Genomic DNA, 72,089 nt, shown 5'->3' with positions numbered 1-72,089 from the left:
GTTACATGTTTACATAATTTATTTGACATATGTATTGTGATATAAGGCTTGAAATGATATGATTACAATAATGATGCCCGTGTGAACTTAGGTAAAGATTAGGATACGTATGACATGTCATTAGGATTAAATATGAAATTGATAGGGATTTACATGATGATATGAGATCCAACATTTGTTGCAGATTCTCAGTTATATGTATTGTTGGTTTAGCCTGGACTAGTAACCTCGATACAATGTCCGCTTGTATGAGCAAATTCATAAAATGTCAGTTTGTGTGAGCAAATTCATAAATGTTAACTTGTGTGAGCAACCCTGATAACTGTCAACTTGTGTGAGCAAAATAGTCTCGTGTATCCGAGTTCTATTTATTACAATTCTCTCGGACGAAATCTTAACCTAATGAAATGGGAAACATTGAAATGGTTTAGATAATAATTGAATCATATATGTTTCTAATGTGAGTTTTTATATGTATGATCATTGCTACAAGTTCATTCTATGAAAATTTACTAACCGATTGGTTGTACGTACATGATGTTATGCATTAGCTATCTCAGCATATGCCAAAGAATGTCAAATTAAATTGTTATTGTGTTAAGTGTTTAGTTTATTAAATTGTCAAGGTATGTTAAATAAATTTCATATGAATTTACTAAGCATTCATTATACCTATCTCGTTGTTTTCCCTTCCCTTTTAGATTTTACCTTACATAACACGTCAAGCAGATCGTTTAAAGCTCACACTATCTCGTTTTTTGAATTAATAGCTTTTCAATCATTTAAAGTCTAGAATTGTGGCATGTACATAGGTGTTATGCATTTGTTTAGCTTTAAATGTTAGTCATAGTTTGAAACCTATCTAATGATTGATATTGGCAATGTCAATGCTTAGTTGAAATGGTCGGTTTTGGTAAATGTGTCTGAGTTATGTTTGGTGATTTAAAATAGTATGTTTGAACATGAATTAGAATAGATGAGAATTTGGAATTTGCATGGCTAGTTGGTTGGATGAATAATATATAATTGAATTGGTATCTTTTGTGTTAAAATAGAAGTAGTGCTGAATTGGTTGAATGGAAATGGTTGAAAGGACTACTTGGTATGTGTTTGAAGTGTTTTGGTGCAGGTAAAATTAGTCTTTTGTGCACAAAATAATGAGATTGTGTGGAAGTTTTGAAATAGGTATGAAATTGCTCAAAATTTACCAAAATTGGAGTTCACGTCCCAACAAGCAACCTTCCTCGTCGCAACGTCGGTCAATAGTGAGTCACGTTGTGACGTTGAGTGGCTTAAGGTCATAGAGTGACAAATTGTTTGGCGGTGTCACTACGTAGAGGAGGTGACGTCACAACATCGACTCTGAATTTTTAAAACTTTACAATTTGGTCCTATTTCGTGCTAAAGTTAACAAAAGAACTTTCGTAAGCTCAATTGAGGCTCATATTTGGTTTTTTAACATAACATAAATGTGTTTAACACATAATGACATGCTTGAATGATATTTATTGTATAATTCATGGTAATTGCTCCATCAACGAATGTGACATATTGTAAGACTTGGCGATCGAGTCGACCGAGGGGTGTTACATATTGTTTGAAGCTAATTAATAATATATGAAATATGTATAATATTAAAATGAAACAAAATAAATAAAATTGAAAGTAAATGGAAATTTAAACACGTAAATGCATCATGTTAATAATACTAAATGCACTACAATTGTTTATTACAATGTTGTCATCAATATTAAGTAAGTATCGAGTTGACCTATGACATCAACTCAATTAACAACATTATCAATTTATACAATTGATGGAGGCAATAAAGTATGCATAATACAATTAAAATGTAAATATTATATTCAAATAAAATTTTGATTTAGTCATAAAAGTAATGTTTTATTGATGTAAATAATCTAGGTCAAATCCAATTGCATGTAATTTTCCGTTGTTTTTTTTAGAAATAAAAATATTAAAATACTCTTTAATAATACAATTTATTTTAATTATAGAATGATATTTTTAAAAAAAATTATAATCGAGTTATATATGATTAATTTATGATACCAACTCAATCAAAAGCTTAGATAAAGTATAAATAAATAGATAAATAATTATCAAAATAATTTACTTTCTTTAATTTTTGAACTTAATCGTTTTTAAATTGTTTATTTTACATGATCGTGAAGGTAAATCAATTCCTAGTTTCACTAGGGGCGTGGGCTTACGACATGCTTGGGATCATGGGATTAGGAAGCTGATAATGGAAACCGATAATCTGGTTGTGGTACAACAAAGAAGAGAAGAGACGCCGACTAATGCAGTATTGAGATCTATACTTCGGCTGCTGGAACGAGCTTGGGAGGTCCGGATTTTCCATGTATATCGAGATAGGAAATCGAGCTTTAGGAGCTTGCAAGGACTAATTTTGCTGCGAGAAGGACTCTGTAATTTACATGTTTTTTTTCTTTTATTTAGCAAAAAAAAAATCTTTAAAAAATTTATTCCTTTATTGTAATACATTTTATAATTATATAATAATTAAGTAAAATGTTTTAATAAATACAATGAATAGTTAGTGTCATCCTCGACCGGATCATCAACTCGGTTAATGAAATTACGAAAATACATTTTCATGATTAAAACAAAGGGATAAATCCTAAAACTATACATGAATTATAATTTAACGTGCAATTACATACATGAACTTTGATTTTGTAAAATTTTATACATAAAATTTTGATTTGATTCCGTTCTTGTAAATTATTAACACAATTATTAATATAACATTATTTTATGTTTATATATGGCATACATAAATAATTATATTTATCCAAAATAAAAATAAATTGATGTATTTATTTCTTTAAATGTGTATGATTAAATCAAAATTAAAGTTTCAAGTATTGAACCACAATTAGAGTTTCACGTGTATAATTTTACCAAATTAAAGTTCATGTATACAATTGCATATTAAATCAAAGTTTATATATAATTTTGAGATTTATCCCTAAAATAAATTATATTATTTGAGGGTACTTTAGTATTTTTATTTTAAAAAAAATGCATATGGTGAGATTTAAACCTAAACCAATTGTATTGGAAAAAATATTTAATTAACAACTTAATTAAACCTTTATTTTGATTTTTTATACATTTTAATTTTATATGCACACTTTATTATTTCTATCTATTACATATATTAATAATGTATTTGATTTAGTTGGTGTCACAAGTTAGCTCAACACAAACTCATAAACAATTTAATCTATTTTTTAAAAAATTTTAATACAATACATATCTACTGTGTTATTTTATTAATTAGATTTAAGTCATACATTTCATTAATTATTATATGTTATTTTCATTTACCATTTGAACTAAAGAATTTTTCGACTTATAATTAAACTTTAATAAATATATTTATTCTATAATTTATTATATATTTGTATATCTATACTTATTTATTAAGCTTTTTACTAAGTTGGTGTTACCTACTAATAGAGTCTTAACTCAATTAAAGAATTACAAAAAAACTCACTCAATTTGCAAAGTTACATGATTATGTGGGTATTTTTATCTTTTTATATTTTTATAAATAAAAAAATGTATCTATAATGAGATCTGAGCCAAAGACGACATGCATATAAACCATACTTTTTATTATTTATTGTATGTTATTTTTTATCACATCTCTGTGTTCTGAATACATGAATTTCATACGTATATGCGTGTGATAAGATTTCTAGTATTTTTAATAAGTTTTTTACATTTTAAAATGGGCTTAATATATTATTTGGTACATGAATTTGACACTTTTTCTTATTTAGATATCTAAGTTTTTTTTTGTCCAAATTGGCACATGAACTTGACATTTTTTTCTAATTTGGTACATATTTTTTTTGTCAAATTTGATACCTGAACTTGACACTTTTTCCTAATTTAGTACATTAGTTTTTTTGATCCAATGTGGTACCTAAACTTGAAACTTTTTTTCTAATTTGGTACCTAAGCTTGTCAAATGTATACAAATGATCCCAAAACACTAACAATGTTAGGTTTTTTTTTTCTACGAGGAACATCAATAACTTATGTATAACCAACATATGGAAGATGACATGAAATTTAATGGCAAGAATGATTACATTTATTTAGAGTTTCTTTTGTTTTACTAAACAACACGCTCAAATTTTACTTTTCATTAGAATTGTTAATGGCAAAAATGATTCAAGAAGGACTGTACGCTTAAAGCATTGCCTGATCTTCATAAAACACTCAATTCCACAAAAATATCGTCAATATTAGAGAAAATTTATATTCAAAAATTGTGTTTTAAACTATATTTAACAAATGGATATTGAAGAAGAGAACAAGAGTTTTAAAAATTCAAAAAAAAAAAGTCATCTTGTTAAATTAAAACATAAAATTAATTGAATTAAATTAATTAAACAACACGTAACTAAACATTTTAAAATACAAAAAAGTAATCATGTCATTTTCACATGTTTTTTATACATTAATTATTTTTTCTAACTTATAAAGTAACACAATTAATATATTAAAGTAATTTGTATAACATTGAACAAGTTTAGGTACTAGTTTTGACAAAAAAATTATGTATCAAATTAGAAAAAAAAATGTCAAGTTTGCTTACTAGAAGAAGAAAAACAAAAGCTTATATATCATATTTAAGTACTCAATTGGACAAAAAAAGTTCAGCTCCAAATGTTATAATAAGCCTTTAAATAAGTTATAGGTTTAATTATATGAAAATTATAATTTTATGTCTTTAATGGTCATTTTATTTTTTTACTACTATTAACCTCATCACCATCATTGTCTTTACGTCCAAACATTTATTCCACTATAAAATTTAGTCTCACCATAATAATAACTCATCGTCATTATAGTTTCTAATCTCACGAACTCAATCTTCTTATAAACTAAGATTAGTAATAAACTAATTTTACTTATACTTTTTAGTTGCTTGTATGAGTTGCTTTTTGCAAAGGAAGACGAATTTTAATTATTTTAAAGATGTTTATATATATATAATATGTTTGTTTTTGCAGTGTTGTTTTAATTTTAAGTTTAAAATTATACTAATTATTTTTATCTTTTGACAAAATATTTTAATACTTATACCTCATTTGTATATATGAATTACTAATAAACTAATTTTATTTGATAACTTTTAACCACTCACAATTTTTTGTTTTAAGCAAATGAGAGGAAAATGTTATAGATATTTTTATAAATGTAGTTTTACTTAATATGCTTATGATATTAGGTTTAAACATTTAGTGATTATTTTTTTAAGTTATAATAAATTATTTTAATACTCATGCTTGTGTTAATATATGTTATGTTTGGTTACTAGTGTAATAATATAAGGAAAATTTTATTTAATATATATGTTTTTAAAAAAGTAGACATAAAATAAAAAATAATTGATACATTAGAAAAATGAGTAAAAAATTTTATGAAAAATAAGACTTCTTTAAAATAAGTGAAAAATTTTCATTATCTTTATCGTAAACAAGTCTGTGAGGGAACTTGTAAATAAAATATTACTCCAACCAAACATATCTTAAATAACTAATGAATGTGTTAATAATTAAGCTTTTCCTTGTGTTAAGATAATAATCAAACCACACATGTGAGATTTTAGATTAAATTATGCTATTAGTCTTTATACCATGTGCAAATCATAATTTTGATCCATGTGCTTTAATTTGACATTTTTAGTTATTATATTTTTTGAATTATGAAAATTTTGTTCTAATTAAATTGTAGTTGTTAAATTTATTACCTTTTGCTATTTTCAGATTCTCACGTGATAAACATATTATCACATGTGTAATGCATATCATATTAATATTTTCACATATTCCTTAAAAAATGTTACATAATGGATTTCGCGGATGTGGTTTCTGTTAAAATTGAAAATTGAAAATTCAAAAAGTAAGAATGATTAAACTTAAGAGTATGGACAAAATCTACAAAGTCATGTTTAGTACAATACTAATAGCAAAATTTAACCTAACAAATTTAACTTCTACCATTGGATAAGATTGAAATTTGGGTTAAATTACATTTTGGGACTTGTACTTGGCAATTTTTTTATAGGGGCCTAAACTTATTTTTGTCCAAATTAGGCACTAAACTTGACAAACGTTCCCACATTGGGACTTCAACTTTGTTTTTATTCAAGTTGGTATTTGAAAACCCTAAAGCTCAAGCCTTAATGTGGAAACAATTGCTAAGTTCAAGTCCTAATGTGTAAAAAGTTACCAAGTCCACGCCCTAATGTGGGAAGAATTGCTAAGTTTAGGACCTAACTTGGACTCAAAAAAAGTTTAGACCCCAAAAATGAAAAAATTGCCAAGTTCAAACCCAAGTAGAGATTTAACCCTTGAAATTTTAAATTTTGAAAAGTATAAGGACTCAAAATTGATTAAAAGTATAGGACTACATTCACAACTTACACATAATATATGGATTAATAGCATAATTTGACCGGGATTTTGTATATAGTTTTATGATAGAATTGCTAAGTAGATGTTAGCTAATTATTGATACAATGATTAGAAAGTGGTTAGAATATTTGATTCACCTTGTTTAGAATAAGTCGAAAAGCCATTACATATGGAGGCAGAAGTTACAAGGAAGAAGAAGGAATCTTAGTTTGACAAGGGAAGAAGGTGTGTCTTGTCCCCCTTCCTCAAGTCCCTAGTTTTATATACAAGTCATCTCCTATATTAAGGTATCATGCACTGAGTTGATATTAATGGATTAAAGGTGAAAATCTAGTAGTTGAATACTATAAGGCTAGATAAGTTCGCGCTATGATGGTTTCAAGTGGCTTCGCTTATGTCCTAGATGATCATGTCTAACTCCATAGTTCTTTACTTTGACGACTAATGAGTGGGTCCACCTGTTTGGATGGTTGAGGAGAGCCACCGTAAGGAATTGATTGGGCAGCAAGTGTTTGGAGGTCTTAGTACGGTGTATCAAATATATTACAGTTTTTAACAGGCAGAATGAATTTAACTGGAGCTGACACTGTCACACTGAGGACTTGATTGAACAAAATAAAGTTCATCAGGGGCTCGAACGCACAATCAAGAAAAGTTTGAGAACTTATTAGACATTTCCGTATTGGAAGACGAAACACTGCCGTTTCGAGAAATTGTAGAATAGTCTTATCGAACCCCGCGTGGCATGACGATATTACTGCGCTCAATTTCTGGCTCGATGCAAGGAAACTCAATTTCAATTTTCATCCCATTTCTAAGAATTCAGAAAATTCCATTCATCGTAAGCGATCAGATCTGAGCGCAAAGCAGCACCGAAGCTCGCCAACAAAATGTCAACCGACAGCGATGACGAAGATGAGCTCCTTCAGAGAGCATTGAGAGATCAATCCACACGGGATCTGAATTACCAGAAACCGTCTTCCTCCAATCCCCGCAAACCAGTGGTTAACTTCGTTCAGCCGCCGCCGAAACCGAAGGGCTCGGCTTCTCCGGCACCAAAAAACCCAAAAGGGAGGAAGATGTCAATGGATGAAGACGAGGATTCGGAAGTGGAGATGCTGAGCATTTCGAGTGGGGATGAGGATGTTGGAAAAGATCCGAAAGGAGGAGCGGGAGGGAGAGGTCGAGGGAGGCCAATGAAAGATGACGATGGAGTATGGGATGGAGAAGAGCCTGATACCTGGAAACGTGTCGATGAAACTGAGGTACTATTTTAAATGTTTTTTTCTTTTTAAAATTCGAAGTAGCTATTGAACGATGTTTAGTGAAGGGAAGAGGTATTCTTTGACAGCTTGCTCGTAGGGTTCGCGAGATGAGAGAGTCGAGAACAGCTCCGGTGGCACAGAAGTTCGAGCGTAAAGCAACAACAGCACCAGTGGGGAGAGCGCTTAATACTCTGCAATCGTTCCCTCGTGGCATGGAATGCGTTGATCCTCTTGGACTGGGGTAAATCTTTTTAGCAACTTTTTATTGCCTGATATTGGTTATTTGTTTGTGTTAAATGAATTCGTTGTATGCTATTTCTCATTAAGGTAAGACCTTGAGAAAAGTTTGTTCTATCATTAATTATTGTACTAATGTGACTACATGAATTCTTGCCTAGTCATTTTTTTCTAGCATTAACTGAAGTCAGTGTTTCTGCTAACCTGTGTTTTTGTATGATTGGCAGGATAATAGACAACAAGACCTTAAGGTTGATAACTGCATCGTCTGAAAGCTCTCATGCTGAGAAAGAACATCTTGATAGTAACCTCCGTGGTATATTTCTTTGCTTGTCTTATTCAATATATTTTCTGCAGATTATGCTTTGTAAATAGACTCTTTAATATTTTAAGTTGAAGCTTCTCTGAGCATTATAACAGTATCCCTCTCTAGAACTGTATATCTGCAATCTAATACATATATTTTAGATAGGCATCACTTGTTTGAACTCCTCAACGAGTTGCTTTTTCTCCCTTGGATATTTTAATTTAATACCTAGAACTCCAATGGCAGTATATTTTTTTTGTGGTAAATAAAATGCCAGTGAATTATTAATTTTTTTGTAAAAATTTGCAGAGAAATTGATGTATTTCTCTGAAAAATTTGATGCAAAGTTGTTTCTATCCCGAATACACCAAGATACACCTGCAGCAGACTTGGAGGCCGGAGCTCTTGGTCTAAAAACAGATCTCCAAGGACGGACTCAACAGAGGAAACAGTTGGTTAAAGACAATTTTGACTGCTTTGTCTCATGCAAAACTACAATTGATGGTAAAGCAACTAGCTTCACTTGATTCTGGTACTATTTTAACTGTGGCAGTGCGATGTTTGATGGGGTGAAAACCAATTTCTTCATATACTCTTTGCCATATAAGTTCATTGATTTTAGATGCTTGGAAATAGTGCTAATGTGGAGAAAAAATGTTACTTGCATAGATATTGAGTCAAAACTGAAGCGAATTGAGGAAGATCCTGAAGGTTCGGGGACAACTCACTTGTTTAAATGCATGCAAGGAGTATGTTCACTGGCAGATCGTGCCTTTGAGCCTCTATTTGAGAGACAGGTTGGTTAACTGCACTGTTGGTTTGCTTTGAAATCAATTAATTCTTGTGCTATTCAAACAGCATGGAATATAGATTTTCTTTTGTGATTTGATGTAGGCTCAAGCAGAGAAGATCAGGTCTGTTCAAGGAATGCTTCAAAGGTTCAGGACGCTTTTTAATTTGCCAAGTACAATTCGTGGGAGCATTAGTAAGGGCGAATATGACTTGGCCGTTAGGGAATACAAGAAGGCAAAATCAATTGCTCTCCCCTCCCATGTAAGCAAGAACACATGAAATTGCAATGTAAAAGATGTGAGCATGGTTTGTTTGGTATTTGGTTGTAGCTCAAGTAGTGAACAAATTTTGAGCATGGTTTTAGTTAAAATTCTACCCATAAATCCGTTGTATCTATATAAATTATTTGTTGTACCTTATTTATATGCATTGATTCCCTTATGGCTAACATCAGTGTTGGACCGTTTCTTTTATTTTTTATGCATGTTTTACATAATTTTGGTGCCATATCTGTATTTAATTAATACAACTTCACATGGCATTGCTCTTTTCCTGCATAAGCAGATGAACTTAGCATTATTCTTTATTGTCAGGTAAAAATACTAAAACGAGTCCTTGAAGAGGTTGAAAAAGTGATGCAAGAATTCAAAGGCATGCTTTACAAGTCTATGGAAGATCCACAAATAGACCTAACCAGCGTAAGCATTTGCCATGCTGTTTTCAATATTTTGACAAGCTATACTATTTTGAGGAAACGAACTATTGATGTTGAGCTAAGACCTAGATGGTTCATGGATTTTTGTTGAATTTTGATGCTCATGACATTAAAATACTATTGCTCTATCTTAATGGCCCATAGGTGTAGAACACGGGTACATTAAAAATGAAAAGCCCCCCCTCCCTCCCCCCCCCAAAAAAAAAAAAACACACACACAACTAAATCAATTGTATATTGTTAAAATTAACCTTAGCAAAATTTTTGCGAGCTATATGGATAAGCTTTGAATGGGGATAAAAGAACACATACAAGTTATTCTACAAAACCAAATGCCTACCATTGACAAGTCAATGAAAAGATTTCCTTAATTAATGATGTTGGGATGCTCCTGTTCTCATTTGAGTTGTAATGTTCCATTATCTATCTGCCACTCTTGTTACCTTAGCAGGTGTAGAAGTATTGGATATTTATGCTGAAAAGTCATGGGATTGTTGAACATGGAATCCTGATATTTTTCTGTTGGACAAGTAAATTGTTGTGACTATTCAAGCCTGAGATTGAACAAAAATGCCGACTTTGTTTTCACCAAATATCTATGATAGATATATTACTTATGTATATTATTTTATTTTTTATATTAGATGATTGATTATAATTACATTGTGTTGATTATAGTAACATAATAGAATGCTGATGTGGAGAGCTAAAAAAAGATTGAGTGACCCTGGAGTAAATCATGGAAAAGAGCTTCACCTAGTTTTTGTTAATTTATGACAGAATAAATGGTTGTGGTTTGACCAGTTAAGATGGTACACCTGCAGTTTGTAAGGACTGATTGATATTTTGTTCTCTCATGTAGCTTGAGAATACAGTAAGGTTGTTGTTGGAGCTTGAACCTGAGTCAGATCCAGTGTGGCATTATTTAAATGTACAGGTTAGTGAATTCTGAACTTTTCTGTAGAGTGTCAAAAACCTCTGTAATTTTTTTCACCATTCTGGTTAATGAAATTTTCTCTGTCATTTATTTGCTATTTGATTTTTTTTAAGTGCTGGGTATTTTTCTCACAAGCTAATTGTTTTGTTGTCTGGTAAAATTTCCATCGCCCAACCCCAAAACAAGTGCCCTTACATCTAAGATGCTAGTGATGAAGGCCTTTTTCCAAAATTTTGAAGAACACTTATTTAAGTGAAGATTTAGAACAAAAATTTCCTTTTCATCTGGGTTGCATGAGCTTCTAATACAATAACCTTATTTTCTCAACCCTCATCTAATTATGGTTTTGTCGTACTATGAGGTCAGATTTGATAATTTGAGACTTGTGTTTGGAGAATTTGGACAATTTTAGATTTTGGATTATTTTTTGAGTGTTCATTTTAAAATTATATGGTCCTACATTGGTCAATCTTGTGAACCAGTTGATTTGAGTTTTAACAGATATGGTTTACTTCATATTGCTGATCAACCATAAGCTTGATGAGAGTAGAGTCCAGGAAGCTCTTGAGTGCTTCTAAACAAATCGGTTTGAATCAAATTGCTAGTTCTCGAGTGCTTCTAAACAAATATTTGAGTCAAATTGCTAGTCAAGTGACTTGAAATTGATAATATAGCCTATTTCAAGAACAGTGCTAGCAAGTTGACTTGCTTACATTTCTCTTCTACGAAGGTCAAGTCTCTAAAATCTTCTGGTTTTTTATTTGATAGAATCATAGAATTCGAGGGTTGCTTGAGAAGTGCACTTCAGATCACGAAGCACGAATGGAAACTTTGCATAATGAGTTACGTGAAAAAGCCATCTCGGATGCAAAATGGCTCCAAATTCAACAAAACTTAAGTCAGTCAGTAAGTGCTACTAGCTAGAATCATGATCTGATATTTGTATGAGGAAAACTCTTGGCTGTGTCTAATGAGGTTTTTTTCATCTATTTTTTCTATTACTCAGTCAGATGCCAACTACTCTTTAGGGAACATTGAACTGCCTATAGAATTGCAACCGCTGGCCTTGACTGGTGAAGAGGTTGATGTTCTTAGAGGAAAATATATCAAAAGGCTAACCACTGTACTTGTGCATCACATACCAGCTTTCTGGAAAGTGGCACTTTCTGTTTTTAGTGGGAAATTCGCAAAGGTACACTGCACATTGTCTAAATCATATTGCAATATTTGATAAAATTATGAATTATATAATGTCCGTATTCGCATTTCTTCTCATACAGTAAACTAATTGTTTGAGATCACATTCTTTTGTTTTTCTATACCCTTGGCTTCTTCTCTGTGGCCTTGTATTCATTTTTGTAAGTGCTTTTTTCTTAAATACAAGTTTTCATTATAATAATGTGATTCATTGACTGTTTATTCTGGTTTTTGTCTTTCAGTCTTCTCAGGTTTCTGATTCTTCAGGAGGTAAAAGTGAGGAAAAAGTTGGAGATGGGAGATACTCAAGTCATTCTCTCGATGAAGTTGCAGGAATGATGCGCGGTACAATATCTTTATATGAAGTTAAGGTGAATATGCATTGCTTGGAACTGTTTAATGTCTTGCTTGGTTTACTACATTCATGGTGAGGTTTTTGCATTCTGAAACAAAGAGGAATGTAAGAATGAAATTTATGATGCTTTAGTTTGAATCGGGTTATTTTATTTTGAGTTATTGTTTGAAAAAGTTAAGTCTTTATAACCTATTTTCTGTTCTCTTTGCGTCCCTGGAGTTCTCTGAAATATACACGCATTCATTGTTTTCTAGTCTAGTCTTCCTTCAATCAGAAACTAGGAATCTGGGTGTATATGTAGACCACGAACAATAAATATTCATGATTCTTCTTGAGTTTCTGTCAAATAAGAAATTGGTCCAATGGCATAGAGAAGAATTTCTAACTGGTTTACCCTTTTGTCAAATATTAAATTGTCTTGGCAAGCTTTTATGAATATGCATTTTTAAATTCCTCATGGGAGTATCAAGGGTTTTTGGTATTTCATCCAGAAGAATGTGTGGAAAGTTGGTTGTTGTTGCTGGAAGGCATGGTTGATTTGTTTCATTAAGATGATTTCTGACCATTGAGATTATCAAGTCTGGGGTTTTCCCTTCTTGCTGTTTTCTTTTTGAAGTATGCTTTATGCTGGAATCGGGATAATCCTCCGGGGCTGAGATAAAATGGTGACCAATATTATTCTAAGGGTTTTCTAGCTTAATTGCTGGATTTCATTATGATAAAACCGAAATTGATTCTGGAATAGGTCTTGAATTTGTAGCATTCAATTTGAATTGTGTAAACTGCAGTATGTTTTGGAATTTAAATGCTATTTTGATGATTTTAATGCAGATTCTGAACTCTTAAAATTATCTTATAGAAAATTTTCGTTTACAGTCACTATTTATCCGTTATAAATGAAATTAACATTGAATTCTAGTTATACATTTGAAGTTTGTGAATTCTACATTTACCAATAAAATAATTTGAAGAAGCATAAATCATTGAATAGGGTAACATAAAATAGGGTAACAACAGCAACAAGTGTATTCTTCCCTTCTGAACAATTTTATTTTTCTTCTCATAGTCAGATTTGTTAACAAATCCAAGTAACAAATCCTCAAAATATTAAATCATTTAACAAATCAAAATGCAATGTTTCTGGTCCCATCAACATGCATTATTGTTTACTTTTGTAGTAGCTCTTACTGGGTTTGCTGTTGATATAGGTCCTGAATGCATTCCGTGATCTTGAAGAATCTAGTCTTCAGTCGTACATGAGTGATGCCATAAATGAAATATCTAAAGCATGCATTGCTTTTGAAGCAAAAGAGTCTGCTCCTCCCATTGCTGGTATTCCTATTTTCTCTGAAACTGTCATTGACTTTTAACTATTCTGATTGCTTCCATTTTTCATCGGACAGTCATGGCGCTCAGGACACTTCAAGCAGAGGTTACAAAGATTTACATACTAAGACTTTGTTCTTGGATGCGAGCATCGACAGAGGGGATAACTAAAGATGAAACTTGGGTCCCAGTATCTATCCTTGAAAGGAATAAATCTCCATACACTATCTCTTATTTACCTTTGGCTTTTCGTTCAGTTATGACCTCGGCAATAGATCAGATCAATATGTAAGTGTCTAGAGCTTATGATGTTGAATTTCTAAGAGGCATGGTTAGTTATAATTTTGTGTGAGTAGAGTAATTCATAATTTATATATATTAAGTTGTTTGTAAGTGTTGTTACTGTTCAAACTTAGTAAGGTTGTCCATGAACTATTGGATACCAATAATTTCAAATATCTTTTTGTTTGAGTTCTCTGAGATGGTTTATCAAAGTGTAAGGTAGGCTTAGTATTGCTGACTACAGATGACTAGGAGAAGGCCAATACTGCTGTGTTTATCCTGCCTATGCCTACCAAAAAAGAAAGAGTTCTCATTTTGTACATTTTGCCTTACTAGTTGCATTGGAATTGGCAGTTTACTACGAATACATGCTGAAAAGTGTCTAGAAATTGTCTGGTTTTTCTAGGTTATAGATGAGTTAAGCTGTTGGTTATCCACTTGGACTTGGTTTAATGAGAAGCTTGCTCAAGATGGATTCAATGATGATCTGGATGATTTGTTTGTGAATCCGTTTCAAGTCGGCTAGGCACTTACATGGATGAGCTGGTCTTGAGGGTTATTGAGGACGCTCATTTTTTGGGCTTGGAAACATATTCATATTTAAAACTGAGTTCCATTAATTTATAGCCAATTTCTTCAGGATTTCTTACCTTCAAAACATTAAAAATTGAAGAATTGTTGATTGCAATAAACCAGTTTAATCCTGAGATTCAATGATTTAATTAGCTGAGAGCCATTTATCTAAGTTGCTAGCTAGTTCTAATGTTATGGAACTTGAACTCAACTTCATGCTGTCAGATGCATCGTTTATTTATTTATTTTCTAAATCAGAAGGAATTTGAGTAGCCTTAAAGCTATTTCTTAGCCTATTTGTGGTCTTGTCAAATTTATGAAGGCATTTGTTACTGATGTGCCATGATATATAACCAGAAGATCCTCTGTAGGAATCTTTCTGATTCAAGGTACTAGTGCAAATTTGAAGAGATTTTACCATGACATATAACCAGAAGATCCTCTGTAGGAATCTTTCTGATTCAAGGTACTAGTGCAAATTTGAAGAGATTTTATACTATTATAGCATTTTTTTAACGGAAGATTTTTGCTAGTTAGTCAGATCAATTTTTGGATAAAAGAAATCAGAACAAGCTTGAATAGTTTTAGGTGTACAACCAGAATGTTGGTATGAGTTTCTGATTCATGGCTATAGTGCAAATTTGAGAACTTCTAAATTTTATAGCGTTGTCCATATTTTTTAATATTGTCTGACCCTACTCTGTGTGAAAAGGCTTTTTTTTCATGTTGAGCTTCCTGATAGCTATTTGTAATATTTAGTGTTGAACATATTATATATAATTGAGGAAGTATATATTGTTGGTTTCTCTTGGTGAATTCTTCGCCTCTTTATGCTCCTTTTTTAAAGCTGTTTCATATGATTCCCGTTTCTTCTTTATGCAAGGATGATCCAGTCTCTGAGGAGTGAGGCTACAAAGTTCGAAGATATGTTTGCACAACTTCAAGAAATCCAAGAATCGGTTAAGATTGCATTTCTAAATTGTTTCCTGGATTTTGCTGGTATAATTGAAAACAGCGTTTTATTTTGTCTAGAAGATTTTGAACTGTTTCCAGTTTGTCATAATTATGTGCATGTTGACTAGGTCATCTAGAGCATATTGGAATTGATCTTGCCCAAAACAAATCAAGCAAAGAAGGTCTGCATTTGCAAAATGGGTTTTCCCATGAATCAGAGGAGGAATCATCATCTGATCTCCCAGGAAGTATTGTTGATCCACATCAACGGTTGTTAATAGTTTTGAGTAATATAGGATACTGCAAAGATGAGCTTTCTTCCGAATTGTACAAGAAGTACAAATGCATTTGGCTGCAATCCAGGTATATTGGGATTCTGCACAACTAATACCTTGAGCATCAATCATTCTAAAGTTTTTGTTGCTTGATATTTGTAGTCATTCATTCTTTTGGTATCGGAATGAAACCAATTGTTCCAGTGCATTTAGTTAACTATTCAAATTATACCCCCTATCCTTAGTAGAAGGAATCGCTTGGCCTACATAGCTAACCCATGTTAATTCAGTTGCTCATTTTCAGATGTAGATGTTGACATGAAATATGTATTTAGTTCACTATTTGCTGATCCTATGGCCTGTAAATGCTGTAGGGACAAAGATGAAGAGGAGTCAGACATACAAGAGTTGGTAGTGTCTTTTACTGGACTTGAAGAGAAGGTCCTTGAGCAGTATACTTTTGCTAAGGTATGGCAAGATTGCTTACTAAATTTTGTTGAAGTTACCAGAAATTGTTGATTTATTTAATTTTTTTAGAAAGAGAACAAGCACACAAACATAATGGGAAAAATTGAGTAAGCTTGCAAGCTTTTTGATGTTTTTCGAGTATTATCAACTAATTGAAAAGCCAAATATGAACCATTATTAATGAAACGCTTTTCCATCATTGACATTGTTCTAATCCCCCCCCCCCCAAAAAAAAAAAATCAGGCAAATTTGATTAGGACAGCTGCCATGAACTATTTGTTAGATTCTGGTGTTCAATGGGGATCAGCACCTGCAGTAAAAGTAAGGAATTTGTGATTTCCCAGTTGGTTATCATTTTATTCCTTTGTTTAGTTTAGCAAGCATTGTTTATCCGCAAGTGGTAACCCAAATTGCTCTTATCTTCAGGGTGTGAGAGATGCAGCTGTCGAGTTATTACATACTCTGGTAGCTGTACATGCTGAGGTAATTACCACTATATAATTCGTGGACATATGAACTTGATTTTTTCTTTAATTTTTACCCGTTGTTTGTATGTTTTACATGCACAAGTGATTGTTTTGTTCTTTTATCTTCTTGACGTCAGAGAATTTAGTATTTGAACTCTGAAGCATCATCTCTCTTGATCTGTTTAAGCAAATATTTTTGTAGTAAATTCAATGATTCGTATGCTTGACTAATTCCTCATCCAGGTCTTTGCTGGTGCTAAGCCCCTCCTGGACAAGACACTTGGCATTCTTGTGGAAGGTCTAATTGATATTTTAATCAGTCTTTTCCATGAGAATGAATCTAAAGATCTCAGTTCACTTGATGCAAATGGTTTCTGCCAGCTCATGCTTGAGGTATTTATGTGACATATTTCTTTATTATTGTAATGTTCTCGACTCTGACCATTGATTACTGCTTCCCTCTTATGTGTTACAATGATTTAATACTTAGTATTGTCTGTTAATATCCTTTTGATACTACTGGGAACTGATTGTTATGGTTTGTAAGCACTAGGTTCTTTTCTTTTCATGGATGACTGTAGTCTAGGAAAATGCACATATTCCACCCTGTCTTTCATTTTTTCCTTTTCCACACCCTATGTTGAAATGAAATGTTTCAAGGGAAGTGATATATCCATATTTGCTTAGCATCAATTGATTTATTGAAAAATATATATTTTTACAATTACCTGTATTTGTGATTTTTTTTTGTTAGAAATGAACTAGAAAACTTCAAGTCTTAAGATCTACATGGTTGATTTCAGTGAGATGTGTCTTTTGCAGCTTGAATATTTCGAGACCATTTTAAATCCATTTTTCACGAGTGATGCTAGGGAGTCTATGAAGTCTTTACAAGGGGTGCTGTTGGAGAAAGCCACTGAAAGCCTCTCTGAGGTTGAAAATCCTGGGCACAACCGGCGGCCAACTCGTGGAAGTGAAGATGCTGCTGCAGATGAGAAGCAGCAAGGAGCATCTGTATCTCCGGATGACCTGATTGTAAGATTCTTGTGTTCTTCTAGGACGTCTTCCTTTATTTGTTCTTTTATGGAGAAGTTTTTAACATGTTGGCTGTTGACATTGACTTGCTTTTATAAAACTATTCTTTCACTGAGATGAATTATAACTTCAGCTTCGAGCATACATGTACTTTCCAGTTTAATTTCATGTCAGGAGCCATTATCATCAGCTTCTTCAGTGAATAAATTGTGTGTCTTTGGTTCCATTCAATGAAATATCATCTTAACGTGTCGGCTTTCCCAGGCTCTTGCACAGCAATATAGCTCTGAATTGCTACAAGGAGAGCTTGAGAGGACTCGCATCAATACAGCATGTTTTGTGGAATCACTCCCCATGGAATCTGCTCCAGACTCGGTAAAAGCTGCATATGCATCTTTTAGAGGTCCAATGGACTCTCCCAGCAAAAATTACAGAGGCACACAAGCAACGGGATCCCCTAGTTTCACTCAGCGTAGGCGCAGATAAATTAGAGCCACCCCAGCAGCAGCCATATTCTTCGTAAAAAGTAAAAATTTCTTCATTTTGATTTTGATTTTGGTTTTCATTTGCATTGTTGTGTTTCACTTGTTGATGATACATATGATTTTGGAAGACATGCATTTGTCTGTTGTAAGTCATGGGTCATGAACTTCAATTGCTTTGATAGGTGGGCTAAATTGTTAACTTGTATTATTTTCCATGTTTGTATCAATGAGCACGCATTCTTTTCTAAAAACCTTTTGATTAACTTAAATATATATACTACTTTAGTTAGGATCATGATAAAAAATGAAAAAATTGTGTGAAATATTTTCCATATTCGAATCTTTTTCTTGTTTTTTGAGTGATGTAATAATTACGTTTTGAAGTATTTTTATTTATATAAAATTTGACTTGTTGATATCTTGTGTTATATAGGTTTTAACGCGTTTGAGTTATTCTTAAAGTTGAAGCAAAGAGATGAATTGTGTTTTAGCATGGATGAGATTTGGGTTCAAATGCCCAAAACATGTAATTTTTTTTTAATTTTTTAAACTTATGAGATTATAAGTAAATTAAAAATTGTATAAAAATTAAAGCTAAGAGATGGAAATTTCTAAGTAATTTGTCGCACTTCTATTTGGTAGTTTTATCTAATTATTTAATTGTTTTTGGAAGAAATGTCATTAAAAATATGGAAAATTATCTTATCCGAGAGTTTTTTAGATTTGATTTTACATGGGGTTGAGGGTGTGACTTGTATTAGAGGGTAATATAAATAAAATGGGAAAAATTTATGAATTATTTGTCAAGTAACCTTATATTTGTTGAAGTGTTACTTTTTTTAAGTAAAAAATGAGCACTTTTTAAATGTAAAGATGGATAGAGTTTAAAAATATATAAATTATTATTATTATTTCAAGTTAGAAAGCATGAAAACCTTTAATTTTGTACACAATTTTATTTGAATTTCTTAAAACATACTTTGTTAAGTCATAAAATTTTTCTAGATTTTAAAATTTATAAAATTATTTTATTTTAAAATATCACATCTAATAAATTTAATAATGTTAACAATTAAAATTAATTAAAAAAATACAACAACGAACTTCCTACAATAAAAATGCAAAAATAATTTCAAATTTATAAAAAATAGAGATATCTATGTCATATTTTAACATAATAAATAAATAATGTCGGCCTGCTACACAATCAATCGGGCGCTTTTCCTCCATCCACACAAAACACATAGTCCTCGACTTAGCTAAACCCAAACTTATACGTACATGCTAGTTGACAACTTGACATAAAAATAACCAAAAACCCTCACTGATAAATTGCTTTGCCAACAAGTCTGATTTTTTTTTTCATTTATCGTGCCTCCATGGAACTCTCCGGCTGAGCAGATTATTCATGATTCCAATTGCACGATTCTCGCCTTAATTTCAGGGAAGGTCTTTCCTTCTTCTTCTTCTTCTTTTATTTTTGATTTCTGGGTATTTCAGATTTGGTAAAGCTAAGCTAAGCTAGGTGGGGTCTTTTTGGGGTGTCAGTTAGATGAATATTAATGTTAGGTGCCTTTATTTCGTGATCTTGAAGGTGGGTTTTTTTTTTATTTGCCTATCAAGTTATATTCTTTGTGAGATTTGTCCTTAGTGATAGAAATCTGTTTGTTTAGTTTGATGAGCTGGGTATTTCGGGATTTTGTCACTGGTTTGTTTGGTAGCTGGAAATGTTTTGCAAGTGAAAAACAAATAAATGTTTCTTTTTTTATGGGGGCGAGGGGTTGAGCGTTTGAATCCCAGATAGGAACAAGTAACAGTAGGGTTAAAAGTAAATAAGTTGATGGAATGACATATAATTGTTTGCTTAAAAAAAGTAATGGAAGGAAATTTATCACAAGGAGGAATGATTCCTGGTGGGGGTTCTTTTGGAGGCCTTGACTTGCAAGGATCAATGAGAGTTCATAATCATGCACAAAACCCTCATAGTATACATCAACATCACCACCCTAACCCTCGCCAAGGTGCTTCTCTTCATGCTTCTATTCATGAGGATTTTCCACTCAAGATGGGGAATATACAGAACTCTGACCAAATCATTTCCTTGATGGATTACAACAAGGGGGAGAGGGGGAAAAGTTCGGTGAGTGATGAAGATGAACCTAGTTTTACGGAAGAGGGTGTTGATGGTCACAATGATGGAAGTAAAGGCAAGAAGGGATCACCGTGGCAGCGTGTGAAGTGGACTGATAAAATGGTGAGGCTTCTAATTACTGCAGTGTCTTATATAGGAGAGGATGCTGCAGGGGGCTGTGGTGGTGGGATGAGGAGGAAATTCGCAGTAATACAGAAGAAGGGTAAGTGGAAATCAGTGTCGAAAGTCATGGCAGAAAGGAGTTATCATGTTTCACCTCAGCAGTGTGAGGATAAGTTCAATGACCTGAATAAGAGGTATAAGAAACTAAATGATATGCTTGGTCGAGGAACTTCTTGTCAGGTTGTTGAGAACCCAGCACTTTTGGATGTTATAGATTACTTAACGGAGAAAGAAAAGGATGATGTGAGGAAAATTTTAAGCTCAAAGCATCTTTTCTATGAGGAGATGTGTTCTTATCATAATGGGAACAGATTGCATCTGCCTCATGATCCGCAATTGCAGCGTTCCTTGCAGTTGGCTTTTAGAATTAAAGATGATCAAGAGAACGATGATGCAAAGAGGCAACGGCATGATGATGACGATGATGATGACGACGATGATGATGACATGGAAACTGATGATCATGATGAATTTGAGGAGAATCATGCTTCACATGGGGATGACAGGGGAATATATAGGGTATTAGGGGGCTCTGCCAAGAGATCGAGACAAGTCCAGGTCCATGAAGATGCTTGTTTCCATAATTCTTCAAACTCCCAGGACTGCAACAAAAGTTCTTTTTCTTATCCACCACCCGCACAAGCTGATATAAATCAAGCACCACCTGAAAACCCAAGAGCAGCTTGGTTACAAAAGCAGTGGATTGAGTCTCGCTCACTTCAGCTAGAAGAACAGAAACTACAAATTCAAGTTGAGATGCTAGAATTGGAGAAACAGCGTTTCAAGTGGCAGAGATTTAGTAAGAAGAGGGATCGTGAGCTTGAAAAGATGAGAATGGAAAACGAGAGGATGAAGCTTGAGAATGAGCGAATGGCATTAGAGTTGAAGCGAAAGGAACTGGATGCTGATTAAAACCATGTGATTTTTACCTCAATCTTCTTATATTCTTTTACAGTGGCAGGCCTGGATGCAAATTTAATTTCTGCTATATTGTTATCCTGAAGTATTGAATATAGAATTGGCAGACTAAGTTGAAAAATGATGATGCCTACTTTTATTGTGTAAACATATGCATGACTTTTTAAAATTTGTATGTAGTTGTTTTGCTCTTTGTGAATTGGTATTAATTAGCTAGAAGAGTTTTGTGCAAAGGCTCCCTTTGTTTATGCATCATTGCATGAAAGTGTTAGTTTGGGTTTTTAAGAGAAGAATAATAATAAAGTTTGTACCCGGCGTGCAAGGCTCCGACCATAAGCAAGGTCTGGTGGAGGTGTTTTCGCCCCTTTTTGCATAGAGAGGCTGTTTGTTTTCAGGGTATTTGATAGAATGCTTTCTTCTTTCATCATCATAATTCTTTTGAGATGTGTGTTTTTGTTCATGTTCCATGTTCCAACTCTCTACCAAACTCTTCAAGCTCAATGTACATTAATGGTGACTGCTATTCCTACTTCTAAGCGTGTATGGACTTTGGTGTATACTGGAGACCTATGTTACTGGGACTTGGTTGGTTATGAAGGTTGGCGACATGTTCAATTTGTTTCAAGGTTTTGTTTCTTATGTATTTTAAGTCTTCGGACAATCACATCCTTGTACTCATGTTCGGATACAAGTTAAAATTCAATTTTCTTTGGCAATTAATTACTGTTATTGCAAATTTGCAATCATAAATTTTTATATTAAAAGAAAGGGAAAAAAAAGAGAAGACAACTCAAAGCCCAACAAATTACCTGGCTCAAGCTAACTCATGAAGCCTTCAATTGATTCGAGATTGAACAAAATCCCGACCCAAAGTTTTATTGGGATAATCCTCCCGGCCTTTTCTCACTTGGCTTCTGTCAAAAACTCATGATAAAAAGCTTGGTGATGTACAACTAAGGTCATTCAGCAGCTGCTGCTATAGCGGCTTTATCTTCTTCTTCTTCTTTGTTTTTTTTTTTCACCGGATCTTTTCCTGACGCAGTCCGGTCATCAGCTTCACTTCTATCATCATCATCGTCACCTCCTTCTACATATGTACATTCCTTCATACATAGAATACAAATATACGATTAGTGGTGAAAAGGCTTTGGAGGAACTGCCCCTAGCCAAAAAAAAAAAAAGAAAAGAAAAGAAAAGAAACGCAAGCTATGAGATCTGAGGCCTTTCTCATTTCCTTCTACCACCCTTTGCAAAATACCCATTTTTTATATTTGATTCTTAAGTCATTCTTCTTTTACACGGTTGTAGTTTTGTGAAGAATGATGATATGCATGCACGGGGCTTTTAGCAGCTGTAATCCTGATGCAAATTTTCTATTAAGTAATTAGCAAAATGACTGATTGGCAGTGCGTTTTTCTCATTGGGATGTCTTGTTTGAGTGTTTTTGGCTTACTTGGTTTGTGAATTTTGCCAATCCCACTGAATATATCTTATTTGCAGTTTACAATATAAAAATGCATTGTCTTTGTTGCTGGGTCTAGTCATTGATACTTCTCTTGGAACAACTCAGATATAGCTTTGTCTTTCCTAAATGCAAAATGTATTTGCTTTGGGACAGGTATGTTAAACTTTGATCAGGCCTCTTATGATGCGCTTCATGTGTCGATTTCATCAATTGTAGCATCTTCCTCTTCTTGAATTGCTACTTTGAAGCATTGAAAATTTAGTTGTCTGAGAGTCACTCTTTTTCTTGTGCAACCTGAATTAGTACTTTCCATGTTTATTATTTGCTTATAAATTAAAAAAAAAGTATGTTATCTGGTAATCCTTATTGTTCATCTTGGTTCTACTGAAGCTAGATACTCAATCTGTCATTGGTTTTGATACTATCTTCTTAGTATATGTTTAAAAGAATTTCAGAGGCTCTGACTATGGCCAATGACGAGTTGTTACATGGGGTAGTTCTTTTGTTCGCTATTTTGTTTCCTATCATCTCTGAAGATACAGATTTTTTTTAATGGAAGTCATGAGCGTCACTATCATTGACTTGGAATATTGATGAAATCTGAGGTTTTTTTTTTTAATTGCAGATTTTTAGTTGTTATAACTTAAGGGTTGGATTTTGTAGCTTGGTTAGATCCTTCGTAGCCAATGTGCTTAAGGTTTTAGATAATTTCTTCAGGTTTCATTGAGCTCCTATTGCATTTTGCCCAATGGTGGAAACTGTTTTGGTTTTCAATTTATCTTTAGCCTTTTCACACCGCCTGCTTCTCTCTCTCTCTCATGCATATTATGTGTGTGTATGCTTGGCTGTTTAGTTGTTTTATTTATTATTGTTGGTGGTCTGGTAAGAGCTATTGGTGAACGCCTTTATGTTGAAGTGTTCATGATTTTGGCACAGCTATGAGATCTGAGGGCTCTTTCTAATTGCACTTTTAGAGTTTTTGAAGTCAGATATTCTCTTCAGGCTTACTTAGTCAAAAGTACAGAGTGAATGGTGTTTAGATTTAGGACTTGTATGATATTGCTATTCAAGGCAATTTTAAAGATATCTTTTACCACTCAAATCTTTGTATTATTTTGTTCATGTTGCTATGGCATTAATGTCAGCCTCCATCCTTTCAACTACTTCTCATCATAGGTCTTGGGTGATTCTTATTCGGCTTCCTTCTTCTTTGTTGTTGATATAATTCATGGTCTTATGGCTAATGATGGCACTGGTAGTAGTAGATGTGGAAAAGTTTTCAAAGTAATCCCATAGCGTCACAATTGATGAAACTATTCCGAAGTCTGGCCTTAGAGGGCATTGCAGGTTCTCTCTATTAAGCATGTGTTTGAACTTTTTGGTGTAATTCTTTATTTGAATTTTGCTGCTGTTATCATTTCTTTTGAATTTGCTGCTGTCCTTTGTTTTGAATTTTTTTGTTTGTTAGCATCATCTGCAAATAAGTGTTCTATAGAATAGTAATATCTCTAGGCTTCTTTCATGTATTAATATGCTTGCTGCCATTCAATAAAACCGTCATCTTTCTTTGTCACTGTCACTTGCATTTTTATGGTGTCAGAGCCTTCTTAAGCTCCAACAAGTGCGATCCATTGCAAGTGAGATTTTTTCTCTTTCCTCCATTTGCTTTATTTGAAGATCTTTGATGTTCCTTAGTTGATGACTTTGCTGGTTATATGTGTTTCAGTATACTGCTATAATCTTAGTTTTACCATTTTAGATATTACAATCACTAAGTTTCAGAATGTTTTAAAATCCATCTAGAGTCATCAGCCTGATCGAGGGCTGCACTGTTCTTATTTCTTTGACATCCATTCCTTTATTGATAATGCATGCGTGTCAAAGTCCATGCCTTGTTTTAATATTAACTTCTGAAGCAGGCAGTTCTTCGGCATATTGGTAACTGGAATGGTGTTTGATTCATGGTAATAACTCTTGCAGATGGTAATGACTGTTAGCAAAAACTAAATCTATTGAATTGGGAGGTTTTTTTATTATAAATCTTGCTGGAATCTTGTTTAGAATGAAGCAATCAATACTTGACTGCTTAGATTTTTCAATGTTGGTTGATTAATGTGTAGAATGTCTGGGTATCTTATATTCTAATTTCAACATTTTATGTTTAAACACTAGAATTTTTGTTTTATTTTTTTTTCTTTTGCAATTTCATTTTGCCACATTATTTTTTTTTGGCCCAATGATTGAGAACTCATTGAATTGGAGCAGTTATTTCTTATTTTTGTTTCAGACCTTTGCTATCAGCAATGGCATTAACAATTCAACATTCAATATCATCCCTTTTCTTTTCCCCTTCAATTTTGAATTCGTAGGAAGAACAGCTCCTTTTCTCTTTCTTTCTTTCTTCTTGTCAACACTGCTGCTGATATGGTGAAGGCTTGTAACAAAAATCAGTGAGTTTAAAAACTGCAAATGATCCGTCATAGCTATGAGATCTGAGGGCTTATCATGATTTTTAATATCTGCCATTATCATGCTGTGCTGTTGCAAACTGCCTTTCCTTGGCGTATGAGATTTTCTTTTATGTTACTCTGATTCAAGTGTGAGTGTTGGACAATGGTATGCCAAATTTTTTTCTAAGATTTTTCTGTATTTGGAGGGCTCATATAGGTTTATATCCCTGTATAATTGATTTTCAATCATGGAATTGTAAGTTGTGTGCAAGCAGGGATTGTTGATGTTTGGATTTGTTCAAATCCGAGCTTGTGCTTTGTGAGTGTTTTCCGCTAATCCCTTAATGCTTCATGTCATACTTTTGCTGCTGCACACTTCATAAATTTCAATTGTAATGTCACTATCTCATGCATGCTTACTAAAGTTCTCCTGCTTTGAAATGTGGTTGAATTGCCACAGTTGAGATTCGAATATGAAAATCAGAGTTGCAAAAGGCAAGATTCGAATAGAATCAATTGCATTAAGTTCAGGTCAACCCCTCATTTCTTGTGAACGAAGATTTTATGGTTACAACTTTTCAAGGGAATGGCCTTACCCTTGACCTTCATGTGTCCATTTCATCAATTATAGCATCTTCCTCTTCTTGAATACTTTGAAGCATTGAAAATGTAGTTGTTTGAGAGTCACTCTTTTTTTGTGTAATCTGAACCAGTACTTTCCATGTTTGTTATCTGCTAATACATTAAATATGGTATGTTATCTGGTAATCCTTATTGTTCATTTTGGTTCTACTGAAGCTAGCTACTCAATCTGTCATTGGTTTTGCTACTATCTTATTATTATATGTTTAGATGAATTTCAAAGGCTCTGACATATGACGAATGATGAGTTGTTACATGGGGTAGTTCTTTTGTTTGCTATTTTGTTTCCTATCATCTCTGAATATACACATTGTTTTTTAAAAGTCATAAGAATCACTGTAGTTGAATTCAAATACTGATGAAATCTGAGTTTCTCGTTTTTTCTTTTTTGAATTACAGCTTTTTTGTTTGTTATAACTTAAGGGATGGTATTTATAGCTTGGTTAGATCCTTTGTAATCAATGTGCTTAGTGTTTTAGATAATTTCCTTGGGTTTCATTGAGCTACTTTTTTAATTTGCCCAATGATGGAAACTCAGTTTTGATTGAACCGTTCTGGTTTTCAATTTATCTCTAGCTTTTACACACCGCCTGCTTCATTCTCTCTCTCTCTCTCTCTCTCTCTCTCTTCCAATATTCATATGTGTATTGTGTGTGTGTGTGTATGCATATACTTATTTATTTTATTTTATTTATTTTTGGTGGTGTGTCAAGAGCTATTGGTGAATGCCTTTACTGTGAACTGTTCATGATTTTGGCGTAGCTATGAGATCTGAGGGCTCTTTCTATTGGATCTTTTAGAGTTTTCGAAGTCGGATGTTGTCTTCAGGCTTACTTAGTCGAAGGTGCACAGTGAATGTTGTCTAGGTTTATGACTTATAGGAGACTGCTTTTAAAGATATCTTTACCACAATCTTTGGTACTATTTTACTCGTCTCACTCGAATACTTTGTGTGGAGAGGTTCGGCCTCCATCGTTTCAAATATTTTTCATCATTGGTTTTTGGTGATTCTTATTCTCCTTCCCTCTTCTTTGTTGTTATTATTATTAATGTTGATATAATTCATGGTCTTATGACTGACAATGTCACTGGTAGTAGTAGGTGTGGAGAAGTCTTCTATGAAATCCTATAGCTTCACAATTGATAATTATATTCTGAGGTCTGGCCTTCGAGGGCATTGCAGGTTCTTTCTGTGAAGAATGTGTTTGAACTTTCTGGGGTTATCCTTTATTTGAAATTTGCTGTTTTTATCATTTGTTTTGAATTTGCTGCTGTTTTCCTTTGTTTTGATTTTTTTTTTTGTGTTATTTGCAAAAAAGTCTCCTATAGAATAGGAGTATCTCTAGGCTTCTTTCATGTATAGCCATTCAGTAAAACCATCTTTCTTTGTTACCATCACTTGCATTTATATGGTGTCTGAGCCTTCTTAAACTCCAACAAGTTTGATCCATCGCAAGTGACATTTTTTGTTCCCGTCATATGGTTTATTTGAATATCCTTGGTGTTCCTTGATAGATGACTTTGCCGGTTGTATGTGTTTAAGCATACTGCTATAATTTTAGTTTTATTCAACTATATCATAAGATTTTAGATATTACAATCATTAAGCTTCAGAATCTGTTTGAAAATCCATCTAGAACTGTCAGCTAGATCGAGGGCTGCACTGCTTTTATTTCTTTAACCTCCATATCTTTTACCACACAATCTTTGGTATTATTTTGGTCATATCCTTGGGATACTTTGTCTGGAGAGGTTGCTATGGCATCAATGTTGGCCTCCATCCTTTTAACTACTTATCATTGGTTTTGGTGATTCTTATTCTTCTTCCCTCTTCTTTGTTATTATTGTTGATATAATTCATGGTCTTATGGCTAATGATGGCACTGGTAGTAGTAGATGTGGAAAAGTCTTCAATGAAATCCCATAGTGTCACAATTTATGAAACTATTCCAAGGTCTGGCCTTCGAGGGCATTGCAGGTTCTTTCTATTAATCATGTGTTTTAACTTTCTGGTGTTATTCTTTATTTGAATTTTGCTGGTGTTATCATTTATTTTGAATTTGCTGCTGTTTTCCTTTGTTTTGAATTTTGTTGTTTGTTTGTATCATCTGCAAATAAGTCTCCTATAGAATAGGAGTATCTATAGGCTTCTTTTATGTATAAATATGGTTGCTTCCTTTGATTAAAATCATCTTTCTTTGTCACTGTCACTTGCATTTATATGGTGTCCGGGCCTTATTAAAGTTTGATCCATCACAAGTGATTTTTTTTTTCCTGCCATATGGTTTATTTGAAGATCTTTGATGTTCCTTAGTTGATGACTTTGTTGGTTGTATGTGTTTAAGTATACTGCTATAATTTTAGTTTTATTTTATTATATCATAAGATTTTACATGTTACAGTTACTAAGTTTCAGAATCTGTTTGAAAATCCATCTAGAATCGTCAGCCTGATCTAGTGCTGCATTGGTCTTATATTTTTTTACCTCCATTCCTTTATTGATAATGCATGCATGTCGGGGTCCATGCCTTGTTTTAATACAACTTCCGAAGCAAGCAGTTCTTTGGGATTATTGGTAACGGGAATGGTGTTTGATTCAAAGTAATAACTCGAGTCATTGGTAGTGACGATTAGGAAAAACTAAATTTATTGAATTGAGAGGTTTTTTTAGTATCAATGTTAGTAGCATCTTATTTAGAGTGAGGAAGTTAATTCTTGAATGCTCAGACTTTTCACTGTTGATTGATTACTGCATAGTAGATATGGGTATTTTCTTTTATTTCAACATTTTATGTTTAAAAACTACAATTGTGCTTTTGCAAATTCATTTTGCAGCTTCTTTTTGGCCCAATGATTGAGAACTCATTGAAATGGAGCAGTTATTTTTTATTTTCATTCCTGACCTTTGCTATCAGCAATGGCATCAAACATTCAATATCATCTCTCTCTTTTTTTCCCTTTTCTTTATTTTCCCATTTCTGTTTCCTATGAAGAACAGCTCTCTTTCTTTCTCTTTCGTTCTCTCTTTCTTCATATCAACATGGCTGCTGATATGGTGAAGGCTCGTAACGAAAATCAGTTAGTTTAAACACTGCAAATGACCCATCATAGTATGAGATCTGAGGGCTTTTGTGATTCTTCATGTCTGCCTTTATCATGCCACACTGTTGCAACTTTGTTTCTTTGGCGTATGAGATTTTCATTTACGTTACTCTAATTCATGTGTGAATATTGGACACAGGTATCCCTGTATAATTGAATTTCAAGCATGGAATTGTAAGTTGTCTGCAAGAAAGGGTTGCCGATATTCAGATTCATTCAATCCTAGCTTGTGCATTGTGAGTGTTTTCTGCTAATCTCCCCTTAATGCTTTATTTCTTACTTTTGCTGCTATTCACTTTATAAATTTCAGTTGTAATGTCACTATCCAATGTTAGCTTGTGCATTGTGAGTGTTTCAATTTATCTGTCAATATACACATACGTATTATCTATGTTTGTATGTATGCGTGTATATTTATTTATTTTATTTATTATTGCTGGTGGTGTGTTAAGAGCTATTGGTGAATGCCTTTACAGTGAACTGTCCATGATTTTGGCATAGCTATGTGATGTGATTTTGGGGAGAAAATAGCAACAATAGAAAGAATCAGGGCTAAACAAACGATTAGTAAAGAAGATGCAAGTCTAGAAAACTTAGGGTTATAGAAAACCTCTAGTTTTTCTATTGATTCAAGAAAAACAATAAGAACAATAATTATGGCTATAAAGCCTACAACTTATTTATATTGCCTTTCTTTCTTGGAAGTAAAGTTACTAGGCTTTCTTGCAAATAAATTTTATTCTAGTCCTGGATTTAAACCCTAAAATACTTAATAACCCTAGCCGTCTGTAATATATCTAATATTTAAAATAGATATTATAAGATAAAACTGACATGATAAAATATTATAATAAAAATAAAATATCCTACATCACTATGAGATCTGAAGGCTCTTTTTAATTTCGCTTTTAGGTTTATTGAAGTCAGATATTGTCTTCAGGCTTAGTCAAAAGTGCAGAGCAGATAGTGTTTATTTCTGGGACTTATACGAGACTACTATTTAAGGCAATTTTGAAGATATCTTTTACCACACAATCTTTGGTATTATTTTGCTCATAGCCCTCGGATACTTTGTGTGGAGAGGTTGCTATGGCATCAATGTCAGCCTCCATCCTTCCAACTACTTGTCATTATTGGTTTTGGTGATTCTTATTCTCCTTCCCTCTTCTTTGTTGTTATTGTTATTATTGTTGATATAATTCATGGTCTTATGATTAATGATGGCACTGGTATACCGGTAGTAGTAGATGTGGAGAAGTCTTCAATGCAATAGTGTCACAATTGACGAAACTATTCTGAGGTCTGGCCTTCGAGGGCATTTGCAGGTTCTTTCTATTAAGCATGTGTTTGAACTTTCTGGTGTTAGCCTTTATTTGAAATTTTCTGTTATCATTTATTTTGAATTTGCTGCTGTTTTCCTTTGTTTTGAATTTTGTTGTTTGTTAGTATCATCTGCAAATAAGTCTCCTATAGAAGAGGAGTATCTCTAGGCTTCTTTGACGTATTAATATGCTTGCTGCCATTGAATAAAATCAATATCTTTTTTTTTTCACTGTCACTTGCATTTATATGGTGTCAGAGCCTTCCTAAGCCCCAACAAGTTTTATCCATCGCAAGTGACATTTTTTTCATTCTGCCATATGTTTTATTTTATTTGAAGATCTTTGATGTTCCTTAGTTGATGACTTTGCTGGTTGTATGCGTTCAAGTATGCTGCTTTAATCTTAGTTCTATTATTTTAGATATTACAATCACTAAGTTACAGAAATTCCATCTAGATTCATCAGCCCCATTGAGGGTTTCACTGTTCCTATTTCTCTGACCTCCATTCCTTTATTGATAATGCATGTATGTCAAGGTCCATGCCTTGTTTTAATATAACTTCTGAAGCAAGCAGTTCTTTGGAATATTGGTAACTGGAATGGTGTCTAATCCCTAGTAATAATTCTTGCAGATGGTAATGACTGTTTGGAAAAACTAATTTTATTGAATTGAGTCATTTTTTACTATAAACCTTGCTAGAATATTTATTTAATGCTTAGATTTTTCTCTGCTTGTTGATTAATGTGTAGAAGATCTGGGTATCTTATATTTCAAATTTTCAACATTTTATGTTTAAACACTACAGTATTTATTTTATTTTTTTTTCTTTTGCAATTTCATTTTGCTGCATTAGTTTTTTTGGCCCAATGATAGAAAACTCATTGAAATGGAGCAGTTATTTCTGATTTTTGTTTCGGACCTTTGCTATCAGCAATGGCATCAACAATTCAACATTCAATATCATCCCTTTTCCTTCCTTTTCTTTTCTTCTACAATATTTGTTTCATATGATGAAAAGCTTTTTCTCTTTCTTTCTCTCTTTCTTCATATCAACATGCCTGCTGATATGATGGAGGCTCGTAACTTAAATCAGAGAGTTTAAAAACTGCAAATGACCCATCATAGCTATGAGATCTGAGGGCTTTTATGATTCTTAATATCTGCCTTTATCATGCCGTGTTGTTGCAGACTTTGTTTCTCTGGTGTATGAGATTTTCATTACTCTAATTCATACGTGAGTGTTGGACACAGGTATGCCCAATTTTTTCTAAAGGTTTTCATGTATTTGGAGGACCCTAAAGGATCATATATCATGGAATTGTAAGTTGTTTGCAAGCAAGGGTTGTTGATGTTCAATTCCAGCTCGCGCTTTGTGAGTGTTTTCTGCTAATCTCCCTTAATGCTTCATGTCTCACTTTTGCTGCTATTCACTTTATAAATTTCAATTGTAATGTCACTATCTAATGTAATGTAATGCCTGCTTTCTTGCAGATGGTAATGACCAAGGAAAAACTAAGTTTATTGAATTGAGAGGTTTGTTTTTGCTATATTGCTATTATCATATTTAGAATGAAGCATTCAATGCTTGAATGCTTAGATTTTCTCACTGTTGATTGATTAATGTGTAAACTACAATTGTGCTTTTACAAATTCATTTTGCTGCAATTTGTTTGGCCCAATGATTGACGACTCATTGAAATGGAGCAGTTATTTCTGATTTTCATTTCAGACCTTTGCTATCAGCAATTGCATCAAACATCCAATATCATCTTTTTCTTTTTCTTTTTTTTTTGTTTCATATGAAGAACAGCTCTTTTCTTTCTCTCTCTCTCTCTGTTTCCTCTCTTTCTTCATATTAACTCGGTGCTGATTTGGTGGAGGCTCGTAATGAAAATCAATTAGTTTAAAAAACTGCAAATGACCCATCATAGCTATGAGATCTGAGGGCTTTTCATAATTCTTAGTATCTGCCTTTATCATTCTCTGCTGTTGCAGACTTTGTTTCCTTGGCTACTCCGATTTTCGTTTATGTTACTCTAATTCATGTGTGATTGTCGGACACAGGTATGCCAACTGTAGATACTCGTTTTTGGTTATTTAACGTTTCTGTTTAAGGCAAACAGAGATTTTTGACTCAGGGCAGCAGCTAACACTTTAGTTTTACCTGGATGATAGTTGATAATCAGATCATAATTTTTTAACAATTCGAGCCATCTGTGCTGTCTCAAATTCAACTCTTTCTGTCTCAACAAGTATTTCAAGTTTTTGTGATCTGTGAATATATGACTTTTCTTTTCTTTTCTTTTGTTTGATATAAAAGAAATCTTGAATGTTAATCGTACTTTTGGAGGAGGTACAACTTTAGATATTAAGAATTGTTGAAATTGATAATTATTATATATATATTTAGAGGTTTTATATATTTAAATGTCTTTTTATATATTCAACTCTAAAGAAAACAACACTTACCTTTGATCATTTATCATAATGCTCTAAAAGTTACTTGATGTTTCATTATGTATATTAATACGTCTGATTCATGTTTAAGTTACTTGTACGGTTTTTATGCTGAGGCAACAGTCTGTGTTCATGTTTAGAGTTATAAGTTTAATATGTTTCGCATTTATCTTCTTGCTTTGGATTTAGACTTGGTTCGTAATAAGAGTTTTAGATTCAATAGATTTTATCCCGCTAGTTTCGTGCCTTGCAAGCTTTGCGTCTCGCTAGTTTCATGACTTGCTAGCTTCACCTCTCGTTACTTTTGCTTCCAGCTAGTTTTGATCTCGCTAGCTTCGCTTCCTGCTAGTTTCAGTCCCACTAACTTCACTTTGCGCTAGTTTTGATCTCACTAGCTTAGCATCTTGCTGGCTTTGCCTACTGTTGGTTTCGTGTCTCGCTAGCTAGCTTCACTTCCCGGTAGCTTTAAAATGTTTTCTTATCAAGTAAGTTTTTATCATTTAGATATTGAAAAATTCTCAATTATAACATTTATCATTTTTTTTATTTGCATATATCATATCATTAAATATATATTTTATGTGAATAAATATGTTTATGTTACATATATGTTAATGTTTTACCCATATATATATGAATTCAATTTTAATGTATTTTTTTAGTATTTAATCATTTTTTTTAAATACACATAAGTGGTTTCATATATACTTGTTCACATTTTGTTTGCCCACATGTCGCTAGCTCATATAACTTGCTCAGATACTACTAATTTAAGTAATACTCTTGTTATAGCTTAGAATTGCTTAGGTAATTTCCCCTAAAATGTTTTACATGATGCAATTTAGTTTTGAAGTATTCCCATATTATGCCTCATGCGTGAGAGTTTCTTTTCTTTTAAAAAGAAAAATTACCAGGTAAAATGTAGATATTATTTTTTTTATTAACATTTCTATTAGTAATAATAGTGGTAGGAAATATCATTCTTTACCTAATCATTCCGTGCTGAGATGGTTGTGGAGTTGGACTTAAGAAGGTTGGCATGATTCTTAGGTTTGCTCCATTGTTGGGATGTTTTCGAGAGTAAGACTTGGAGATTCAAATACGGATATTGTTAAGAACTTTACTTAACCTTTGTTTGGAGTACAAGTGTTTTTGTCTCTCCCTCTTTTCGTTGATCAAATTGTGCACTTGAACTTAAGTTTTTAAGTGACACTCTCCTTACTAAAATGAGTTACATGAGTGTAACTTCCGCAAAATTATCGTTATATCTATTATTTTTGTAATTTCTCTTTCATTATTCTTATTACTCAATAATTCATCAACACATTTTGTGAAATAATAATCTTCTTTCCCATGTTCTATAAGAAAATGTCGTTTGTTAGCCATTCTTTGGAATAATTATTTTGGAAAGGCTATAAATAGAAGATTCGAAGTTTCATTCTGGGGAAACTTTTGGATCGTTTAACAAACTTAGCACATTAAAATCTTCTTTACAATTTGCCTTCTCTAAGTAAAATAACCACCGTAATTCTGATTCTGCTTAGTCCCTTATCGTGTTCATGACAATCGTCTATTGCCACATTTGTTTTTTAGTCTGTTCCGATTTTTTTTTGTCATCTTTTCACGATTCTTATGTTGCTAGATCCTTTGATGGAATTGTAAGTTGTGTGCAAGCAGAGGTTGTTGATGGTTTTTTTCCAAGATTTTCAGCACCCCCATTGTATGCTGGAATTATTTCAAACATGATAGTTTTTGCAAGGTTTGGTTTTTTTTTATATATATATTTAAATAGAAATAAAAAAAATATCTATTATATAGATCATTATATTGTATTTATTTATATTAAGAACACAAGATTGGATAAAAGAATTGTTTCAATTTTTTCCTTACATTTGATTGAGTTTGAGAAATTAATTCTATAATTTCTTATCCGTAGTACGTGGGCACTTGACTTTTGTCAACCGTTTGAATTTTTTAGCTATTGTTTGTTACTTGACATTATTATTTTTTCTCTAAAGTGCTTTTTAATTTTTAACTCAAGGAAAGTGGAATGTATTGCGTAAGGCATGGCAACTTACATAGTAATCTATACGTGTATTTCATAGCAAATGTGATTAAATATTTAAAATTTTTTTTTTAAAATTTTATGAAAAGCATATGTGAATTATATTGCAGGCTGTTATATTAACATTGTTAAAATTTTAGCAATCCAATTAACTTTTTTATTAAAAATTAATCTGACTAAATTTAAATAGTTATATATGAAAATAATCCAAAAAAGAAATTAGGTCTAATCCAACATGGGGTGAATGCGAATTCGTTAATTCTGCTCTTTATGTTTAATTTAAAAATTAAAGTTTAATTGATAATTTTATTTTGATAATAAAACTTTATTAAATTTGAATATATGATTTTTTTTATATTTTAGTTTTTAATTTAATAATTAAAGTTTAAAATATATATTCATACTTAAAGTGAAATAATTGTATGATTCATTGATTGTTAATTCTTAAATTGCACCAATAGAAAGATTAAATTTTTAGAATTAAAAGTAGAAGGAATAGTTTTTCTCCAAATTCTGAAGCGTATGCAACTATAATTTGAATCTCAGTGTTTTCCTTTTTTCAATGTAAACAAAAATATGAATCCAAACGGCATAATTAATAACTTATAATGTCCATATCGAGTCTTAAATGCAATTTTAGGGACATCAGGCTCCTTTACCTATAGTTGATAATAACCTGATCGGATGTTAAATCTTTGAAAACACATTAGCCCCGTCTGAATCTCAGTTGGACAATTTTTTTGTTTCAGTTTTGGACAATTTTTTGTTTCAGTTTGTTCTGTTCTTTTTTGGCTTGGCTGATCTATGAATTTTGCCAATCCCACTGAATGTATCATATATGCAATTTACAACATTATGCCACATTCAATGGTAAAGAACGTCTACAAATCATTATCCATTTTCCCTGTAAACGGGAAAGAATTATATGAAACAATAATATTATCCCTTTCCAATAGTTTAATGTCACATCAATATTTTAATCTTGAAATTTCAACATTTTCACCTTAAAAAAAATTCAAATCTAAATGAAAATCTTGAAATTCAGGATGAAATTATTGATGTAGCATTAAACTATTAAAAAGCGATTATATCACTATTTCATACAATCATTTTAAATCAATCCCATACACTTGTATTTATCACATATACACACATAATGTTCTCGGCATCTCAATTTCACAATTCAATTGCCATATGAAATACTAAACTATCACATATCACTCACAACACCAATTTTAGTAAAACAACTTCCATTTCTAAGATTCTATCATGATTTTAATAATTACTATTATACATTAGGTTCATAATGTTAAACATTCACTTAACTAAAACTTATGTACATGTAAAAATACCCAAATATATATAAGATAAAATAAGAGTGACTTGAATATTCACCTAAAGCAGTGCCGATGTATGTGACAACTTGTACTTTTATCTTCACCGCTCCAATCCACACGACCTATGCGTGGAAAGGAAAAATCCAATATTAAACTATTTAACAACATTCCAATATAAAGGTAAGAAAATAATTCATAAATCACATTATACAACTTTCAGATGAATATTTAACAAAAATTTAAGAAAACAAAATACTAAATAAACACATAATTCTCTTGAAATATTTCTAAATCATGGATATATAACAATAATAGATACAGTTCAAACTCACATCACATGAGATTGGATATAACAATGATTATTATAATAAATTTATGCTAGTGTGCTAGCAATGATTATTATAATAAACCATCCACCTACACACAATACTATACCCAATGAGGCTAACTACTACTAACTAGCCGCTATAGGCACACCATACTCAACCAAAACTATTCACAACGAGGTTAATTGATAGGTGAGTTTACCTATGATCAAACACTCCTTGCACAGTCTCTTTCTATCAAATGAATTCATTTTGTTTAATATTTGAAACCTCTCTACTTTCAAGAATACTTTTATATAACATATTTTCAAAATACCTCAAAAGAAATAATTCAATCAAATTTTCATTCGAAATCATTATGTAACATGTACACATACATATATAACTCAAAATAAATTCAAATAACCAATTCATATAAATTGATATTTTCAAAATCACCATTCTTCACAAAAATAATACAACAATATTTTAAAACTGAAATCTTTCAAGAATATATATTATCTTAACAGAAGGCATTCTTTTTACTAATTAATGATTCTTTCAAGTTCTAGTAAAATAAAAACAACTAGAATAATCAATAAAAATTAAGGAAATTAAAATCATTTCAGCACGTACAAAAATTAAGCTTATACTAGCTTCAATTCTTTTCTCCCTTAAAGAAACTAGAATGTAATATGGTTCAATGACCAAGGGTAACAATCTCATTTCATTTTCCTTCTGCACTGTTCACCACCTTTCTAAATTTATAATATCCTTAAATTAAAAGATAAATTTTGCCTTAACTCCTCCATCTTTTATTTTAATTTCAATATAATACATAGGTCATCTCCTTTAACCAAACTTTAAGCCCTTCAAATTTTGTTTAAATAATAAACTAGTCTATACCCAGATTTTCAACTCGTATTTTTCTTTAATTTAACAGTTTTTTCAATGTCTAATTTAATTCTTCTAATATTATACGGATACTATTGTTCATGAGATGCAAAATACTATTCATATTCTTAGGAAATTACTATTTATACCTCAAAATAGTATTAATATCGACACCAAAATTTTTGGAACGTTATAATTCTTTACTTCTTAAGAAATCTCGTTTTTAAAATTTACCTGAGTCGAATAGTTTTGGATATTGTTGTCTCATCACCTCTTCGTTTTCCCAAGTAGCTTCCTCAATATTATGATTTTTCCACAAAATTTTCAGAACAGGATTTATTTTGTTTCCCAGCTCATTGATTGCTCGAGCTAAAATTTTCACTGGTTCCTCATCGAATGTTAAATCAGATTGAATATCAATGGTCTTAGTTGTAATGACATGTAAGGGATTGGATCTGTATCTCCTCAACATCGATACAAGGAACAGATTATGGATTTTAGCCAAATCTGGTGGCAGAGCTAATCTATAGGCTACTAGACCAATACGCTTGATGACCTCGGAATTAACTTTCTTTTTTTGCCAAATCTCAAGACTTTTTTCTGTAGAGATACTTTGAGAAAGATTGTCTCCAACTTCACACTCAATATCTTTCCTCTTCAAATTTGCATACGACTTTTGTCTATTTGAAGCAGCTTTCAATTTATCATTGATCATCTTCACCTTTTCTCCTGTTTCTCTTATTAATTTCGATCCCACTAATTTATTTTCACTAAGTTCGGTCCAACAAAGAGGAGTTCCACACTTCTTTCCATAAAGTGCCTCATATGGTGTCATCTTAATACTTACTTGATAGTTGTTGTTGTATACGAATTCAACTAACGAAAGATATCTTTCCCAACTGCTTTCAAATTCTAACACAGCTTCTCAGCATATCTTCCAACACCAACATTTAATATATATGTTTAATTAGAATTTTCAAGATTAAAAAAGTTAAAAAAATTCACAAAAAATTACCTGAAAAACTCTTTTAGATTGTCCATTCATTTGAGGATCAAAAGTTGTATTGGAATTCAATCGAGTACCCAAGGTCTCATGTAATTTCTCCCACAACTTTAAAGTAAATCTTGGATCTCTATCAGAAATGATGGAGATAGGCGCACCATGAAGTCACATTATCTCATTAATGTACAACTCCGTGTACTTTTCTAACGAATAATCAGTTCTGACAGGCAAGAAATGGGCTGACCTTATCAATTCATCAACTATCACCCAAATAGCATCATTTTTCCTCGATGTAAGTGGTAAACCAACCACAAAGTCTATAGTAAGTCGATCCCACTTCCATTTGGATAATGCAATTGGTTGCAACAACCTCGATGGAACTTGTTGGCAAGTTAAGCATCTAGTCACAAAGTCAACTACGTCCTTCTTCATATCAGGCCACCAATAATGAACCTTCAAGTTATGATACATTTTGGTACTACGAAGATGCATAGCGCAAAAACTATGTGCTTCTTTAAGAATATATTTTTTCAACTCTTTATTTATAGGAACACATAACCTCCCTTTAAAATATAAGTACCTCGCTATTCAATTCAAAATTTTCCGCTTTTCCCTTTTAAATTTGTTTGCATAAAGTCACCAACTTCTTATCTTTTTCTTGTACCTCCTTCACTTGTTGAAGTAAAGTCGGTTTAACTCTCAATTCAGCTACTATAGCTCCATCATCAATTATTTTCAAATGTGCATTCAAAGCCAAAAAAAGATTCGATTAGCAATTACACATTTAATCGATTTACAACACTTAATTAGTAATTAAAACTTCAAGTATTACCTGATAAAGACTGTCTACTCAATGCATCAGCTATCACATTTGTTTTTCCGAAATGATAGTCAATAATACACTTGTAGTCCTTAAGCAACTCTATCTACCTCATTTATCTCGAATTAAGCTCTTTTTGAGTGAGCAAATATTTTAGATTCCTGTGATCGGTATAAATATAGCACATTTCACCATATAAATAATGTCTCCAAATTTTTAGTGCAAAGATTATTGTTGCCAACTCCAAGTCATGAGTTGGATAGTTCTTCTCGTGTGATTTTAATTACCTAGAGGCATAAGCAATTACCTTTCTTTATTACATCAAAACATACCCTAGTCCATTAAGTAATGCATCATTGTAGATCACAAAGCCTTTTCCTGATTCAGGTTGCGTCAAAATAGGTGCCTCAATAAAAATTGCCTTCAATTTTTCAGAACTCTCTTGACATTTGTCATTCCAGTCAAATTTAGCGTTCTTATGAAGTAATTTAATTAATGGGGAAGCTATAATCGAAAATCCTTTCACAAATTGTCGATAATAATTAGCCAATCCTAAAAACCTTCGAATTTCGGTTGTGTTCTTAGGTTGTTTCCAATCTAAAATAGCTTTAATTTTTTTTAGGATCAACTTGAATCCCTTCAACAGACACAATATGGCCCAGAAATACAATCTCACCCAACCAAAATTCACATTTGCTTAATTTGGCATATAATTATTTCTCCCTCAGAATTTGCAATACAAGTCTTAAATGTTTATCGTGATCTTCCTTGGTTTTGGAATACACAAGGATATCATCAATAAACACTACCATAAATTGATCTAAATATAGTTGGAAAATTCGATTCATCAAATCCATGAATACTATAAGGGCATTTGTGAGTCCAAACGACATAACCAGGAACTCATAATGTCTATATCGAGTCCTAAATGTAGTTTAGGGACATCAGACTCCTTTACTTGCAGTTGATAATAACCTGATCGAATGTCAAAATTTGAAAACACATTAGCCCCCTTTAATTAATCAAACAAATCATCAATTATCGGCAATGGATATTTATTCTTAACAGCGATCTTATTCAATTGTCGATAATCTACACATAGTCTCATTGTTCCATCTTTCTTCTTAACAAATAATACAGATGCTCCCCAAGGTGATATACTAGGGCGTATAAAACCCTTATCTAATAATTTCTATAGTTAGACCTCCAATTCTTTCAACTTGATAGGTGCCATACAATAAGGAGTACTAGAAACTGGTGCAGTGTCATACATTACTTCTATAGCAAATTCAACTTCCCTATTAGGCGGCAACCTTGATAATTCTTTAGGAAATACATCTAGATATTCTCTCATTGTAGGTATGCTCTCCAATTTAGGATTTACTAGTGTCAGTACATAAGTGAAATAAACTTCGCAACCCTTTTTCACCATTCTCATAGCTGTAGTAGCGGATATGACATTGGAGAGACAATTAGATCTCTTTCCAATGACGATTATCTCTCCATCAACAGAGTTTCTGAGTGTAATTCTCTTTAACTACAATCCACCATTGCTCAATGTCTAGGCAACCTATCCATCCCGAGTATTAAGTCGAATTCATGTAAAGAAAGTTCCATGAGATTTGCTGGAAATTCACAATCTTGTTCTTTTATGGGACAATTTCTATATACCTTATTAACCACCACACTTTGCCCTAACGGTTTTGTTACTAAGACATCAAACTTTGTTAATTCTACAGGTAACTCTCTCTTTTATAAGTGCAATACAAATGTAGGAATGAGTGAAACAGGGTCTACCAATGCATATATAGGAGAATAAAAAAAAAGAGAAAATACCAGTGATGATGTTAGACGTATCAGGTTCCTCTCGTGCGGTAATAGCATTACCACGAGCTGGTCCTCTTAAATCAAATATAGCTATAGTCCCTTTCGCAACTCTCTCACTACCCCCTGTATTACCATTGTTATCGAGCCCCTTACCTCTCTGTGCTATGGGAGTAGGCCTTTTAGAATTTACAGAGGTAGAATCTATTATCTCAAGATAATTTCTGAAGAAATGTTCTTTTCAGCCACATCTGAAGTAGACTCCTTGAACCTTGCAACATTCTCCCTGATGTCTCTTACCACACTGATCCCAATTTAACGACACTGAACTCTTTAAACCACTAATACTTGGTGCAAAAGTTGTCTGCTACCTAGGCCTAATGGTAGAACTAGTTTTTTTGCCTTTGTACTTGTTTTTTAGTATGGGTAGGGGTAGAATAACTCAAATCTTTAGAGCCTATAACTCTCTTAACAAATGGAAATTGTACGAAGCTAACTTGCCCTAAACCTCACTTTGTCTGTTTCTTACCTTTTTTTCTCTACTCTTCATTTATAACTTGCTCCACTTTTAGAGCTCTCTCAACAAGGGTGGAAAACTCTTGTATTTTAAAAGCTAGCAGGTGTAGTCTTATGCCATCTCTGAGGCCTCTCTCAAATCTATTACACATGTCTACCTCAGTAACTACGAGTTCTTTCGCATAACGACTAAGCCTAACAAATTCTTACTCATACTCTGCTACTATCATGTCATTTTGCTCTAAATACAAGAATTCCCTCTTCCTTTCTTCCAGAAACAACTCACTGATATACTTCTTTTGAAACTTTGCTAGAAAGAAGCCCCAAGTTAGCCGTGTAGGTCTACAACATGAGTCACAGTATTCCACCATTGATAAGCTTCCTCATTAAGTAAGAAAATCGCACATTCTAGCTTTTCTTTCAATTTTACAGCACAATTGTTGCAAAACTCTGTGTGTTCTCCAACCAATATTCAACAGTAAAAGGATCATCTCCTTTCTTCACTAAGAATTCTTGGGCTCCATATTTTCAAATATTCTCCAAAAGAGATCAATGGCTAATTGAAAATGTCTGACTCTGCGGATGGCTCCAATAAGCTTTTGGATCATTTTAGTCGTGGCTTGGAGAAATGCCTCATGTCCTGTCCCTCCTAGCTCAGTCGTTCCAGCAAGAACCTGAGGTAGCTACTGCTCAGGTTTTAGCTCATTTGCACATGTCAATGCATGACACTCAACCTCCTAATCCACTACTCCTCGAAATTCAATAGACATCTTTCAGTCTAAATTCAACAATTAAACACATCCAAATTAGAGTCGCATCACATTTTTATCACCTAGAATCATAATTTATGTTTTGATACCACTAAATGCAACACTCTATACGTGAATAATCAAGATCCAAGTAAAGGATGTCATATTCGATGCTAAAGAGCATCTACGACTATAATCCAAAATTAATCATGCACTATAATTTTTGTGAAGTTTTGCCAAAATTTCCCCTACAGTTACACTAAACCTCTTCCAAGAAAACTAATCCCAAACATTTATATTTATCACGTATACACAAATACTCCTCAATGTTCTTGGCATCTCAATTTCACTAACTCAATTACCATATGAAATACTAAATGTTGGAATTCCTAATATTAAGGATATAAAACTTACCTTATTACTAGGAGTTCTCTTGTAAATAGAAACTAATCTCAGTCACTGATTCTTAGGAAGTTACTATTTTTTAGGGATTGTTTTCCTTGTTTGTGTGAATTCCTCTCTTTATAGGTGTAAACTAATTAGCAGAATAATATAATCTTTTTCTCTAAGTTTCTTCATGGTATCAAGAGCTTTAGGATTCATTCGATCCTGCTCATTCGTCTCTAATCTCCCTTCCTAAAAATCCCTCCGGTTTAGTCCTCCTCCCATGGATAACGTCAATGAAACTCTGTCTGAAACTGAGACTTCACATATAACTCAGAATGTCAATCAGGGAATCACTCAAGGTGAACTTAATTCCTCCCTTATAATCACCAATCATCGGCTAAATGGGAAGAACTTCTTACAATGGTCTCAATCGGTTCTTATGGTGATTCGTGGTCTGGCAAATTAAGATACATCAATAGAGAAATTCCACGACCAACCACAGCAGACCCGACTTATGCCACTTGGGAACTCAACAACTCGATTGTAATGGCTTGGCTAATTAATTCGATGGAAGGCCATATAAGCCGCACCTATCTTTTTTTCAAAACTGCAAAAGACATGTGGGATGCAGTCAAAGAAAACTACTCGAATCTTGGAAACGCCTCCTAAGTATTTGAAATCAAGTTTAAGTTAAAGGATATCCGACAAGGGACACTCGAAGTAACTCACTACTACAACAATCTGAAAATTTTGTGGCAGGAACTGGATATGTACTATGAGGCAGATTGGAGTGAAGGATTGGAACACACCAAGTTTATGACTCACCTCAACAATGAACGTCTTTATGAGTTTCTAGCAGGACTGAATCGTAAGTTAGATGAGGTCCGTGGCCGAATTATGGGCAGATCACCTCTACCAACCATCGGTGAAGCATTTGCAGAAGTTAGAAGAGAAGAAAAGCATCCTCTTGTCATGATGGGAGACTCAAAGGAACCTAAACATGTGACAACTCTTGGCAACCGGTCTACTGAGACCTCTGCCCTCATCTCCAGAGGTCCACAGCCACAAAAATCACGTGCTGGAAATGATTCTGGATCAACCAGGCCATGGTGTAACCACTGCAACCGTGTTGGTCATACAAAGGAAAAGTGCTTCAAACTCCATGGCTATCCTGAAAAAAAACAGAAGGATAATAAAACTGCCCTGTTATCCTCCACTGCTGCAGATGATGTTCTTGATGTTCGCCTAACCAAAACCCAACTTGAGACTCTCCATAAGATACTGGGTACTTCCACTGCTCATGGATCTCTAGCCACCCAAGGTACTGCCCTCAATATTGCCTTTGAATCAAATAATAAATCCTCTTGGATACTCGATTCGGGTGCATCCGATCACATGACAGGTAACTCCACTTTGTTTCACACCTACACCCATTGTCATGACAAGTCGCGAATCCGCATAGCTGATGGTTCTTACTCACCTATGGCTGGAGTAGGAGAAGTACAAATAACAGAGAATTTTTCTCTCGATAAAGTCCTACATGTCCCAAACTTGTCCTGCAATTTACTTTCAATCAGTAAACTTACTAAGGATGAAAAACTTCTTGCTGAATTTTCTGCAATTGGATGTGTGATACAGGAACAGAAATCGGGGAGGATGATTGGCACTGCTAAAGTTGATGATGGACTATATGTTTGGAATAAAGACAGCACACAAGGAGGATTGGCTCTATCCACTTCAAAGAGGACACAATTATGTTATGGCACCGTAGGTTAGGGCATCCAAATTTTTTGTATTTGAAGAAACATCTTCCGTTGTTATTTCGAAATAAAAGTATTAATTCCTTGAAGTGTGAAATTTGCCAATTATCCAGACATACCCGTGTGCCATTCCCATTAAAACCATATATCCAGTCCCAACCATTTTCATTAATCCACAGTGACCTACGAGGAGCCAGCCGAGTGAAAAATATTACAGGGGCTAGGTGGTTTATAACATTCATTGATGATCACACTAGGGTATGTTGGGTCTATCTCCTCAAAGAAAAATCTGAAACACCCAAAGTATTCCAAAATTCACTCAATGGTTCGAACCCAGTTCAACTCTACCATACATACTCTCCACACTGACAATGGGAGGGAATACTTTAACTCTGTCCTAAGCCCATACCTTTCTGACCAAGGCATTATACACCAAAGCTCTTGTCCTGACACTCCTCAACAAAACGGGATCTTCGAGAGAAAAAATCGTCATCTCCTTACTGTAGCTCGAGCTATAATGTTCACTATGAATGTTCCAAAATACTTGTGGGGAGAGGCTGTCCTCACTGCCTGTTATCTCATAAACCAAATGCCATCAAAGGTCCTCAATTTCCAAACACCTCTAAATACCCTTCTAAAGTCCTTTCCTCTATTTCGTGTCCCTAATCTTCCAACCAAAATACTCGGTTGCAAAGTTTTTGTCCATAACAATCAACCAAATCAATCCAAACTTGATCCTCGAGCCCACACCTGCATCTTCATTGGATATTCCCCCACACAAAAAGGCTATAAGTGTTACTCACCAACCTTGCGCCGAATGTTTGTCTCTCGGGATGTTACCTTTTTTGAAAATGAACCATACTTTGCAGCATCTCATCTTCAGGGGGAGATTTTCAATGAAGATGAGACCCTTAATACTCTCCTCATTATACCTCATGATCCTACAACTACTATCACAAACAAGCCTAACAACCAAGGTGCTATGGTAATCCCAGATTTAGAGACTGTTTCCCCTGTGCAGCAATAAATTAGCCCGATCCTTCCAAATAACAATACCACCAACGAAGTACAGCCCCCTGATCAAGGAAAACATCAAAAACAGGTTCCCAAAATACAGGTTTACTCTCGAAGGAATCGATCTCCTGAAACTGATACAGCAGTGCCAATTGCATCCCCAACCGAGGACTGTTCTGAAGCAGAAGTCTCACCTCCGTCACCATCCATCTATCTTCCAATTGCAATTCAAAAGGGCAAAAGGAGCTGCACTCAACACCCTATTTCTCGGTTTGTATCCTATGGAAATTTATCTAAGTCTTACAAAGCTTTTGTGACTAATGTTGATTCTGTAAAAACTCCAAAAAATATAGAAGAGGCTATTGAATCAGCTGAGTGGAGACAAGCTGTGATGGAAGAAATGAAGGCCCTCAAAAATAATAAAACATGGGAAGTCTCGGATCTACCTAAGGGAAAAAAAAAACAGTAGGAAGCAAATGGATCTTCACTACGAAATTTAAACCCGATGGCTGTATTGACCGATACAAGGCTCGACTTGTGGCTAAGGGCTTCACTCAAACTTATAGTCTTGACTACGACGAGGCGTTTGCACCGTTTGCCAAGCTAAACACCATTCGAGTCATCGTATCTCTTGCTGCCAACCTTGATTGGCACTTGACTCAATTGGATGTAAAAAATGCTTTCCTCAACGGAGAATTAAGTGAGGAAGTGTACATGGATTTCCCACCCGGGTTTGAAAAAAGCAAGGGCCAAGTGTGTAAGTTGAAGAAATCCTTGTATGGGCTGAAACAATCTCCACGGGCGTGGTTCAGCCAATTTGCAAAAGCTATGACCAGCAGAAATTACACTCAAGGGCAGGCAGACCACACCATGTTCTACAAGCACTCGGAAAAGGGAAAATGCTGCATCCTCATCGTTTATGTGGAGGATATAATATTAACAGGAGATGACTCAAGCGAAATTGTGAGGTTGAAAGAATTCCTTGGTACAGAGTTCGAGCTTAAAGACTTGGGGAATCTTAAATACTTTCTTGGTATGGAGGTAGCAAGGTCCCAAACAGGTATTTCCATCTCCCAAAGGAAATATGTTCTTGATCTATTGTCAGAAGTTGGTTTGATGGGCTGCAAACCAGCCGAAACTCCTATAGAATTTAACCTTAAATTGGGAACTGATGAGGATGGAGAAGAAATCGACAGGGGGAGATATCAACGACTAGTAGGAAGACTCATCTACATATCTCACACCCGTCCAGACATAGCATTCAGTGTAAGTGTTATCAGTCAATACATGCATGCCCCGAGGGAGAAGCACTTAGAACTGCATATAGAATATTAAAGTATCTGAAAGGGACTCCTGGTAAAGGCCTGCATTTCAAGAAAACTGCCAACCAGAATGTGGAAGTCTACACTGATGCAGACTGGGCAGGTTCTGTTAACGATAGACGCTCTACAAGTGGCTATTGTAGTTATGTTTGGGGTAACCTCGTGACGTGGAGAAGCAAAAAACAGTCTGTTGTAGCACGCAGCAGTGCAGAGGCAGAGTATCGAGCACTATCTCATGGTAAATGCGAAGGAGTTTGGATACAAAGACTTATGGGGGAACTAAAAGTGCCTTACACCAGGCCTATGAAAATGTACTGTGACAACCAGGCAGCTGTCAGCATAGCACATAATCCTGTGCATCATGATCGCACCAAACATGTGGAAATAGATCGCCACTTTATAAAAGAAAAAATACACTCAGGAGAAGTGTGCATCACTTACCTACCTACTAGACAACAAGTTGCAGACATATTAACTAAAAGTTTGAACAGAAACATGTTTGAAGAAGTTATTGGCAAGCTGGGTTTGATAAACATCTACACTCCAGCTTGAAGGAGAGTGTTGGAATTCCTAAAATTAAGGACATAAAACTTACCTTATTACTAGGAGTTCTCTTGTAAATAGAAACTAATCTCAATCACTGATTCTTAGGAAGTTACTGTTTTTTAGGGATTATTTTCCTTGTTTGTGTGAATTCCTCTCTTTATAGGTGGAAACTAATTAGCAGAATAATATAATCTTTTTCTCTAAGTTTCTTCACTAAAATATTTCATATCATATCGAAGTCTAATAATACCAATTTTAGTTATAAAGCTTCTAAGATATTCTCATGATTTTATCAACTAATAATAACGTTATACATTCATTTAACGAACTAAAACTTATATACATGCCAAAACGCCCAAAATATATATACAAGATAAAATAAGAGTGACTTGAATATCCACCTGTGCCAATGTATGTGACTCCGACTTGCGCAAATACAGAAATATTATCTTCACTGCTCCTATCTACTACCTACACACGGAAAAAAAAATCGAAGGCGTTAAGTGTTTTTATGCTTAGTGGTGCTCAAATGATTTTAACTTAATTTATTAAACCATTTTACAACATCCAAATATAAAGGAAATATATATAAGAGAATAATTCATAAATCACATTATAAGACTGTCAAATTAATATAACAAAAATTTAAGAAAATAAAATACTAGATAAACCCAAACCCATAATTCTCTTGAAATATTTCTTAATCGTGAATATATATAACAATAACCGATTCAGCTCAAACTTATATAACATGTTTCTCATTCAAGAATTAAATTTCAAGAATTTATACAAATATCATTGTTCGATAGCCCTTAGTAAACTCCAGATACACGAGATGTAATATAAATTTCACCAACGTACACACGGCATTGTCCACAATGAGACTAATGGGCTGATGTCGCACACCATAATAAACCCTCCACCTACACACGACACTCTACACAATAGGGTTAACTGGTCGGTGTAGCAGACCATACTCAACCGGTACTATGCGCAACAGGACTAACTAACAAATTTATTCATTTGAATAGCAGGTACACGTTTATAATTCCAAATTTCACCAATCATTTGTGTAGCATATTTTCAAAATACCTCAAAATGCATTCAAATAATCAATTCATATAAATCAATGTTTTAAAAATTTCACCATTCTTCACAAAAATCATATAAAAATATTTTAAAACTTTCATCTTTCAAGATAGATATAATATATTATATTAACACAAATCATTCTTTTTATAAATTAAATATTTTTTTCATGTTCTAGTAAAATAATAATAATAATAATAAAATTCAAGGAAATTAAAATAATGTGAGCACATACCAAAATTAAGCTATACTAGCTTCAATTCCTTTTCTCCGCTTCTTTCTTTAAGCTTCCAACTTCTCTTTTCCTTTGCTCTCTTTTCTTTTCTCAACTTCTTTCTCTTCAAAATAGCCACCAAATCATGTAAACAATCTTGGTAAAAGAAGCTTTTGTCGGTGAATTTGTGTAGAGAGGTGAGAATTTGGTGGAATAATGGAAGGAAAAAAAATAGCAAAACAGATGGAGTGTTCTTTCTCCAAAAACCCATACGGCCAAAATGAAGAATGAAGACAACTTCTTTTTCTTTATTTTTCTTTTTCCTTTTAATTCCTTAAAAGATATTAATGGCTAGGATTGAATTGGAAAACATTAATCCAAGGGTTAGGATTAGTCCCAACCAAAAAATTATCTCCTAATATCATATCTTTTATTCATTCAATATTCAAATGACTATAGTGCCCTTAAAAAATATCTGCTTCTATGTTTTAAGCTTAAGGGTACAATAGTTCACCTTTTTCCCTACCGTTCACCACCTTTCTAAATTTATAATATCCTTGAATTAAAAAGTATTTTTTTCCCTTAAATTCTCTGTCTTTTACGTCAACTTCAATTTAGCCAAACTAGTCTATACCCGATTTTCAATTTGTGTTTTTCTATAATGTAATGATTCTTTTTCCTATGTCTAATTTAATTCTCCTAATTTCTACTGATAATATCTTTCACGAGATGCAAAATATTTTACATATTTTATTACGATTTTATCTATTAGAATATCCTTCAATCTGTTAGAGAACTGTTTATGGTGGGTTCTAGTTTATTTGCCTTGAATTAAGGTATCCTTTTGCTTCGATGTTGCTATTTTCTTTATTAAAAAAATATTGTACATATTATCGGAAAATTTATTATCGAATTTGGAATTTTTAAGACGTTAAGACTTTGTTTCCTTTTATCTCTGTTTTCATGAAAATAATGAGCTTCACTATCGTTGAATTAAAGATAGTGATGAAATCTGAGGGATCTTTTTTTAAATTACACCTTTTTAGTTGTTATAAATTAAGGGTTGACGTTGATAACTTGGTTAGATCCATTGGGCTTCTTTGAGATCCTAGTGTATTTAGCCCAGTGATGGGAACTCAGTTTTAGAGGTTTTCTGTTGCTGTTAGTATGAAGTATGAACTATATTTATTTGAATTTAGAGGTTTAGTTTTACCATAAATCTTGCTATTATCTTATTTAGAATGAAACAATCACTGCTCGAATGCTTAGATTTTCATGCTCTGCTGTTGCAAACGTTTGAGATTTTCATTTACGTTACTTCGATTCATGTGCGATTCAATTTTTCTTAAAATTTTCATGTATTTAGAAGATGAGTAGTGATTATCATATTTCAATTCGTACTTTGTGAATATTTTCTACTGATCTCCCTAATAAAATTCAACAGTAATGTTACTCACTATCTAATTTAATGCATGGTTTAATAAACTTCACCTACCCTAACAGATCGGATTGTTGGATTCGAAATTCAGTTACAGTGATCGAAATTACAAATAAAATCAGTTAGATTAACTTTGAACCCCACATTTCTTGCGAGTGAAGAACTTTCAAGGGGGATGACCAGACCAGACCAGACCAGACCATCCATCGCTAGCAAAGTTAAGACCGTGACTTTTGTGACTTTTGTGCCTTTTGACTTTTTCTTTTTTTGAGGGTTTCAATTTTTACCAAACTTTCAAGGTCAAGGGTCAACAGTCAAGCCTTCACATTATTGACAATAGGTACCACACAATTCATGGCTCCTATTGTATTTAATTTATGTTTTTATATTATATTTATATTTATTAAAATGATTAAGTGAATCTGAATTCGGTCATATTTAATTTTTTTTTTATTTTAAACCGTTGTCTCTTGATATATTGGCGTAACCACATCATGTCAATTTTATTTTTTACTTTCTTCAATTCTATTTTTTTGTATTAATATAGTATTTGTTTGATATTTAAAAAAATAGTTGTATTTTTTTGCATACCGCCTAACAGGTTAACTCCATCTAAGAACACAGTAAAAAACGTCCCATTTTATAATTAATCTAGATCTTATACTATTTTCTTATTATTTATTTTTATATTATTTTAATAAAAAAAATCCTAGATTCACCCATGTTTAAATAAATTGTTTTTGATATATTTGACCAAAAATAAAATAAAACTAACGTATTTATTAATAATTATTGTATTTTTATTAGTAAAAACATGAGGTGGGATACATGAGCTTCGATTTTTTTTGTTTTTTCACATTTGATTGGATTGAAGTGTGAGAAATGAATTTTATAATTCCTTATCCTTAGCACGTGGATACCTGACTCTGTCAACCGTTCGTTTTTTTTTTTATTACCAGATTTTTAAATTTTGTCCTTTTGCTCTCTTCTTTTTAAGAATTAATCTTTGTATGCATTTGATTTAAACTAAAATTTAATTCATAATTTATTAAAAATTAAATTTAAAATTTCATGTGTGTTTGGTAAATTATTAAAAATTTTCATTCCATTAAAAATGAAAGTTTTTAACATTTAATATTTTAAATGTGTTTGATAATTATTTTAACTTTTTACTTAATATAAAATTTTCAACAAAAAAAATGTTTGAATGAGATAAGCAGGTAGCTACTAAAGTTGTTCACGGGTTGGGCCACCCGACCAAGCCTAAAAGCTCACTCAAAAATTAGGACTTCAACAAAAATATAAGCCTAAAATATGGGCTTAGATAAAAAAATGAGGCCCGCTTTCTAAACGGGTCGGGCCTCTGGTAAGCTTTTTTTGCTCGAGCCCAGCTCAGCCCAGTTACCTTAACAAAGTATCGGTACCTTTCACAAAAGTATCTATACCCTGCTTACTATTGATACCGTTTTAAGGTTCGATGTTTTAAAAATTAATAAAAAATTACTTGAGTATTGATACCCTCACTAACGTACCAATACATTCTCTATTGTATCGATACTATAGGTTTTAATATGGGTTGAGCCTAGGCCCAAAATTTTGTTAGGGCCCGACCCTGTCAATGGACAACTCTAGTAGTTGATTTTATTTTATTAAAAATTAAAATAAATTATCAATTTAAAAAAATGAGATATCCAATTTACTATATTTATCTTTTTTCAAAAACTATCCAAAATAATATAAAATATTATATTAATAATATTAAAATTAAAAAATTAATAATCTTTAAAAGTCAGTATTTACTTTTATAAAACAACATAATTATATTCAAAACTTATATTTATTACTTTACCAAACAAATTTTTCATATAAATTCAACACTTATAAAATTTAGTAATAAAAAATCAATATTTAAATTTTTAATTTATCATACGCATCCTAAGATAATACTTATTTATATATAAACCTGGATGGTATTCTTATCAATTGGGGTTTAATTTTTAAGCAAAATTAGTAACATCTCCTTTTCTTATAATTATGATTTGATCTTCGGCTATTCTTAAGGAAGTTCAAATAAGACAAATATTTTAATCCAATATTGAGGTATGTCATCAATTTTAATATTTATATATCTCTACTGATATTAAATATTTTTTCAAGTTTAATGTCACGAGTTAATTGAGTAATAATTTAGTTGGGCAACGTCAAAATTACATTTACTTTGCAAAAATAAATTTTATTATTTTGAGAGTAGTTTTGTCATTTATACATTTTGTATATACAAATATAAATACAATCAACTCTCTCTATGATAGTCACCTGCTATAATAGCATTTCATTATAAAAGTCAAGTTTATAGAAGATCGATTTTTTATGTTTTATTTTAAACTTCTATAACAGCTTTTCGCTTATAACAGTAACATCCATAGTTATAAAGTACATTAGTTATTAAATTAGTTATCTATAATAGTATATGGTCTAAATTTTTAAGTAAAATAATAGTTGTTTCATATAAACAAATCTATTAATTATCATTTATTAAATCAAAATGATATTAATTAAAATATTATTTCAATAAAATGATTAAATTTCAGGTGAGGAAATATATTAATCATATTTTATTAACTCGAAATAATATTCAATAAGTGAAATGAAATATATCAATTCTAGAAACTATGAAGCTCCCTAATTAAATTTTTTACTACAAATTTAAAACATCATGAACTTATAAAATTGATTACTTGAATTTAGTAATTCATTATAAATTAATTAATTTAATTTAATAACTCATATTGATTAATTGAACTCATTAGCTTTATGAATTTTATAATTAATTACATGAAAGAATGTAAAATAAAATATATATAAAAGCAATAATACATGTACCTATTAGCTTACATGGATTATCTCTCTATAACAACATGTTAAATGTGTATAACAACAACCTCTTTATAAAAGACAAAAACTGGACAAACAAATTAGGCTATTATAGAGAGGGTTGATTATACACATAACAGGATTTGAATCCATGCCTTTATAATTTTTAATATTTATATTTTACCATTGAACTAAAGTTTTATTTATTATTTTTATCAAATTTTTAATTATATTTACTATACAATTTTAAATTTTACTTTATTGTACGTGTACTAAAAATGTTAATGAGCTAGGTCGAGCTTAAGTATGATATATTCACTTTATGCTTGTCCAAGCCTATCTCAATCCGATATATGTACCTCAAATTTCGCTCAAGTCCATTTATATTTGTAGTTAACTAACCCAATTTTATTTTAAATCTACTCATATTATTTAAAATAAAAAATATTCATATGATAAAAATTAAATAAAGTTATGATGGAATATCACGATTAATTTTAGGTTGTAATTTATAATAACGTTAACATGAGAAACTATGGGAAATATGAAATGAGAAATAGGGGGTTATATTTGAAAACATGGAGCACAGGTTTTATGGTGAAATTGATGGGTTATATGCTTTATAAATAAAGAGACGTGTGCAAATAGCCAAAACAGATGGTCTCATATTTATTTAAAGCTAACAATATAAGATAAAATAAAATAATAATTGTTCTTGGCTTTGGGGACAAGCAACTTGCGGCTGGCAAAGGTCCACACCACACTGTCCCATATTCCTTTCTTTTCAACTCATGCTTACAGTTTTGTTTTCTAAATATTTATTCTTTTTCTTTCTCACCATGTCATTAAGAAAACTAATGTGATTACGTTCTTTTACTTTAATTGCATTTTATTCCCTACTTGTTGACAACTAAAAAGTTGATTTTTTAAAATTTTTGTATTATATGAACATTAAGCAATTTTATTATTTTTAATTAAAATTTATTGTTAAATCATAAAAATTATTAATTTAATAATTATATGCATGGAATTGACAAAAATTATCTGTCCAACAATTATATACAACAAATTAACGATTTAAATTTACGTATTTACTAACGGTTGAATTAATTTTTCAATTTTCGTAAACTAAAGAAATGAATTGAATTTTATAATTAAATTTTGTTGTTCAAGTATAACTATAATTAAGTTAAATATTAAAATACATGATTGGGTTAAAAATTAAATATAATTTATAAAAAAGAAACTTGAAATTATCCCAAGTAACCTTACATATTTTGTTGTGGAATTATTATAAAATAAAATTAATATTCGATTTTTTTTAATTAAAATAGCTACAAATTGTGAAATTTTAAAGTAAAAAACCAAGTGGAAACAGTGGCATTTGGAAATTTGTTTCTAACTTCTAAATCTTCAATTTGATTTTTTTTTTTTTGCTTTTTGAAATCTGTTTCATTATGGGCATTCCAAAAAATGCCATTGATTTATGGATCATCCTTTAGTTGGATATTGCAAAAAAAAAAAAAATATTGAGGAGTATTATTAAAGTATTTTTCAATATCAAATGATATCCATTGTTATATTATGTATAATAATATTGAAGTACAAATATCATGAAGACTTTTGTATTAAGAGTTAAATTATATTTTATCTTTTTAATTAAAAATCAATAAATTAGTCATTATACATCAGATCAAAATGTAAATCAATATTTCTTATAAAATTTTTATTCAATTTTACTATTAAAAATTGATCATTATATGTTCAGCACTAGACACATCATGTATCACTAATTAATTATTCTGTCGCTTATATTAGCTTTTAATAATAGAAATAAATTAAAGATAAAAAAGACTAATTTACCTATATTATTTAATTAAATTAAAATATAATTTAACATCTAATACAAATATTTTCACCGTGTTTTTATAATAATCATTTATTAGATACAAGTGGCACCAAGATAAATAAAATCTCCTAAGAATAACTTTTTTTTCTTCATTAATTATGGAGTAACGGATGAGAAGATTTTTTGGTCCCACATGACTAATTTCTCTCTATCTTATTTCGTAAAATATAACTTATAATAATCATTAGAAAATCTAACTTGCAAAAATAATAATTTTATATTATGTTACATCTGTAATGTTAAAAATACCTTTTAGATATATATTTGCAAAATTGGATAAATGAATGGAAGAATTTTAAAAATGGATAGAAAATCCACATGATATTATTGTTTAAGCGATTAATTTCGCTCTTGCTTTTCTCACATTTGATCTTTTCTTATGTTTAAGAAATTTCAATTCTTTTGTATTAGTAGAGGAATGTTGGTAATATAAAATGGCATATCTCATATTAGTTGAGGAAAGACTTACAAGAGAGTTCAAATATAACATTACCTTTTACCCTCATTAAGTAATTGAAGTTAAAGGCTTGACACGAATTGCGCGTGTTTTTTTTAATAAACTTTTTGTTGTTTTTCTTTATATATACATATATATACTTTTAACAAATTTCAGTTTTTAAGCTGTTACAATTTTTAAAAATCAGTTTTTGGTCATTATCTTATGGTTGTTTTTGGCCGTTGGACTAACCCTACAAACTATCGTTTTGCCCCTTTAGAATGTCCTATAAATTACTCAGATATTCATCTCATTTCATACAACAATCTATCTTTTTTCTCATAGCTTACCTATTTCTTTTCAATATATTTACGATTAGTTTTCTATTTATTTGACAAAGAGCAACACCAAATTTGTTCCATCTTTTTTATTTGGGTGTATGAATATTGAAATACTATGTTAATCTTGAGGGGCGACGTCTACTATACAATTATATCAATCAGGACGAATTTGCTTCTAAGGCAATGATTCTTCCACGACACAGCTATTGTTTCATTTATTTACAAGTGATTTATTTATTCAATTAATGCTAACGATTTTGTTTTGTAATAGTATATTTCCTACACCAAATAAGTAGTTTACCCAAAAGAAAAGAAAAGAAAAAAAAAAGAGATTTGTAGTTTTAAGTTTTGTGTTATTTCATATTTGTTCTATCAAACAAATATGTAGGATAGTGAATGACTTCAAACGTAAATAATAAATAATAAGTAAAAAACCAGACATGAAACATATAAAAATTAATTAATAAATGAAATATTTTGGAAAACCTATTAAGCTTGGAAACTCTTTTTAGATTTAAAAACTCATTTTATATTTTTTTTGGACAAAAAATATGAAAGCAATATAGGAATAGATATATTAATTTCATAAATATTTCTAGGTTAAAATATGTTATAAGTCTATGTACTCTTCATAAATTTAGAAATTAATTCTTGTATTTTATTTTTGGAAATTTTAACAGCGTTAATAGTTAGATTTAAATTTTGAAATATAAAAACTTAAAAAACTAATTTCATAGAAATAAAAAAGCTAAATTTCCAATTTGTGAAGAATATAAAGATTTTTTTTAAATGTTTTAACCTTATTTCTATAAAATAATAATTGAATTAGTGATATAATCTGATCAAACTCAAGCTTTTTACTCGGTCGAAGCCATACTTGAAATTTGAAACCCAAAATTAAAAAGCGTTTTATTTTTAAAATTAGAATTAAACTGAGTTTAATGAATAAGTTCAATTAAATCCCAATTTAACTAAACTTGAAATTTAAAGCTCAATTAGGTTTTATTTTTAAAGTTCGAAAACTTCTCAATGCCTTAAACTAATTGACTATCGCTCGTTGTTTTTGATCTCGACTTCGAGTTGGAAATTTAATTTTTAAATGTACATATTAAAAATTTTAAAAATAATTAAATTGGTGAACTACTAGAAAAAGCATTAATATATATATTTAAATTCAACTTTTTTAATAAATCAAGATATACTTTTATCTCGATTCAATAATCATCGAATTTCAAAAACTAGTTTATATGCGTAGTATACAATATATGCTCAACTTTTATGTAGTGATGTTTGAATCGGACCGAATCAATCAAATTGGAACTAATTGAGATATTGATCTGGTGAGAAATATAAAATCAATTGATTGAAGAACTAATACAGACAAATTGAACCTAATTAAAAAATTTGTTGAATGATGTATAATTAATTTTTATAAATTTTTTATTTTTAAAATTTTTAATGATTTATTTGTTTTGAACAATCCTAATCAATCCAACCGAAAATTGATGGTCAATTAGTTAAACCACTTATTCGGTTTAAAAAAAAAAAAGTTAATAGAATAGCGAAAAATTGAAATTATAGTACTGATTTTCTAGCCAAGATTAGAATAAGAAATGAATAAAAGATTGGTTTAAATTGCTCATACTCTTTTTAAATTTATAATTTAGTTTATATACTTTTATTTTTAATAAATTAAATTTTTTCTTTTTTAAATTTTAAAATTTAAGTTCAATTATTAATACTATTTACTTTTTTTGTGCTACATTTTGTAATTAAAAAAAAATTATTTGGGAGCAATATAACTAAAAAAGGACGTCGTCATGAATCTAAACTTAATAAAATAATCTTAACAGTATTAGCAAATTGACTTAACTTTTAAAATTTGAAAAGTAGATGAACTAAATTCCTAAATATAAAAGTATAAAAACTAATTTTCAAATTTAAAAAGAGTACATAGGCTTATGATATATTTTAATCCAAAAGAAATAAACATTAAAAAAAAACATAAATTTTCAAGTGTTTTAAATTATACTAAAAAAATCCTATCACATGCATATGCGTGTGGAAACTATGAATTTAGAAAATAAATGTATATTTAAAATTAACATATAATAAATAATAAAATATATAATTTAAAATTAATTAATAATAACAAATAAAATATGTATGATGTTAAAATGAAAAAATTAAGTTAAAATTATTTATCATAGTGTTATCATCAACTTTTGAGTTGGCATCGAGTTAACTTGTGACACCAACTCAATTAAATACATTAATATATACATAATTGCTGTTGGTAATAAGATGTACATAATAAAAAATAAAATGTATAAAAATATCAAAATAAAATTTTAATACAGTTATAAATTAAATCTTATTATAAGCATATGTTTTTTTAATATATTCAATTAAATATTAAATAGTGATTAATTTAATTTGTAAAATTAAAAAATTTCGCTATCAATCTACTTCATCATGTCGAACTTAACCTAAAAATAAAAAAGTTCAAAATTCTAGAAGGAGGGTAAGTTGGTATTTTCAGGAGAAGAATAACACACGTCATCATCTCTCTTTTTTCTAGAAGAACGAAGCAGAGTTCGGTTCTCAGACCAAGTCCCTCTCGGCATCCGCACTCCAACGAAGACCCAGCTGTACCTTCCCACGTGTATAACTCACTCTAACCTTTTCACACGTGACTAATACTTACCCATTCATTAACATATTTTATATTTTATTCTACTTATTTATATCACTAATATTTTCGAGTTTTATTATATTGACAAACATGTCCTGATATTATTGCAGAGGGTGCATTTTTGTCCCACTGGTCATTTTTGTAACCCTCCAAAAAATTGTTAATTTTATTTATTAGATGTAGTTAATTAAATGTCTCATTAATTTAAACTTTGACGTAACATGCTTACGTGATATTTTATCTTCATTTACTGTAAAAATTAATATTTTAAGTTATAATATTTTTTATATAATGATTTATTTTGACTTTTTAATTTATAAAAACATATTTAAAATTTTATCTCTTTTAGTCATTAAATTTAAATTATTTATCAAATTACTTCGAAATAAATAGAAGAATTAATGATGTTAACTTTTTTGACGTGGTATCCATATGGCAGACCACGTGTATACCACACTAACAATTAATTAATCATTTAAAAAAATAAAAAAATATTTAAAAAATTATATTCAATTTTAAGTTAGTGTTGAGTTAATTTGTGATACTATCTCAATTAATAATATTATTAATATATTCAATTGACGGAGGTAATAAAGTATGCATGGTAAAATTAAAATGTATAAAAATATTAGAATTGAAATTTTGGTTGAATGATAAATTTAAGATTTTACTAACTCAATTAGCATAAGCTCAAGTATCATCATATGTACATTTTTATTATTTTAATAAATAAAAAAGACTAAAATATCCTTAAATAAATCATTTATTTTAAATGCAAAGGAACAGTAAAATAATTTTTTTAACTGAGTTAAGACTTGATTAATGGGTGACACAAACTTAATAAAATGTTTAATTTATAGTATAGATAAAATAGAATAATTACTGCCACAATAATTATACTTTAATTCAATTACTATCCATATTTAAGCACACTCTTAAAAATAACACATCATATTTTAAATTAATATAACATATTTAATTAAAATTGCTTCATAAAATTAATATTTAAATGATAAATTGTTTTTTTCTGGAGCATTTTAAAAGTGCATTATTTCAAAATATTTTTTTTTGAAAATTATATTTTTAAACTGAATTAGCATTATACTTACTAAAAAAAATAAATCTAACTCTCAACAGAAATAAAACAATCCTCTAAATTAACGCTTAGAATCATAATTAAAATATTTAATTAGTATATTGACCTGAAATTTAAATTAAATATGATTAATTAATACATATGTAATTATTAAAGTAAAAGATTAAAAAGACAAAGAATAGCACTCCTCGGTTTTAGACTGCGGAGACCCTTTCTTTATTCCCAAGTTCCAACTACCATAAAACGCGGTCCAAAAATCCCCAATAAAAATGCCATCTTTTTCATTAGGGTTTCTCCATATCCCTCTTTATTTCTCCCCAAATTTTCAATCCTAAATACTCGATCCAATTGAAACTCAATTTTGATTTTTTAATCATTATTCTTATTATTTATTCGATGTGATCATGCCCGCGACGGATTATCAAGGAACTTCGTCACCGTTGACAAATATCGGCCGTTCGTTATTACCAGTGAGGAGGGATCAAGTACACGCCATGGAATCGCCGATCGGTGGATCGGCGTCTAACGAGGCGGAGATCGAGTCCTTTCAAAGGCAAGTAGCTGACAGATTTCACGATTTAGCTTCTGTCCCTTCCGATGAATTGCTTTCTCTGCCGTGGGTTCGGAAGTTGCTCGACGTTTTCCTCTGTTGTCAAGAGGAATTTCGGGTCATGCTTTTTAACAACATAGCTCTAGTGAAGAAGCCGCCCATGGACCGTTTGATCGCCGATTTTTACGAGCGTACTGTCAAGGCGCTTGATGTTTGCAATGCGATTCGCGACGGGATTGAACAGATCAGGCAATGGCAGAAGCTTCTAGAAATCGTTCTTTGCGCTTTGGGTGATAGTAATGTTGGTTATCAGAGAAGTCTAGGAGAAGGGCAATTCCGTCGCGCGAGGAAGGCGTTGATAGATTTAGCAATTGGGATGCTTGATGAGAAAGATTCAGGTCAGGCCTTGGCTCATAGGAACCGTTCCTTTGGGAGACACAACACTAGCGGCAGTCACTCCAAGGATCATCACCATCGATCTTTGGGTCATTTCAGGTCCTTGTCTTGGAGCGTTTCAAGGTCTTGGTCTGCCGCCAGGCAGCTCCAGGCAATTGGGAACAACTTGGCTGCGCCACGAGGGAATGAGGTTTTAGCCACCAATGGACTTGCAGTGCCTGTTTACACAATGGGTTCTGTCTTGTTATTTGTAATGTGGGCATTGGTGGCTGCAATTCCGTGCCAAGATCGTGGCTTGCAAGTTCATTTTAACGTTCCCAGGCAGTTCCCATGGTCTGCTCCAATACTTTGGTTGCACGAGAGGATTCTGGAGGAGTCAAAGAAAAGGGATAGGAAAAATGCTTGTGGCCTGTTGAGGGAGATTTATCAGATGGAGAAGTGTTCTCGGTTGTTGGGTGAATTGGCTGATTCCGTGCAGTTTCCTTTGAGTGAGGACAAGGAAAGGGAAGTTAAGCAGAGAGTGAAGGAATTGGAGCAGGTTCTTGATGCATTGAAGGAAGATTTAGAACCGCTGGAAAAGCTGGTTAGGGAAGTGTTCCATAGGATTGTTCGAAGCCGGACTGAAGGGCTTGATTCTTTTGCAAGGGGACACAACCCTGAGTGAAACCTCTCTTGTTGTGTTGGTTGATTTACACCATTAGTGTCAAATGTGCAACTTGCAAATATGTCTGTTTTTGGCTTTGGGGAAGTCATGGATCATGAAGATGAAGATGGATAAAAGGGCTTGAGGTATGCACCACCAAAAAAAAAAAAAAGGGTAAGAAGGAAAACCATAAGAAAATAGAGATTTGTTTGTATTTATCACCATATATCAGTGTAAAGAAAGCAGGATATGTAGTTGGATCTTTGGTCCTGATGTTGTGTTCATCTTTGTGTTGTTATATTATAATCAAAATTCTAAGTAAATCTGCAATCTTGGTTCTGTAGTTGATTTTGTGTTCAAAATTTGTCTACTTGTTAATGCTATATGTATACTTTTTTTTCTTTTTTGTGCTTCTTTGTTCATATTTCTGTCTCTTAGATGCAATAATAAGATAGTAAATGAAATAGTTCCTTTATTTGCTAAGCTCTTGTATGATGGTTTCTGGGATTTGATTCATTATATGATCAACTCCCGGCTTATTGTGATAGGGAAGATAATTAAAGATTTAAAGGTAATCGGTCTCCATTAAAATTCTTCTTCTATTGCAAAAAAACCGAGCATGGCTTTCTGGATGGACCTTTGCTAGAATTCCCCTCATCTCTGGTGGATTTCTCAAATGTTATATAATTTATAATAGTTTTCTCAAAAATTTGTGTTCTTAAATATCTTGATATTGAGCGCTAGCTAAAATTTGTCGGTACTTGTTTTTGTTTATTGGCTGGCAAATGAATGATCTTATTTATGTGCACTTTTAAGAACAAGATCTATGGTTTCAAGTCAGTTATTTTCAGCCATAAACTTCATGTGAAAATGACTGGGCAATAAGTTATATCCTTAAAAACCCAATTATACCCCATGTGTTTTTCAAGTTGTTAAAGGCTGAAAAAGACTATTAAACGGCATGTTGTCACTGTATAAATCAACTTCCTTTCTTGACTTTTACTGCAGCTACTTCATGAAGAAGCTCAAGTATGGCCATAATTTGTTACTTTCAGGGCCTAACTGGCAAAATCCTTGACGTGAATCACTTTTTGTGGAAGTCATATCTGGCATTCTGCTCGAGCTATTCTTCATTAAACTGTGAAAAGAAACTTAAAACTCTCATCAATCTGATTAAATATAAGCTTATCTAATACTCCCATTATTTTTGACAATATCTTCTGTCATTGCATTTACTGCAATTCTTTCCAGCTGATGATCTATAGCTCTTTGCCGCCTCGCAATCAACGCTTTTGTTTTGACAGCTAAAATGCAGGCATGTCCAGGCTGGATTTCTTGGAGGGGAAAAGCAAAGAAATAAATAGGCGTTTTCGAAAACCATGTTAGAACTGAGTTTTTAAGTTAACAACCCAATTTAGTGGTCTAATTCTAACAATGGCTTTTGGTCATTAGTTTCTTGGCTGACACAGAAGCCGAGCATTGCTCTCAACCACGGCCGCTGAAGAGGTTTGGGCATGGTAAACCAGAGCTTAATGAAGCCTATCACGAAAGAAAAGTAATGGGAGCTTGGTTCTCTTTGTTTCTTCTGTCCTACAAAGCCCTATTGTTTCGGTTTCGGTTTAGGTAGCTGAAGTTGAACATCTCCAAAAACTCATAAATTTTGAAGGAGACGTGTACCTAACCAGGTTTGGAAACCACAAGAGTCATATTACTTGTCTGCAAAACTCAGGGGTATCAGTTTTAGCTTTTTCAGCATCTTGATTATATAAAAGGATTCTGACAAATGGTTCTGAATTATTAAGGGAAAAGCTGCAATATGATTAATCGTTTCAATAGTGTATAAAAGAGCCCAGTCAGTGGTACTGTTTTGAGTTTTTCACTCTTCATTATTGGCTAATAATTCAGTATTGACAAGACATTAGTCTCAGCTTTGCCCCCACTCCACTCTAACAACTGATATAATTCAAATGCCATTGTTGCCTCATTGAATGCATCGAATCCATGGTTCATATTCTTTTCTCATTACACCTGCCTTTTACCTCTTCATTGAACAAAAGGATGAAATAGAGGAATGGGTCGTGGACGTCGGGATTCGAATCCTAAACCCGTTTAATACCGCTCTTAGTATAAACTGTACGAACCAACTGAGCTAAACCTTGGGTTCAAGCTGTTCATACCGTTGGAAGACAATCTGTTATGTATATCAGAAACAAAAAGACGATGAGAAGAAGAGGCATCATATGGATTCAATCAAACCTCTTTTTAACTCCTCATTTTCTCTAAAGCATTTGTGTTCGAAACCTATACTCATCTGAATATGAAGCTATAATCGATACTTATTCTCAGATATGAACTCAAGTCATACATTCTCAGTAAGTTGCCATTCCTTGAAATGGAAAAAAATGATATCTTCTTGCATGCCAAGCTCTTAAGATTTTTTATTTGTTTACTTCATTAGTTCATTCTATAATATCTGGAACAGCTCTGAATCATTAAGTATTTAGGTCTAAATATGGTTGGTTGACAGATGGTAATGAAATCCCTTCATCATTGGTGCAATGAATTTAATGAAACGTTTACTTCAACAACCAGGATGTTCCTACACTGAATCAATCATTCTTCTAATCTTTCATTCCTTGGAGCATTCTGTTTTTCATATCTGCTTCGTGCTGGAGATTGCTTGGATCAACAAACTTAATTGTTATGATATTTTTCTATGTTAACTGAGGTCTGTACTTATGTTACCAAGACAAAATGTGAGCTTTGTATACAGGTTAGTGGGGATTAGACGTGTTGATCTGCTGGGCAAGCAACCGGATAACTAGTCCAAAATCTGAGAGAGTTTAGAAAAAGATATAAATTTGAAAATTAATATTGAGCAAAAAATTAGCCCGTTTATAATATAGGCCGGGCTTGGGGCTTAAACATTAAAAGTTCGATCTCGGCCCGACTAATTTTTTATATTTATAATATATCATATTATGTTATTTTTATATATTATATAATATATAACACATAAAAAATTAAACATATAATAATATATAATACTATAATATAATTTTTTTAAATGTTAATATGTCTATATATAAAAATTTAATAAATGAAAGAATTGAAGTAATTAAATAGTAATTTTAAAATAAAAAAATATTTTTTAAAAAATAATATGAGCGAGTCTAAAATTGTTTGAATTAGTCATTTTCAAATATGAGCAGCTTGAGTAAAATTTTAAACTCATATCTTGGGTTGAGTCAGACTTAAAAAATTATAAAGTGTTTTAATATCATATTTAAACTTCATAAACACTTTTAATGGGAAGATAAAATTTTATATCAAGAGGGCAGAGATGAGAAAAATCAAACTAGAAATTCTTTTTGGGAGAGCTAAGTACCACAAATATCAAATGATGAAATTATATAAATCTAAAATATAAAACACTTACAAGTCATATAAAATATTTTTCAATAAAATTTATCAATACAATTCATTATTAAATAAACTCAAAAGAAATAAAAAATTATAAATTAAATAAAAAAAATTATGTATATAGCAATCAAATTATGCAAGGACTCCAAAATAAATAATAAAATTTTAATTTTTAAATTCATAAATTCATTTTTTACTAGTCAGGCAAAATCAATTGATACACACCGATATGATTATATGATTAGTATCAACCAAAATTTAAATCAACAAATAAGTTAAATGATTAAAGCCACCCGAAGAATAAATCCAAGTTAAATGATGAAATTCAAAAGATAAATATTTTCTGAAATGATTTGAATCAATATTTGGTTTCTAATATTAGACGGCTAACATATCAAAAACCAGTAGTAAAGTCTAGTTGTTATTGCCACTAAGATGAATTTTAGTACTTCAATTATAATATTAGATGGTTAAACATAGAAGAATAAATTTTAGAATTATATATAAATTTTGTTTTAATGTGTAATATAATACTTAAATTTTAATTTGGTGTAATTATATACATGAAACTTTGATTGTAGTTTAAATGTATATTTGAAACTTTAATTTTGATTCAACCATATACATTTAAAGAAATAAATATATCAATTGATAAAATGGTACTATATCAATGATTGTGTTAATAATTTGTGAGACTTGGATCAAACTAAAATTTTTATGTATGCATAAAATTAAAATCCATATATAAAATTGCACATTAGACCAAATTTAATTTATAGTTTTGAGATTTATCCCTAAGGCTAACATATTTGAAACTAGTAGTAAATTTTTTTTTTCCTCATGAGTTCAACAATATAAACAACCTAGTATTAGAAGTACTCACCATTGATGAATCCCTTAACCCATTTTAATTTTTGATGAGCTAGAAGACTAGAGAAGACACGTATTTCTATAATATTGTTGGCGATATTTCTTGAGGCAACACTTCATTTCCAATTAGCTCTTCAATTTGTGACAGTTCTTCGAACAAGATTTCATATTTTTGTGCAACCATTGCCTCAGTTTCGAAGTTTCTGCTCAGATTGTTAAGTGAAAACTCAAATATATTATTATGCTTTTTTTTTTCTTTTCAAAATCAACAATATCGCAGATTTCATTGATCTTCCCCTTCTTGTCAAACTTGGCACCTTTATTCATTTTAACTATGATGACACAGTAGAGCTCCTATTGTCAAGATTTGTTTGGAGCCATGCTTTAATCATTATCTTTAACTTCATTATCTTCATCCAATATATCAATAGTTGTTTGAGCTTTCTTTCCAGTATACTTATCTTTCCCATAGATCAAGGTGAGCTCATTAAATTAAGGGAAACTTTTCATCCTTTAAGCGCCAGCATTTTTGTTGCTCTACCAAAAGTAAAAATATAAGGATAGTAGTAGAAAATCCTTAAATATCAGATACAAACCAAAGAAAATCCTTAAATATCAGATACAAACCAAACATGATAAAACATTTACTAATGCTCATTATAAATTGATAACTATTGCATCTAAAACATGATGGTATAATTACTGTTAGACATGCATTTCACATAGGGTGTCCTGTAGTAACCATTTTCCTATTATTATCCCAACTAAAACCATTATTATTATGTCTATAAATCATATCATATACAACTATCTATTCCTTTTTTAAAGCCTCAAATCTATGCGAGGCTTAGCTTTCAGTTCACATCCAAAATTTTCTCTTCTACATCTTTACCAAATTTAGTAAATAACCTTACCTAAAACCATAATCAACATTGTATATTTCAATGTTGTATAGATTCATCATGCATGAAATATCTTTAGAGTCCTCGATTTCATTCCAATGTCATTGTGTACCTTTGAACGACTGACTCATAAATTTATTGTAACACCTCAAACTCGGCTTAGACGTTATAGCCGAATCTGACGATTTCACATGGAAGGGATTTTGAAAACGGAGTTGACTCGATAAAATCCTTAAGCTTATAACCCCTTAATTGCTTTCATTTATTTCGAAACATTTATTCAATTAGTCAACTTGTCTTAAATCGTATCATTTTAGCGGAAGCTTAGAAAAATCATTGTGTTTTAAGGAAAACAGTTTGCATTTTAAGAAAATCATGTTTTAGGTAAAACCATCATAGTTATAAACAAGTTAAAACCAAAAACCCAAAACCAACGCCAAACAGTTTAAAAGAGTCTAGAGAGTCTCAGAAAATACAACCTCTCCAATCTCAATGCCAAAACTTAAATAAAACCATAAACCAAAATAAAACAGTAAAAGCGGGTTGTCACCGTCGAGTCCTCCGCTACACCGATCCGCTTAACTCTGTGGGTTACGTGTACAGAACAAACAGAAAATGAGTAAGTTTACGTAAACTCAGTGTGTAACCCAGCAGATTTAGACATGCAAACATAATGATTATCAAACATCAGATAGATACAAATTAGGCCTAAGCCCATTACAGATACAGATGCAGATTCGGGCCTAAATCCATCTCAGATACAGATACAGATGTGCAAATCAGAATCAGAAATCAGATATCCTACCCCCATCCTCTACACACCATCTCTGACCATCCTTACACACCATGTGGGGTTTAAAACACCCACCCAACCCTACACACCATGTTGTACCAATGCAGCACATAATAGATATAATGCAACCATGTTGCAAGATAATAGGCCTAAACTGCCTTTCAGAACACTTCCTCCAATAAATATCATCCCACCCCAATAACAATATCAGAAACTGAAACAATTATGCAATTTAACATGCTCAACATGCTATCAGTCAGATCACAGCTAGTCATACAGATAAATAGTCACGCATGCACAATTCTATCATGTTCATTATAGGGTATCAGTCAAACAGATCATACAATTTAGGGTTTGTTAGCCCTTACTGACCCTACAGTAGGCCCACAATTGTTTGGGGCGACTTGTGCAACCTTAGGGAAAATTTCAGATAGATGGGCCTACACGCCCATATGGGTTGCCCGTGTGGGCCCACACGCTCAGATTGGCTTTGCCCGTGTGGATCACACGGCCTGACCCAGATACCATACCCCCGTGTGGCGTGTCCATGTGGGACAACACACCCGTGTGACCTACACGCCCAACTTGGCCTAGCCCATGTGGCCTATACGGCCACACGGGAGCTACTACACGGTCGTGTCTTGTGTACGGCCATGCCTTCGTTGATCACACGGCCGTGTCCTCACACATGGCCTACCACACGGGCAACCACATGCCCATGTGACGTCGACTGTGGTCATTTTTTACTTTTGCTGAAAACTCAATTTTTGCGTTTTGGGTACACACCTGGTATCGATTTGATGTAAATCCACCCCCGAGCCTTTCAAAACCTAACAATCAGAATACCCAACACTTTTACCAACCAAATTCCAATTAGTAAAACCAAAACGACTAAAACCTGAAAACTTACCATCGTAGAATTGATTACGCGTGGTAAGTTAAACCTCTGGAGTGACAGCTTCTGCTTAACCGTTTTCTTCTATTCCTCAGTATTTATCAATACAACCGTTTATCAGCCATCAAAAAGTTTGTCCACAACCCCATAAACCAAAATTTAACAATGAACCCAACCTCACTTACCACGTAATTAACAAATCTCATAGAAATCGTAGCAATGACAGTTGCAAGAGAAAAACAACAGTAACCGAAGGAGAAGAAAAAGAAAGAGGAAAAACAATAAGAAGGGATTTTTTTAGGAAACAGGAAACAAAACTAATCAAATTCTGATAATCTCTCTAATTTTCCTCCCACTAACCCATTAGCAACCCACTTACTTAGAATTTCTGTTCAACCAAAACTCTCTCGGCCAAATATTCAAAAATGAACTTCCACGCTCGCGCCAGGATTTGAACATAGAACCTCCAACATATTGACCCTCTTACCACTCGAACTAGCAGGCTCATTCTGATATGAAGTTATAAGCAATTTAATATAAGCCTATCATTCAAGGATAGGACTTAATCCCAAAAATTAACAAGATTTGCCAAGGGTAAGCCTTGAACCTAATACCTCTTACACACTCCCAGAATATTTAACCACTAAAGTAGATACACAGTTGTGCCACATTTTCACAAAAGTAGAAAAAATAAAATTCAGGGCGTTACAACTCTACCTCCTAAAAGAAATTTCGACCTCGAAATTTACCTAATTAGAAAAGATGAGGATACTGCTGATGCATTGAATCCTCAAATTCCTATGTGGCCTTCTCAGTGCCATGATTCTGCCACAGAACCTTCTCTAATGGTATAGATTTCCTCTTTAAAACCTTAATGTCACGATCTAGAATTTGAATCTACTTTTTCTCAAAAGTTAAGTCCGGTCTAACCTCAATCTCTTCAACTGAGACAATGTGAGATGGGTTAGATCAGTACCGCTTCAACATCGAAACATAAAAGACATAATGGATCCAGTTTAACTTCAGAGGCAGCTCCAATTGATAAGTAATCGGTTCTACACGCTTCAAAATTCGCTACGGCTTAATAAATCTAGGGCTCAGCTTGCCCTTGCAACCGAATCTCAAAACCTTCTTCCTTGGAGAAACCTTAAGAAAGACGAAGTCCCCCACTTAATACTCAATGTCATGTCTCTTCAGATCTGCATAAGACTTCTGTTTATTAGATACTGCCTTCAGACGATCCTTAATCAATCTAACCTTATCCCCGGTATCTGAAATCAACTCAGGACCCAAAATTTGACTTTCATCCAACTCAGCCCAACACAGTGAAGTACGACACTTACGATCATACAGAGCCTCGTAAGGTGCCATTTGAATGCTAGACTAGAAGCCTTTATTGTATGCGAACTCGGCTAGCAGCAGATGATCCTTTCAACTACTTCGGAAATCAATCACACAACTCCGAAACATATCCTTCAGTATCTAAATCACCCTCTCGGATTGACCATCGGTCTGAGGATGAAACGAAGTATTGAAGTCCAATCTCGAACCTAGAGCTTCATGTAACTTCTTCCAAAATCGAGATATAAAATAAGGATCTCTGTAAAAAAAATAATCGACACTGGAACCCCATGTAGTCTTACTATATCAGAAATGTATAACTTCGCTAGCTTTTGCAGAGAATAATCAGTTAGAACCAGAATGAAGTGAGTAGATTTGGTCAATCGATCCACGATGACCCAAACAGAATCCTTCTTAGTGGGTTTTAAAGGCAACCCACTAACAAAGGCCATCGTCACTTGCTCACATTTCCACAAATAAATTTTAACCGACTGCAACAAACCCTAAGGCGACTGGTGTTCAGCCTTAACCTGCTGACAATTCAAGCAACGAGCAACAAAATTGGTAACTCACACTTCAACCCCGGCCACCAATACAATTCACAAAGGTCGGGGATGCATAGTATAAGGGCTACTATACACCTCCCATAGAATAGACTGCCTCAGATCAGAATTGTTCGGTACATAGATTCGTCCTAAAAAACATAACACACAATTACTATTTAACCCGAAATCAGAAGTAGTACCACTCTCAACTTTACGGAACCGCACACCTAGAGTCTCATCTATTAACTGTTTATCTCGAATCTGCTCAATCCAAGTTGGCTTAACCTGCAACTCGACTAATAGACTCCCATCATCAAACAAACTAAGGTGAGCAAACATCGCCCTCAAGTCAGACATCGCTCTTCTGCTTAGAGCATCAGCTACCACATTAACTTTACCAGGGTAATACTCTATAGTGCAGTCATAATCTTAAACCAGTTCAATCCAACGACATTGCCTAAGGTTCAATTCCTTCTGAGTAAAGAGATACTTGAGGTTCTTGTGATCAGTATAGATGATACACCTCTCACCATACAGATAATGCCTCCAGATTTTTAATGTAAAGACCACCGCAACCAACTCAAGATAATGCGTCGGATAGTTTTCTTCATGTTTCTTAAGTTAACGGGATGCATAAACCATAACCTTACCCTCCTACATCAGAACACAACCTAAGCTGACATGCAACGCATCACTGTATACCATAACTCCTTACTAGATTTAGGCTGTATCAAAATAGGAGCCTGAGTCAGAACAGACTTGAACTTTTCGAAACTCTTTTGCTGTGTATCAGTCCAGACGAAAAGGACACCCTTACGTAGAAACTTAGTAAGAGGAGCTGCAATAAAAAAGAACCTCTCGACAAATTACCGATAATACCTCGCCAAACCCAGAAAGCTACGAATCTCAGATACATTTTAGGTTGTTTTCAATCCAGCACAGCCTCAATCTTTCGAGGATCAATACAAATCCCCTCAGCAGAAACCACGTGCCCCAGAAAGGTTACTTCACGCAACTAGAACTCACACTTTCTTAACTTAGTGTAAAGCTACTTTTCACGCAGAATCTGAAGCACTACTCTCATATACTCATCATGTTCATCCTCAGTCTTAGAGCAAACCAAAATGTTATTAGTGAAGACCACAAAAAACTAATCTAGATAGAGTTAAAATACTTGATTCATCAGGTTCATAAATGCATCCGGTGCATTTGTTAAACCAAAAGGCATAACTAGAAACTTGTAATGTCCATAACGAGTCCTAAATGTAGTCTTATGAACATTAGCCTCCTTAACCCTCAACTAATGATACCCTGAACGAATATCAATCTTGGAAAACACAGAAGCCCTTCGGAACTGATCAAACAAGTTATCGATCCTTGGAAGCGGATACTTATTCTTTACAGTCAACTTGTTCAACTACCAATAATTGATGCACATCCTCATGGTCTCATCCTTTTTCTTAACAAACATAATTGGTGCTCCCCACGGAGACATACTAGGATGGATGAAACCACGGTCCAGAAGCTCTTGCAGTTGAGCCTTAAGCTTAGTACGATCTTTCTGTGCCATATGATAGGGGAAATGGACACCGGAGTAGTACTCGGAAGAAGCTCAATCTCAAACTCCACTTTCCCATTAGGATGTACTCCCGGTAACTCCCCAGAAAAGACGTTCAAAATATTTTTTACTATTCTGATATTCCCAGCAGAAGAGTCCCTAGAATCAGAAACACTTACGTAGGCTAAGTACGCCTCGCACCCTTTTCAAACCAATTTCTCAGCTACTAGTGCGGAGATCACATGTGACAAATAGACTTTATACTCACCAATCATAACCACCTCTATATAATCTTTGGTACTCAAAACGACCCTCTTAGATGTGCGGTCCAAACTGACTTGGTGCTCTACCAACAAGTTCATACTCATAATTAGATTGAACTCCCAAACGGAAGCTCTATCAGATTCGCCAGAAAAAAAATCCCTTGCACCTCTAACGAAACATCCCTATAGAGTTTACTAACCAGTATAGACTGGCCCAACGGACTCAGTATAGTAAGCTCACTAGTAGTGCTCTCCACAGAAATCTCCAAAGTTTCAGATACAGAATTAGTTATGTATGAGTGAGTAGACCCCAAGTCTAACAAAGCCACATAATGTACATCAAATATAAAGAACATACCGGTGATAACGTCAGGAGCATTCTATCCTCTCGGCAACATACAACATAAACCAAAGCAGACTGCCTCACCTCGATCTGACCAGCACCTCTACTCG

The 72,089-nt window shown here is 32.5% G+C and overlaps 3 protein-coding genes and 2 long non-coding RNA genes across 6 annotated transcripts; 4 read left to right on the top strand and 1 right to left on the bottom strand.

The window, feature by feature from the left end:
• Positions 1-7,186: 7,186 nt before the first annotated feature.
• On the top strand, positions 7,187-18,780 carry LOC107951622 (exocyst complex component SEC5A). 2 transcript variants are annotated; one of them, XM_016886726.2, is made up of 22 exons: positions 7,187-7,747; positions 7,834-7,988; positions 8,212-8,300; positions 8,601-8,795; positions 8,961-9,088; positions 9,186-9,344; positions 9,677-9,781; positions 10,661-10,735; positions 11,504-11,641; positions 11,742-11,927; positions 12,175-12,303; positions 13,496-13,619; positions 13,691-13,901; positions 15,352-15,467; positions 15,551-15,785; positions 16,072-16,165; positions 16,409-16,486; positions 16,592-16,648; positions 16,876-17,025; positions 17,455-17,667; positions 17,932-18,193; positions 18,586-18,780. In XM_016886726.2, the coding sequence occupies exons 1-21, from the start codon at positions 7,373-7,375 to the stop codon at positions 18,151-18,153; spliced, it is 3,234 nt and encodes a 1,077-aa protein (XP_016742215.1). In that variant the 5' UTR covers positions 7,187-7,372; the 3' UTR covers positions 18,154-18,193; positions 18,586-18,780. The 2 variants fall into 2 exon arrangements, with proteins under 2 accessions (XP_016742215.1, XP_016742216.1); XM_016886727.2 differs by having other exon boundaries at positions 12,184-12,303; positions 17,932-18,780.
• A 580-nt stretch (positions 18,781-19,360) lies between these two features.
• Positions 19,361-21,757, top strand: LOC107951620 (uncharacterized). Its single transcript, XM_016886723.2, has one exon. The coding sequence runs from the start codon at positions 20,029-20,031 to the stop codon at positions 21,376-21,378; it is 1,350 nt and encodes a 449-aa protein (XP_016742212.1). The 5' UTR covers positions 19,361-20,028; the 3' UTR covers positions 21,379-21,757.
• Positions 21,758-30,374: 8,617 nt separating this feature from the next.
• Positions 30,375-32,702, top strand: LOC107951621 (uncharacterized). Its single transcript, XR_001698518.2, has 2 exons — positions 30,375-31,738; positions 31,858-32,702. It is a non-coding gene; the product is annotated as an uncharacterized lncRNA (long non-coding RNA).
• Positions 32,703-36,034: 3,332 nt separating this feature from the next.
• On the bottom strand, positions 36,035-49,070 carry LOC121215952 (uncharacterized). The gene is made up of 3 exons (XR_005911937.1): positions 48,690-49,070; positions 47,767-47,836; positions 36,035-36,347 (listed from the first exon to the last, which is right to left on the bottom strand). It is a non-coding gene; the product is annotated as an uncharacterized lncRNA (long non-coding RNA).
• A 10,575-nt stretch (positions 49,071-59,645) lies between these two features.
• LOC107951619 (protein ROH1) lies at positions 59,646-61,369 on the top strand. Its single transcript, XM_016886722.2, has one exon. It carries the CDS (start codon positions 59,862-59,864, stop codon positions 61,065-61,067), a length of 1,206 nt encoding a protein of 401 aa, XP_016742211.1. The 5' UTR covers positions 59,646-59,861; the 3' UTR covers positions 61,068-61,369.
• The last annotated feature ends 10,720 nt before the right edge of the window (positions 61,370-72,089 follow it).

The sequence above is a fragment of the Gossypium hirsutum genome, chromosome A02 (genome assembly GCF_007990345.1).
Source record: "Gossypium hirsutum isolate 1008001.06 chromosome A02, Gossypium_hirsutum_v2.1, whole genome shotgun sequence".
Taxonomy (NCBI): Eukaryota; Viridiplantae; Streptophyta; class Magnoliopsida; order Malvales; family Malvaceae; genus Gossypium; species Gossypium hirsutum.
The sequence above is the reverse complement of the archived record's forward strand: the minus strand, read 5'-3'. Positions and strand labels throughout refer to the sequence as shown.

What these genes read in the sequence shown, in the direction of transcription:
- LOC107951620 (XM_016886723.2), top strand. Translation starts at nt 20,029, where the DNA reads ATGGAAGGAAATTTATCACAAGGAGGAATGATTCCTGGTGGGGGTTCT.
- LOC107951622 (XM_016886726.2), top strand. Translation starts at nt 7,373, where the DNA reads ATGTCAACCGACAGCGATGACGAAGATGAGCTCCTTCAGAGAGCATTG. An exon ending in TGCATTTGGCTGCAATCCAG is followed by an intron (nt 15,786 to 16,071) that starts GTATATTGGGAT and finishes TAAATGCTGTAG; the next exon opens with GGACAAAGATGAAGAGGAGT. An exon ending in TCTGCCAGCTCATGCTTGAG is followed by an intron (nt 17,026 to 17,454) that starts GTATTTATGTGA and finishes TGTCTTTTGCAG; the next exon opens with CTTGAATATTTCGAGACCAT.
- LOC107951619 (XM_016886722.2), top strand. Translation starts at nt 59,862, where the DNA reads ATGCCCGCGACGGATTATCAAGGAACTTCGTCACCGTTGACAAATATC.